The 72,089-nt window shown below is 42.0% G+C and overlaps 4 long non-coding RNA genes across 5 annotated transcripts; all 4 read right to left on the bottom strand.

Annotated features, from left to right (window-relative positions):
- Positions 1 to 17,654: 17,654 nt before the first annotated feature.
- LOC106599960 (uncharacterized) lies at positions 17,655 to 18,554 on the bottom strand. The gene is made up of 2 exons (XR_006768281.1): positions 18,398 to 18,554; positions 17,655 to 18,247 (listed from the first exon to the last, which is right to left on the bottom strand). It is a non-coding gene; the product is annotated as an uncharacterized lncRNA (long non-coding RNA).
- A 7,382-nt stretch (positions 18,555 to 25,936) lies between these two features.
- LOC123740281 (uncharacterized) lies at positions 25,937 to 27,471 on the bottom strand. Its single transcript, XR_006768273.1, has 2 exons — positions 27,326 to 27,471; positions 25,937 to 26,661 (listed from the first exon to the last, which is right to left on the bottom strand). It is a non-coding gene; the product is annotated as an uncharacterized lncRNA (long non-coding RNA).
- A 1,373-nt stretch (positions 27,472 to 28,844) lies between these two features.
- On the bottom strand, positions 28,845 to 30,083 carry LOC123740292 (uncharacterized). 2 transcript variants are annotated; one of them, XR_006768285.1, is made up of 3 exons: positions 29,987 to 30,083; positions 29,201 to 29,322; positions 28,845 to 28,905 (listed from the first exon to the last, which is right to left on the bottom strand). It is a non-coding gene; the product is annotated as an uncharacterized lncRNA (long non-coding RNA). The 2 variants fall into 2 exon arrangements; XR_006768286.1 differs by lacking the exon at positions 29,987 to 30,083 and adding an exon at positions 29,913 to 29,936.
- A 32,194-nt stretch (positions 30,084 to 62,277) lies between these two features.
- LOC123740287 (uncharacterized) lies at positions 62,278 to 63,166 on the bottom strand. The gene is made up of 2 exons (XR_006768280.1): positions 63,021 to 63,166; positions 62,278 to 62,870 (listed from the first exon to the last, which is right to left on the bottom strand). It is a non-coding gene; the product is annotated as an uncharacterized lncRNA (long non-coding RNA).
- Positions 63,167 to 72,089: the final 8,923 nt, after the last annotated feature.

Below are 72,089 nucleotides of genomic sequence, written 5' to 3'. Positions count from 1 at the left end.
CCATGATGTTGGACAACAATTGACGTCTGTAATGAATGTTAAAATGATTTGATATTTGCCTTAAAATGAGCAAGAATAGTCATATTTTGTCTTGTTTTCACATTCGTAGTAACATCGATGATTGTAGGCTAGAAATAAGTTATTCGTGTTGTTGAAACTCTAAGCAGTGTGCCAGACGACTTTTGGTCTCCAATATAGGCCCCTTTCTGTATTTGCTAAAATTGCGTGCACGAGGGCAATTTGATTGCAGAAACTCCTCCCTGCTAATGAGGAAACCACTAGTTATGGATGTACTATATCTGCCTGGAGCAAAAATGGTGAGCAAAGATTTTAGTTTTTCACAATGTATTCTGAATGTGAATGGGGGAAACTCAGGGGAGTAACCTCCATTTCCAGGTTGCTTATGAATGCATTTCACACTACCTTGGATTAAAATTGTAAGGATATTTGAATGTCCTGTTTAATATAATGCTTGCTAAAGCATTAAGAATTATGTGTAATTATTGAAGAACCGCGTTAATGACAGTATCCATTTGGGTGTTGTCAATAAAGTTAAGATTTTATTTATTTATTTAACCAGGTAGGCCAGTTGAGAACAAGTTCTCATTTACAACTGTGACCTGGCCAAGATAAAGCAAAGCAGTGCGACAAAAAAACAACAGAGTTACACGTTGGATAAACAAACGTACAGTCAATAACACAATAGAAAAATCTACATACAATGTGTGCAAATGGAGTACGGAGGCAAGGCAATAAATAGGCCATAGTAGCGAAATAATTAAAATTTAGCAAATTAACACTGGAGAGATAGATGTGCAGATGATGATGTGCAAGTAGAAATACTGGTGTGCAAAAGAGCAAAAAAATATAAATAAAAACATGGGGATGAGGTAGGCAGTTGGATGGGCTATTTACAGATGGGCTGTGTACAGCTGCAGCGATCGGTAAGCTGCTCAGATAGCTGATGCTTAAAGTTAGTGAGGGAGATATATGTCTCCAACTTCAGCGATTTTTGCAATTCGTTCCAGTCATTGGCAGCAGAGAACTGGAAGGAAATGCGGCCAAAGTAGGTGTTGGCTTTGGGGACGACCAGTGAGATATACCTCCTGGAGCGTGTGCTATGGGTGGGTGTTGCTATGGTGACCAGTGAGCTGAGTTAAGGCGGAGCTTTACATAGCAAAGACTTATAGATGACCTGGAGCCAGTGGGTTTGGCGACGAATATGTAGCGAGGGCCAGCCGACGAGAGCGTACAGGTCGCAGTGGTGGGTGGTATATGGGGCATTGGTGACAAAACGGATGGCACTGTGATAGACTGCATCCAGTTTGCTGAGTAGAGTGTTGGAGGCTATTTTGAAAATGACATCGCCGAAGTTAACCTCTATGGGCTTTTTACATGCTAATGTAAAAAGCTGGTTTTTGATATAAATATGAACTTGATTGAACAAAACATGCATGTATTGTATAACATAATGTCCTAGGAGTGTCATCTGATGAAGATCATCAAAGGTTAGTGCTGCATTTAGCTGTGGTTTTGGTTTTTGTGACATATCAAACGCTGTTTAAAATCAATTTTTATGCTACTTTTCTCGTAAAATAGCGATAATATTACAACCGGGCAACGTTGTATTCATTCAAAGGCTGAAAGAAAAAAATTTGAATTCTCGTGAACGCGCATCTCAGTCTCACTGTCCCCAGGCTGACTGATCACAAACAGAGCTGCTGTACTTTGCCCAGAGACAGCAGACACCCCATTCCACTTTCTGGTGGCTTTAGAGAGCAAATGGAAGCCTTAGAAAGTGTCACGTTACAGCACAGATGCTGTAATGTCGATAGAGATGCAGAAGGACAACAAATTATCAGACAGGGCCTTCCTGTATGGAATCTTCTCAGGTTTTTGCCTGCCATATGAGTTCTGTTATACTCACAGACACCATTCAAACAGTTTTAGAAACTTTAGAGTGTTTTCTATCCAAATCTACTAATTATATGCATATTCTAGTTTCTGGGCAGGAGTAGTAACCAGATTAAATCGGGTACGTTTTTTATCCGGACGTGAAAATACTGCCCCCTATCCCAAACAGGGTAAACTATCATTATAACATCATGGATGAATTCTAGAATATACTATATAGCCTAGAAACCTGGTTAAACTATCATTATGACATCATGGATGAATTCTAGAATATACTATATAGCCTAGAAACCTGGTTAAACTATCATTATGACATCATGGATGGCCAGTCTTTGTATTTATAGTGTAGTGAATTCAGGGGGAGGCCCTGAGCTGAACTCAAACCTGGGTCCAGTGACTGTCAAGCCAACACCTTATAACTGTTACGCCATGATTATCTGAACTTCTTGACGAGGTCCCTATGAATTTGAGAGTGGTTACACTTCTCCTTCCCCCATCCCTCAGCTGTTTACCAAACCAAGTCTCTGGGCAGCCATTTTGTTTCTGTTTAAAAACTAGGTTGTCCCTTTAAAAAGCCACACAATCTATCAACCAATCTGCAGTCCAAACAATAACAAAGCTGTAATTCCACCACTGTTTTGGTAATAAGATGATGGGTCTGGAGAAATGTAACTACTCTCAAATTCATAGACAGACCTATGGATGCAAGGACTGACCATCCATGATATCAACATTATAGTTTTAACCATGTTGAGGCTATACAGTGTTGATTTACATTATTTCTAAACATTGGAGTAAAAAAATCTTATTTGGGGTTCTGATGGGGTACAACAGTTGAACTAAACTCATGAGGCATGTGTTATATTCTTCAAGAATCAATGGCTATAAATTAATAATTATAAAGTCACAATATGGATGTAGCAATTGCATATTTCCCCTTTAACACCACACATCAGTTCAACAACTGCAGAGTTTGTGCCTCTGTATTTAAGACAGTACTTACTAGTGTTTATCAGGGCCCGTTCATCGTTAGAACCATTGGATGCCTTAACATGCCTTTGGGAAACCGGGCCCAGATATCCAGTTTCCTCCTCTTCTTCCTTTTTCGATGTGACAGTCATCTCCCCCTCCTCCTCTTCCACTCCATAAACTGCATCTTCCTCCTCTTCTTTTACTGTAACATCCTCCTCCTCTTTCACTCTGAACGCGTCTTCCTCTTCTTTCACTGTAACGTCTTTCTCTTCTTCTTTCACTGTAACAGCCTCACCCTCTACTTGTTTTTGTATTGTAACATCTTTCTCTTCCCCCTCCTCTTTGACGAGAGCTTCTTTCTCCGTCCAGCAGACCTCCTCTTTAACAGAAGAGTAGCTCAGTGAACGCATGGTCGGAGATGTTAGCTAGGCTAATGCTAACTTAACCAGCCCGCTAGCTGAATAATAACAACAACACCGTAAATATGAAATTAAAACGGATAAGTAACTAGACGACAGAAGTGGGTTTAAAACACAGTGGCTAATATACACGAAAGCATCTAAAGAGCTTTATTGGTTCGGCTATTTTGTCTAGCAAGCTACCGAGGTGGCTTAATAACTGTTGCTGCTGTTGAAAGAAGCGTTCCGTCCACTACATTATACGTCACACTAACAGCATTACCTTAAATTCCCACACCGCCATCTGCTGACTGGAGTGGGTAACGCAGTTGAGTAAAATGTATATTATAATGTTCAGACAAAAAGTTAAACGGTAGGAACTTCCTGAATTGGAATTACCCCTCTACACATGTACTGCACTGGAATTATCCCATTGGCTGGCAGAAACGTGCAGTTTCGTTTTTTTGGGCCATCAAAGCTGTGTCAGGGATTTTTGTGATTGGTTCCATTTCAGTCACATGTGCATAAGGGAGAGGTGGTGTCTGATGTCTGCAGGTCAATGCAACTGAGAAATATGATCCTTGTAACTATTCTCTGTGAATATCAGCAGTGGGAATGATTGTGAAATATGATCCTTGTAACTATTCTCTGTGAATATCAGCAGTGGTAATGATTGTGAAATATGATCCTTGTAATTATTCTCTGTGAATATCAGCAGTGGTAATGATTGTGAAATATGATCCTTGTAATTATTCTCTGTGAATATCAGCAGTGGGAATGATTGTGAAATATGATCCTTGTAATTATTCTCTGTGAATATCAGCAGCGGGAATGATTGTGAAATATGATCCTTGTAATTATTCTCTGTGAATATCAGCAGTGGGAATGATTGTGAAACATGATCCTTGTAATTATTCTCTGTGAATATCAGCAGTGGTAATGATTGTGAAATATGATCCTTGTAATTATTCTCTGTGAATATCAGCAGTGGTAATGATTGTGAAATATGATCCTTGTAATTATTCTCTGTGAATATCAGCAGTGGTAATGATTGTGAAATATGATCCTTGTAACTATTCTCTGTGAATATCAGCAGTGGTAATGATTGTGAAATATGATCCTTGTAATTATTCTCTGTGAATATCAGCAGTGGGAATGATTGTGAAATATGATCCTTGTAATTATTCTCTGTGAATATCAGCAGTGGTAATGATTGTGAAATATTTAGTTCATTTCATCAGAGCAACATGATAATTAATGATTTCTGAACAACCATTTTTTATTTAATGTCTATTAAGAATATCTGATCAACTTTATTTCACTTGGTGATGTTTCATTATAGAGAACATAACAATACATGACATCTACAGTGGTGATGTGTCATTATAGAGAACATAACATAACAATACATGACATCTACAGTGGTGATGTGTCATTATAGAGAACATGACATGACAATACATGACATCTACAGTGGTGATGTTTCATTATAGAGAACATGACATAACAATACATGACATCTACAGTGGTGATGTTTCATTATAGAGAACATAACAATACATGACATCTACAGTGGTGATGTTTCATTATAGAGAACATAACATGACAATACATGACATCTACAGTGGTGATGTTTCATTATAGAGAACATGACATAACAATACATGACATCTACAGTGGTGATGTTTCATTATAGAGAGCATGACAATACATGACATCTACAGTGGTGATGTTTCATTATAGAGAACATGACATGACAATACATGACATCTACAGTGGTGATGTTTCATTATAGAGAACATGACATAACAATACATGACATCTACAGTGGTGATGTTTCATTATAGAGAACATGACAATACATGACATCTACAGTGGTGATGTTTCATTATAGAGAACATAACATAACAATACATGACATCTACAGTGGTGATGTTTCATTATAGAGAACATAACAATACATGACATCTACAGTGGTGATGTTTCATTATAGAGAACATGACAATACATGACATCTACAGTGGTGATGTTTCATTATAGAGAACATGACATAACAATACATGACATCTACAGTGGTGATGTTTCATTATAGAGAACATAACATGACAATACATGACATCTACAGTGGTGATGTTTCATTATAGAGAACATGACATAACAATACATGACATCTACAGTGGTGATGTTTCATTATAGAGAACATGACAATACATGACATCTACAGTGGTGATGTTTCATTATAGAGAACATGACATAACAATACATGACATCTACAGTGGTGATGTTTCATTATAGAGAACATGACAATACATGACATCTACAGTGGTGATGTTTCATTATAGAGAACATGACAACATACATGACATCTACAGTGGTGATGTTTCATTATAGAGAACATAACATGACAATACATGACATCTACAGTGGTGATGTTTCATTATAGAGAACATAACAATACATGACATCTACAGTGGTGATGTTTCATTATAGAGAACATGACATAACAATACATGACATCTACAGTGGTGATGTGTCATTATAGAGAACATAACAATACATGACATCTACAGTGGTGATGTTTCATTATAGAGAACATGACATAACAATACATGACATCTACAGTGGTGATGTTTCATTATAGAGAACATGACATAACAATACATGACATCTACAGTGGTGATGTTTCATTATAGAGAACATAACATGACAATACATGACATCTACAGTGGTGATGTTTCATTATAGAGAACATGACATAACAATACATGACATCTACAGTGGTGATGTTTCATTATAGAGAACATAACATAACAATACATGACATCTACAGTGGTGATGTTTCATTATAGAGAACATAACATAACAATACATGACATCTACAGTGGTGATGTTTCATTATAGAGAACATAACATGACAATACATGACATCTACAGTGGTGATGTTTCATTATAGAGAACATGACATAACAATACATGACATCTACAGTGGTGATGTTTCATTATAGAGAACATAACATAACAATACATGACATCTACAGTGGTGATGTTTCATTATAGAGAACATAACAATACATGACATCTACAGTGGTGATGTTTCATTATAGAGAACATGACATAACAATACATGACATCTACAGTGGTGATGTTTCATTATAGAGAACATAACAATACATGACATCTACAGTGGTGATGTGTCATTATAGAGAACATAACATAACAATACATGACATCTACAGTGGTGATGTTTCATTATAGAGAACATGACATGACAATACATGACATCTACAGTGGTGATGTTTCATTATAGAGAACAGAACATAACAATACATGACATCTACAGTGGTGATGTGTCATTATAGAGAACATGACAATACATGACATCTACAGTGGTGATGTTTCATTATAGAGAACATAACATAACAATACATGACATCTACAGTGGTGATGTTTCATTATAGAGAACATGACATAACAATACATGACATCTACAGTGGTGATGTTTCATTATAGAGAACATAACATGACAATACATGACATCTACAGTGGTGATGTTTCATTATAGAGAACATGACATAACAATACATGACATCTACAGTGGTGATGTTTCATTATAGAGAACATAACAATACATGACATCTACAGTGGTGATGTTTCATTATAGAGAACATAACATGACAATACATGACATCTACAGTGGTGATGTTTCATTATAGAGAACATAACATGACAATACATGACATCTACAGTGGTGATGTTTCATTATAGAGAACATAACATAACAATACATGACATCTACAGTGGTGATGTTTCATTATAGAGAACATGACAATACATGACATCTACAGTGGTGATGTTTCATTATAGAGAACATAACAATACATGACATCTACAGTGGTGATGTTTCATTATAGAGAACATGACAATACATGACATCTACAGTGGTGATGTTTCATTATAGAGAACATAACATAACAATACATGACATCTACAGTGGTGATGTGTCATTATAGAGAACATGACATAACAATACATGACATCTACAGTGGTGATGTTTCATTATAGAGAACATAACATGACAATACATGACATCTACAGTGGTGATGTTTCATTATAGAGAACATGACATAACAATACATGACATCTACAGTGGTGATGTTTCATTATAGAGAACATGACATAACAATACATGACATCTACAGTGGTGATGTTTCATTATAGAGAACATGACATAACAATACATGACATCTACAGTGGTGATGTTTCATTATAGAGAACATGACATAACAATACATGACATCTACAGTGGTGATGTTTCATTATAGAGAACATGACAATACATGACATCTACAGTGGTGATGTTTCATTATAGAGAACATGACATAACAATACATGACATCTACAGTGGTGATATTTCATTATAGAGAACATGACAATACATGACATCTACAGTGGTGATGTTTCATTATAGAGAACATAACATGACAATACATGACATCTACAGTGGTGATGTTTCATTATAGAGAACATGACATAACAATACATGACATCTACAGTGGTGATGTTTCATTATAGAGAACATAACAATACATGACATCTACAGTGGTGATGTTTCATTATAGAGAACATAACAATACATGACATCTACAGTGGTGATGTTTCATTATAGAGAACATAACATAACAATACATGACATCTACAGTGGTGATGTTTCATTATAGAGAACATAACATAACAATACATGACATCTACAGTGGTGATGTTTCATTATAGAGAACATAACATGACAATACATGACATCTACAGTGGTGATGTTTCATTATAGAGATCATAACAATACATGACATCTACAGTGGTGATGTTTCATTATAGAGAACATAACAATACATGACATCTACAGTGGTGATGTTTCATTATAGAGAACATAACATGACAATACATGACATCTACAGTGGTGATGTTTCATTATAGAGAACATAACAATACATGACATCTACAGTGGTGATGTTTCATTATAGAGAACAGAACATAACAATACATGACATCTACAGTGGTGATGTTTCATTATAGAGAACATAACAATACATGACATCTACAGTGGTGATGTTTCATTATAGAGAACATGACAATACATGACATCTACAGTGGTGATGTTTCATTATAGAGAACATAACATAACAATACATGACATCTACAGTGGTGATGTTTCATTATAGAGAACATGACATAACAATACATGACATCTACAGTGGTGATGTTTCATTATAGAGAACATGACATAACAATACATGACATCTACAGTGGTGATGTTTCATTATAGAGAACATGACATAACAATACATGACATCTACAGTGGTGATGTTTCATTATAGAGAACATGACATAACAATACATGACATCTACAGTGGTGATGTTTCATTATAGAGAACATGACATAACAATACATGACATCTACAGTGGTGATGTTTCATTATAGAGAACATGACAATACATGACATCTACAGTGGTGATGTTTCATTATAGAGAACAAAACAATACATGACATCTACAGTGGTTATGTTTCATTATAGAGAACATAACAATACATGACATCTACAGTGGTGATGTTTCATTATAGAGAACATGACATAACAATACATGACATCTACAGTGGTGATGTTTCATTATAGAGAACATGACAATACATGACATCTACAGTGGTTATGTTTCATTATAGAGAACATAACATGACAATACATGACATCTACAGTGGTGATGTTTCATTATAGAGAACATGACATAACAATACATGACATCTACAGTGGTGATGTTTCATTATAGAGAACATGACAATACATGACATCTACAGTGGTGATGTTTCATTATAGAGAACATGACATAACAATACATGACATCTACAGTGGTGATGTTTCATTATAGAGAACATAACATAACAATACATGACATCTACAGTGGTGATGTTTCATTATAGAGAACATAACATGACAATACATGACATCTACAGTGGTGATGTTTCATTATAGAGAACATGACATAACAATACATGACATCTACAGTGGTGATGTTTCATTATAGAGAACATGACATGACAATACATGACATCTACAGTGGTGATGTTTCATTATAGAGAACATGACATAACAATACATGACATCTACAGTGGTGATGTTTCATTATAGAGAACATGACATAACAATACATGACATCTACAGTGGTGATGTTTCATTATAGAGAACATAACAATACATGACATCTACAGTGGTGATGTTTCATTATAGAGAACATAACAATACATGACATCTACAGTGGTGATGTGTCATTATAGAGAACATGACAATACATGACATCTACAGTGGTGATGTTTCATTATAGAGAACATAACATGACAATACATGACATCTACAGTGGTGATGTTTCATTATAGAGAACATAACATAACAATACATGACATCTACAGTGGTGATGTTTCATTATAGAGAACATAACAATACTTGACATCTACAGTGGTGATGTTTCATTATAGAGAACATAACAATACATGACATCTACAGTGGTGATGTTTCATTATAGAGAACATAACAATACATGACATCTACAGTGGTGATGTTTCATTATAGAGAACATAACATGACAATACATGACATCTACAGTGGTGATGTTTCATTATAGAGAACATAACATAACAATACATGACATCTACAGTGGTGATGTTTCATTATAGAGAACATAACAATACATGACATCTACAGTGGTGATGTTTCATTATAGAGAACATAACATGACAATACATGACATCTACAGTGGTGATGTTTCATTATAGAGAACATAACATGACAATACATGACATCTACAGTGGTGATGTTTCATTATAGAGAACATAACATAACAATACATGACATCTACAGTGGTGATGTTTCATTATAGAGAACATAACATAACAATACATGACATCTACAGTGGTGATGTTTCATTATAGAGAACATGACATAACAATACATGACATCTACAGTGGTGATGTTTCATTATAGAGAACATGACATGACAATACATGACATCTACAGTGGTGATGTTTCATTATAGAGAACATGACAATACATGACATCTACAGTGGTGATGTTTCATTATAGAGAACATGACACATACATGACATCTACAGTGGTGATGTTTCATTATAGAGAACATGACATAACAATACATGACATCTACAGTGGTTATGTTTCATTATAGAGAACATGACAATACATGACATCTACAGTGGTGATGTTTCATTATAGAGAACATGACAATACATGACATCTACAGTGGTGATGTTTCATTATAGAGAACATGACAATACATGACATCTACAGTGGTGATGTTTCATTATAGAGAACATGACAATACATGACATCTACAGTGGTGATGTTTCATTATAGAGAACATAACATAACAATACATGACATCTACAGTGGTGATGTTTCATTATAGAGAACATAACATAACAATACATGACATCTACAGTGGTGATGTTTCATTATAGAGAACATAACATAACAATACATGACATCTACAGTGGTGATGTTTCATTATAGAGAACATAACATGACAATACATGACATCTACAGTGGTGATGTTTCATTATAGAGAACATAACAATACATGACATCTACAGTGGTGATGTTTCATTATAGAGAACATGACATAACAATACATGACATCTACAGTGGTGATGTTTCATTATAGAGAACATGACATAACAATACTTGACATCTACAGTGGTGATGTTTCATTATAGAGAACATAACATAACAATACATGACATCTACAGTGGTGATGTTTCATTATAGAGAACATAACAATACATGACATCTACAGTGGTGATGTTTCATTATAGAGAACATGACAATACATGACATCTACAGTGGTGATGTGTCATTATAGAGAACATAACAATACATGACATCTACAGTGGTGATGTTTCATTATAGAGAACATAACATAACAATACATGACATCTACAGTGGTGATGTTTCATTATAGAGAACATAACAATACATGACATCTACAGTGGTGATGTTTCATTATAGAGAACATAACATAACAATACATGACATCTACAGTGGTGATGTTTCATTATAGAGAACATGACATAACAATACATGACATCTACAGTGGTGATGTTTCATTATAGAGAACATGACATAACAATACATGACATCTACAGTGGTGATGTTTCATTATAGAGAACATGACATGACAATACATGACATCTACAGTGGTGATGTTTCATTATAGAGAACATGACATAACAATACATGACATCTACAGTGGTGATGTTTCATTATAGAGAACATGACATGACAATACATGACATCTACAGTGGTGATGTTTCATTATAGAGAACATGACATAACAATACATGACATCTACAGTGGTGATGTTTCATTATAGAGAACATAACAATACATGACATCTACAGTGGTGATGTTTCATTATAGAGAACATGACAATACATGACATCTAAGTAGCTGAATATGATTATGGACTAACAGTTTGAAGGACACAACTCATGTTATTCTGGTTAAACAGAGAGAGACTAGTTGATTAAGGAGTGGGGATTTTTTTACAATTAGGAAATAATATGTCATGTTTTACTCGTACCTCAGCCAGCATTGTGAATGGTTAGGAAATAATATGTCATGTTTTACTCGTACCTCAGCCAGCATTGTGAATGGTTAGGAAATAATATGTCATGTTTTACTCGTACCTCAGCCAGCATTGTGAATGGTTAGGAAATAATATTTCATGTTTTACTCGTACCTCAGCCAGCATTGTGAATGGTTAGGAAATAATATGTCATGTTTTACTCGTACCTCAGCCAGCATTGTGAATGGTTAGGAAATAATATGTAATGTTTTACTAGTACCTCAGCCAGCATTGTGACTGGTGTCTGATGCAGTGACATACTAGACCATGACAGTAAATCTAATACTTAGGTGTTTTTAGTCATCCATGAAAGGTCTGGGGTGGTTCTGTGGTTATAAGTTACTGACCTTGGAATACATTTCTGGCCATGCTGGCAGGGTCTGAATCAAACCCAATGTCCACCTGGTACACTGACAGGGTCTGAATCAACCCAATGTCCACCTGGTACACTGACAGGGTCTGAATCAACCCAATGTCCACCTGGTACACTGGCAGGGTCTGAATCAACCCAATGTCCACCTGGTACACTGGCAGGGTCTGAATCAAACCCAATGTCCACCTGGTACACTGACAGGGTCTGAATCAAACCCAATGTCCACCTGGTACACTGGCAGGGTCCGAATCAAACCCAATGTCCACCTGGTACACTGACAGGGTCTGAATCAAACCCAATGTCCACCTGGTACACAGACAGGGTCTGAATCAACCCAATGTCCACCTGGAACACTGACAGGGTCTGAATCAAACCCAATGTCCACCTGGTACACTGACAGGGTCTGAATCAACCCAATGTCCACCTGGTACACTGGCAGGGTCTGAATCAAACCCAATGTCCACCTGGTACAATGACAGGGTCTGAATCAAACCCAATGTCCACCTGGTACACTGGCAGGGTCTGAATCAAACCCAATGTCCACCTGGTACACTGGCAGGGTCTGAATCAAACCCAATGTCCACCTGGTACACTGACAGGGTCTGAATCAAACCCAATGTCCACCTGGTACACTGGCAGGGTCCGAATCAAACCCAATGTCCACCTGGTACACTGACAGGGTCTGAATCAAACCCAATGTCCACCTGGTACACAGACAGGGTCTGAATCAACCCAATGTCCACCTGGAACACTGACAGGGTCTGAATCAAACCCAATGTCCACCTGGTACACTGACAGGGTCTGAATCAACCCAATGTCCACCTGGTACACTGGCAGGGTCTGAATCAACCCAATGTCCATCTGGTACACTGACAGGGTCTGAATCAAACCCAATGTCCACCTGGTACACTGACAGGGTCTGAATCAAACCCAATGTCCACCTGGTACACTGACAGGGTCTGAATCAAACCCAATGTCCACCTGGTACACTGACAGGGTCTGAATCAACCCAATGTCACACTGGTACACTGACAGGGTCTGAATCAAACCCAATGTCCACCTGGTACACTGACAGGGTCTGAATCAAACCCAATGTCCACCTGGTACACTGACAGGGTCTGAATCAACCCAATGTCACACTGGTACACTGACAGGGTCTGAATCAAACCCAATGTCCACCTGGTACACTGACAGGGTCTGAATCAACCCAATGTCACACTGGTACACTGACAGGGTCTGAATCAAACCCAATGTCCATCCGGTACACTGACAGGGCCTGAATCAACCCAATGTCCACCTGGTACACTGACAGGGTCTGAATCAACCCAATGTCCACCTGGTACACTGACAGTGTCTGGATCAACCCAATGTCCACCTGGTACACTGGCAGGGTCTGAATTAAACCCAATGTCCACCTGGTACACTGACAGGGTCTGAATCAACCCAACGTCCACCTGGTACACTGACAGGGTCTGAATCAACCCAATGTCCACCTGGTACACTGACAGGGTCTGAATCAACCCAATGTCCACCTGGTACACTGACAGGGTCTGAATCAACCCAATGTCCACCTGGTACACTGACAGGGTCTGAATCAAACCCAATGTCCACCTGGTACACTGACAGGGTCTGAATCAACCCAATGTCCACCTGGTACACTGACAGGGTCTGAATCAACCCAATGTCCACCTGGAACACTGGCAGGGTCTGAATCAACCCAATGTCCACCTGGTACACTGACAGGGTCTGAATCAACCCAATGTCCACCTGGTACACTGGCAGGGTCTGAATCAACCCAATGTCCACCTGGTACACTGGCAGGGTCTGAATCAAACCCAATGTCCACCTGGTACACTGGCAGGGTCTGAATCAAACCCAATGTCCACCTGGTACACTGGCAGGGTCTGAATCAACCCAATGTCCACCTGGTACACTGACAGGGTCTGAATCAAACCCAATGTCCACCTGGTACACTGACAGGGTCTGAATCAACCCAATGTCCACCTGGTACACTGGCAGGGTCTGAATCAACCCAATGTCCACCTGGTACACTGACAGGGTCTGAATCAACCCAATGTTAAGGGGAGGGTAGATTGGTCAAGAGGGTGATGATTATTGTTGTTCTACTGCCTGATTGTTATGCAACAACACTGTTTACAAAAGCTTTGTTAAATCAGCACAACAGTTTTCAGCTGTGCTAACATAATTGCAAAAGGGTTTTTCTAATGATCAATTAGCCTTTTAAAATGATAAACTTGGATTAGCTAACACAACGTGGCATTGGAACACAGGAGTGATGGTTGCTGATAATGGGCCTCTATACGCCTATGTAGATATTCCATAAACAATCAGCTGTTTCCAGCTACAATAGTCATTTACAACATTAACAATGTCGACACTGTTTCTGATCAATTTGATGTTATTTTAATGGACAAAAAATGTGATTTGCTTTCAAAAACAAGGACATTTCTAAGTGACCCCAAACTTTTGTTACACCATGTAGGAGCAGTATAGACCTAGTCTGTTCATTATATACATCTACATGATGTATTGTTACACCATGTAGCAGCAGTATAGACCTAGTCTGTTCATTATATACATCTACATGATGTATTGTTACACCATGTAGGATCAGTATAGACCTAGTCTGTTCATTATATACATCTACATGATGTATTGTTACACCATGTAGCAGCAGTATAGACCTAGTCTGTTCATTATATACATCTACATGATGTATTGTTACACCATGTAGGAGCAGTATAGACCTAGTCTGTTCATTATATACATCTACATGATGTATTGTTACACCATGTAGCAGCAGTATAGACCTAGTCTGTTCATTATATACATCTACATGATGTATTGTTACACCATGTAGGAGCAGTATAGACCTAGTCTGTTCATTATATACATCTACATGATGATGTATTGTTACACCATGTAGCAGCAGTATAGACCTAGTCTGTTCATTATATACATCTACATGATGTATTGTTACACCATGTAGGAGCAGTATAGACCTAGTCTGTTCATTATATACATCTATATGATGTATTGTTACACCATGTAGGAGCAGTATAGACCTAGTCTGTTCATTATATACATCTACATGATGTATTGTTACACCATGTAGGAGCAGTATAGACCTAGTCTGTTCATTATATACATCTACATGATGTATTGTTACACCACGTAGGAGCAGTATAGACCTAGTCTTTTCATTATATACATCTACATGATGTATTGTTACACCATGTAGGAGCAGTATAGACCTAGTCTGTTCATTATATACATCTACATGATGTATTGTTACACCATGTAGGAGCAGTATAGACCTACAGTAGCTAATTGCTAATTTAGATGTTGTTTGACTTAATGATGGTAGGTTTGGTCGATGTGTTGATGGTAGTTGTGGTAGGTAAGTTTGGTAGGTGTGGTAATGAAATATACAGTAGGAACATGGTGATGGTAGGTGTGGTAGTTGTGGTTTGTAGGTTTGGTGATGGTAGGTTTGGTCGATGTGTTGATGGTAGTTGTGGTAGGTCGGTGTGGTAGTTGTGGTAGGTAGGTGTGGTAGTTGTGGTAGATAGGGGTGGTAGTTGTGGTATGTAGGTGTGGTAGTTGTGGTAGGTAGGTTTGGTGATGGTTGGTTTTGTAGTTGTGGTGGGTGTGGTAGGTGTGGTGATGGTAGGTGTGGTAGTTGTGGTAGGTCGGTGTGGTAGGTGTGGTGATGGTAGATGTGGTAGTTGTGGTAGGTAGGTTGGTGTAGTAGTTGTGATAGGTAGGTGTGGTAGTTGTGGTAGTTGTGATAGGTAGGTGTGGTAGTTGTGGTAGATAGGGGTGGTAGTTGTGGTATGTAGGTGTGGTAGTTGTGGTAGATAGGGGTGGTAGTTGTGGTACATAGGTGTGGTAGTTGTGGTAGGTGTGGTGATTAGGCTTGGGCTGTATCCAGATTTTCATATTGTCATACCGTCCTTCTCTCATACCAGGATTTGAAGTACTACCAGCATAGCACATGAGGGGATGCTAAAAACACAAGAAAAGCCTATGGGCATCTATTTCCAGAATCCTAACAAATTAGCACAAACTGTTAGCAAATTCACATAGACGCTGTTAGCTAAATGCTAACAACTGAAAACGAACAAACTAATTGCAAAGCAGTGGAGGCTTCTGAGGGGAGGACAGCTCATAATAATTTCTGGAATGAAGTCAATTGAGTGGTATCAAACACATGGAAACCACATCTTTGATGGGTTGATACCACTCCATTGACTCCATTCCAACCATTATTATGAGCTGTCGTCTCCTCAGCAGCTTCCACTGTTGCAAAGAAAGGCAAATCCAGCTCATAAAGGTTATGTCAGGGATAATCAACGAGGGACTATGTGTTCTATGGTAAATAATGAACACTGTGGAACTGACCTTCCATGGATTTGCATTATTTTCCAGAGAACCATAAAGCCCTGAGTTGATTATCCCTTTTATACCATGGCTATAATTTAACACATTTGCTGGTAGAAATGTGTTCATTTGCCGGTGGAAATGAGTTCAACATCCACTGAAGTAGCTAGCAAGTTTACTAGATAGCTACAATAGTTGCCTTGGTAACCAAACAAACATACTTGCTAGTTTAGATAACCAAACCATCAGTCCTAGCTTGCTATTCTAAAAACCTAATTCAACAATACCAATACTGTTTTCAATTTGACTTCATTTGTTATGTCCAAAAGTCCAAACATAATTGCAGTTGATTGAAGGCATGACGTCCCTGAACCAATAACAGTTGGTTGTATTCATGAAAGTCTTATGGGGTGGAAGATATTGATGTTTTTTTAAAGTATTTTTTATTTTAAGTGATTTATTTTACATTTTGTAGATTTTATAGAAGTAAAAAAAAAGTGACTAATTGTATTGGAGAGAAGAGGTCTCTTTACAGTGTCAAATTTATTTGAGATCTCTATGCCATGTAGTTGAGAAGGAATTGATATTTTTCATTTACAGGCAATTGTTTGCGTTGCAGTTTTAAGACGGTTCCTTAACCCTCTGAGCAGAGGATAGCACATTTTTAGCTACATTTCACCTCCAAAAAGTAAATAGGTTCTACATAAAGCTGTCCCAACTATTTGTGGGCACCGTTTGTCACCGTTATAGTGCAATTTATGTGTATAGAGGACTCCTCTCTAATATAACATGTCACACATTGTGTCAGACTGATGGAATGTTAGGTGTCTCATTGAAAGTCTAACATCTACCATGACTACTGGATGTTTCAATTCTAATAAATAACAACAATCCACACCGTAACAACAATATTGCTTTTTTAATAACTGCTTTTATTAAAGCGTACAACTTTGCTAACGAAAATGACATCAACAAACATCACTGGCCTGACTTGAGCAGCTCTGCCCGGGGATGGAGCCAGCAACTTAGCTGCAACCGGTCCGGTCCAGGCTACCTGCAGACCTCCTCCCAGACCTCCTTTTCAGCACCTCCCCTTAACAGGTGAGGTGGTGGAAATGATCAGAGTTGCATTCAACTTGAATAAAGATGAGAAACTCTGGTCTGTGGAGCCACTGGTCTAAGGGGAGGACTTCTGTTTAAACCATGTCCATTTGGGGATATTTTCTAGGACAGTAGAGGTGGTGAGCAGAGATGAATTCAACTTGGATAAAGATGAGAATCTCTGCTCTGGGGAGGAGAGTCACTGACCTTAGATGGTTTGTTGCCTTGATAAAGAGGATACTTTCTGGCTTGAGGAGAATATCATGTTTTGTGGAGGAAATGTGGCTTGATGACTTAAAGAGGAGGAGGAATTATTGGGCGACACTTTTAATTACCAATGTAACCTCAGTGGAACTGTGGCTTCATCGAGTTCCAGCTCTAGGCAGACAGCACGTCAGGAATGCTGTAAGACATCACAGAGACAGGTAAGTATCTATATATTTACATGTGTGTTGCATGTACACTAAACCCTCACATTTGGATAATGTCACTTTTAAAGTGACAACATATATATAAACAGTGTAACATGAATACATGTTTAAACATTATTTACCTCATCTTAATTCTCTTCCAGATGCCTGGCCTTTTCTTGTTCTTGGAGGTTGGCTCTGATGTTTCAGCCTCTCCTGGAGCTTCTAGCTGTTGGCTCTCTGGCTCCCCCTGTTGGTTCTCTGAACTCCCCTCCTGGCTCTCTGGCTCCCCCTGTTGGTTCTCTGGCTCCCCCTGTTGGTTCTCTGGCACCCCCTGTTGGTTCTCTGGCTCCCCCTGTTGGTTCTCTGAACTCCCCTCCTGGTTCTCTGGCACCCCCTGTTGGTTCTCTGAACTCCCCTCCTGGCTCTCTGGCACCCCCTGTTGGTTCTCTGAACTCCCCTCCTGGCTCTCTGGCACCCCCTGTTGGTTCTCTGGCCACTCCTGCTGGTTCTCCGAACTCCCCTCCTGGTTCTCTGGCACCCCCTGTTGGTTCTCTGGCACCCCCTGTTGGTTCTCTGAACTCCCCTCCTGGTTCTCTGGCACCCCCTGTTGGTTCTCTGAACTCCCCTCCTGGCTCTCTGGCACCCCCTGTTGGTTCTCTGAACTCCCCTCCTGGCTCTCTGGCACCCCCTGTTGGTTCTCTGAACTCCCCTCCTGGCTCTCTGGCACCCCCTGTTGGTTCTCTGAACTCCCCTCCTGGCTCTCTGGCACCCCCTGTTGGTTCTCTGGCCACTCCTGCTGGTTCTCCGAACTCCCCTCCTGGTTCTCTGGCACCCCCTGTTGGTTCTCTGGCACCCCCTGTTGGTTCTCTGAACTCCCCTCCTGGTTCTCTGGCACCCCCTGTTGGTTCTCTGAACTCCCCTCCTGGCTCTCTGGCACCCCCTGTTGGTTCTCTGAACTCCCCTCCTGGCTCTCTGGCACCCCCTGTTGGTTCTCTGGCCACTCCTGCTGGTTCTCCGAACTCCCCTCCTGGTTCTCTGGCACCCCCTGTTGGTTCTCTGGCCACTCCTGCTGGTTCTCTGAACTCCCCTCCTGGTTCTCTGGCACCCCCTGTTGGTTCTCTGGCCACTCCTGCTGGTTCTCTGAACTCCCCTCCTGGCTCTCTGGCACCCCCTGTTGGTTCTCTGGCCACTCCTGCTGGTTCTCTGAACTCCCCTCCTGGCTCTCTGGCACCCCCTGTTGGTTCTCTGGCCACTCCTGCTGGTTCTCTGAACTCGCCTCCTGGCTCTCTGGCACCCCCTGTTGGTTCTCTGGCCACTCCTGCTGGTTCTCTGAACTCCCCTCCTGGCTCTCTGGCACCCCCTGTTGGTTCTCTGGCCACTCCTGCTGGTTCTCCGAACTCCCCTCCTGGCTCTCTGGCACCCCCTGTTGGTTCTCTGGCCACTCCTGCTGGTTCTCTGAACTCCCCTCCTGGCTCTCTGGCACCCCCTGTTGGTTCTCTGAACTCCCCTCCTGGCTCTCTGGCACCCCCTGCTGGTTCTCTGGCCACTCCTGCTGGTTCTCCGAACTCCCCTCCTGGTTCTCTGCCCATGCCTGCTGCCTCCTTGGCCCCTCCTGCTGGCCATCTCCAGATCCAACAGGCTCTTGGCTTACTTGTTGGCCTGTGGCCCATCCCGGCAATGCCTGACCGTGGTTGGAATCGTGGCTGTGTTGGGTGGTTAGACACCGGGTGTTGATTTGAGCATCAGCCTCCAGATTCATCTGCTCCAGGTACTTTTCCATCATCCTCTCCCTCTCCTCCTTCAGATTCTGATGAGTCCTTTTTTAAGCAGGGACTGCTCTCTCCACTGCTTATTGAAATCCTCCAACTTCTTCCTTCTCTCCTCATCCTTCAGCAGCTCCTTCCTCTTCTCCCTCTCTCTCTCTGCCCGGGTCATGGTGGATATTACCCTTGGGTGTCCAGGGAAGGCTGGGAGGGGAGAAGAAGTAGAGTTCACATTCAACTTAGTGGATCTGGTATCAACTTAAATGTAATGGACACAGGGAATTAAGAATAGAAAACACAGTTGGAGCTCAATGATTCTTTAATCTTTTCAATTGAGCAAGGCATGGAATTTGTCAATAAAGTGCAATAATTCCCATCCCGAATTGACCTGACCCTAAGTTGAACATGAGCCCCAAATGGCACCTATTCCTTGTATAGAGCCAGGGCCTATGTGATAGCTTAGGGCTCCATGGCAACTAGGGGACCCCCGACCCCCCCAAAACCCTTTTTTGTGTGTGTTTTTTAGGAACTCTTTCTGGGTCTCTACTTAGTCTTGAGAGTTAGACTAGTAGATGACATTAGGTATCATTTAAAAACGTGGTTGTTACATCAGCAGTATTTTTCTTGTTATGTCAGTCAGTCACTCAATTAGCCATGTCAGCTAACATATTCTTTGGACAGAAGTTTTATATTGAAACAATGATGCAACATGATGACTGGTGTGGAACTTATGTGTGTAGAGGAGACTAAAGAGGATGATGTCATAAGCAGAGGTAAAACAGGTCTTACCTATGTGGACGATCTTATAGCCCTCCTCAGCCTCTCTCTGATACGTTCTCTCCATCTTTTTGAGGTTCCTCTTCTCCCACTTCTTATTCACCCAGTCCACAGCTCTCCTTCGGATACTTTTATCAGGTGGGAGAATGTCCTCCTTGTCATCTTCCTCCTCCTCCTCCTCTTCACTGTTCTCTATCTCACCCATCTTGTAATTCCCAGGGATCTCTCTTCTTTCCTCTTCTGACATCTCCTCTCTTATGTTTGCCTTTATGATGATCTCTCTCTCTGATTAAAGCTAAATGGCTCTTCAATGGCTCTCTGCCTCTCCTCCTCTCTCTTTTCCTCTCTCTTTCTCTCCTCCTCTCTCTTTTCCTCTCTCTGCCTCTCCTCCTCTCTCTTTTCCTCTCTCTGCCTCTCCTCCTCTCTCTTTTCCTCTCTCTGCCTCTCCTCCTCTCTCTTTTCCTCTCTCTGCCTCTCCTCCTCTCTCTTTTCCTCTCTCTGCCTCTCCTCCTCTCTCTTTTCCTCTCTCTGCCTCTCCTCCTCTCTCTTTTCCTCTCTCTTTCTCTCCTCCTCTCTCTTTTCCTCTCTCTGCCTCTCCTCCTCTCTCTTTTCCTCTCTCTGCCTCTCCTCCTCTCTCTTTTCCTCTCTCTGCCTCTCCTCCTCTCTCTTTTTCCTCTCTCTGCCTCTCCTCCTCTCTCTTTTCCTCTCTCTGCCTCTCCTCCTCTCTCTTTTCCTCTCTCTGCCTCTCCTCCTCTCTCTTTTCCTCTCTCTGCCTCTCCTCCTCTCTCTTTTCCTCTCTCTTTCTCTCCTCCTCTCTCTTTTCCTCTCTCTGCCTCTCCTCCTCTCTCTTTTCCTCTCTCTGCCTCTCCTCCTCTCTCTCCTCCTCTCTCTGCCTCTCCTCCTCTCTCTTTTCCTCTCTCTGCCTCTCCTCCTCTCTCTTTTCCTCTCTCTGCCTCTCCTCCTCTCTCTTTTCCTCTCTCTGCCTCTCCTCCTCTCTCTTTTCCTCTCTCTGCCTCTCCTCCTCTCTCTTTTCCTCTCTCTGCCTCTCCTCCTCTCTCTCTTTTCCTCTCTCTGCCTCTCCTCCTCTCTCTTTTCCTCTCTCTGCCTCTCCTCCTCTCTCTTTTCCTCTCTCTGCCTCTCCTCCTCTCTCTTTTCCTCTCTCTGCCTCTCCTCCTCTCTCTTTTCCTCTCTCTGCCTCTCCTCCTCTCTCTTTTCCTCTCTCTGCCTCTCCTCCTCTCTCTTTTCCTCTCTCTGCCTCTCCTCCTCTCTCTTTTCCTCTCTCTGCCTCTCCTCCTCTCTCTTTTCCTCTCTCTGCCTCTCCTCCTCTCTCTTTTCCTCTCTCTGCCTCTCCTCCTCTCTCTTTTCCTCTCTCTGCCTCTCCTCCTCTCTCTTTTCCTCTCTCTGCCTCTCCTCCTCTCTCTTTTCCTCTCTCTGCCTCTCCTCCTCTCTCTTTTCCTCTCTCTGCCTCTCCTCCTCTCTCTTTTCCTCTCTCTGCCTCTCCTCCTCTCTCTTTTCCTCTCTCTGCCTCTCCTCCTCTCTCTTTTCCTCTCTCTGCCTCTCCTCCTCTCTCTTTTCCTCTCTCTGCCTCTCCTCCTCTCTCTTTTCCTCTCTCTGCCTCTCCTCCTCTCTCTTTTTCCTCTCTCTGCCTCTCCTCCTCTCTCTTTTCCTCTCTCTGCCTCTCCTCCTCTCTCTTTCCTCTCTCTGCCTCTCCTCCTCTCTCTTTTCCTCTCTCTGCCTCTCCTCCTCTCTCTTTTCCTCTCTCTGCCTCTCCTCCTCTCTCTTTTCCTCTCTCTGCCTCTCCTCCTCTCTCTTTTCCTCTCTCTGCCTCTCCTCCTCTCTCTTTCTCTCTCTCTGCCTCTCCTCCTCTCTCTTTCCCTCTCTCTGCCTCTCCTCCTCTCTCTCTTCTCTCTCTCTGCCTCTCCTCCTCTCTCTTTTCCTCTCTCTGCCTCTCCTCCTCTCTCTTTTCCTCTCTCTGCCTCTCCTCCTCTCTCTTTCTTCCTCTCTCTGCCTCTCCTCCTCTCTCTTTTCCTCTCTCTGCCTCTCCTCCTCTCTCTTTTCCTCTCTCTGCCTCTCCTCCTCTCTCTTTTCCTCTCTCTGCCTCTCCTCCTCTCTCTTTTCCTCTCTCTGCCTCTCCTCCTCTCTCTTTTCCTCTCTCTGCCTCTCCTCCTCTCTCTTTTCCTCTCTCTGCCTCTCCTCCTCTCTCTCTTCCTCTCTCTGCCTCTCCTCCTCTCTCTTTTCCTCTCTCTGCCTCTCCTCCTCTCTCTTTTCCTCTCTCTGCCTCTCCTCCTCTCTCTCTTTTCCTCTCTCTGCCTCTCCTCCTCTCTCTTTTCCTCTCTCTGCCTCTCCTCCTCTCTCTTTTCCTCTCTCTGCCTCTCCTCCTCTCTCTTTTCCTCTCTCTGCCTCTCCTCCTCTCTCTTTTCCTCTCTCTGCCTCTCCTCCTCTCTCTTTTCCTCTCTCTGCCTCTCCTCCTCTCTCTTTTCCTCTCTCTGCCTCTCCTCCTCTCTCTTTTCCTCTCTCTGCCTCTCCTCCTCTCTCTTCTCTCTCTCTCTCTGCCTCTCCTCCTCTCTCTTTTCCTCTCTCTGCCTCTCCTCCTCTCTCTCTTTCCTCTCTCTGCCTCTCCTCCTCTCTCTTTTCCTCTCTCTGCCTCTCCTCCTCTCTCTTTTCCTCTCTCTGCCTCTCCTCCTCTCTCTTTTCCTCTCTCTGCCTCTCCTCCTCTCTCTCTTTCCTCTCTCTGCCTCTCCTCCTCTCTCTTTTCCTCTCTCTGCCTCTCCTCCTCTCTCTTTTCCTCTCTCTGCCTCTCCTCCTCTCTCTTTTCCTCTCTCTGCCTCTCCTCCTCTCTCTTTTCCTCTCTCTGCCTCTCCTCCTCTCTCTTTCTCTCTCTCTGCCTCTCCTCCTCTCTCTTTTCCTCTCTCTGCCTCTCCTCCTCTCTCTTTTCTCTCTCTCTCTGCCTCTCCTCCTCTCTCTTTTCCTCTCTCTGCCTCTCCTCCTCTCTCTTTTCCTCTCTCTGCCTCTCCTCCTCTCTCTTTTCCTCTCTCTGCCTCTCCTCCTCTCTCTTTTCCTCTCTCTGCCTCTCCTCCTCTCTCTTTTCCTCTCTCTGCCTCTCCTCCTCTCTCTTTTCCTCTCTCTGCCTCTCCTCCTCTCTCTTTCCTCTCTCTGCCTCTCCTCCTCTCTCTTTTCCTCTCTCTGCCTCTCCTCCTCTCTCTTTTCCTCTCTCTGCCTCTCCTCCTCCTCTCTCTTTTCCTCTCTCTGCCTCTCCTCCTCTCTCTTTTCCTCTCTCTGCCTCTCCTCCTCTCTCTTTCTCTCTCTCTGCCTCTCCTCCTCTCTCTCTTTCCTCTCTCTGCCTCTCCTCCTCTCTCTTTTCCTCTCTCTGCCTCTCCTCCTCTCTCTTTTCCTCTCTCTGCCTCTCCTCCTCTCTCTTTTCCTCTCTCTGCCTCTCCTCCTCTCTCTTTTCCTCTCTCTGCCTCTCCTCCTCTCTCTTTTCCTCTCTCTGCCTCTCCTCCTCTCTCTTTTCCTCTCTCTGCCTCTCCTCCTCTCTCTTTTCCTCTCTCTGCCTCTCCTCCTCTCTCTTTTCCTCTCTCTGCCTCTCCTCCTCTCTCTTTTCCTCTCTCTGCCTCTCCTCCTCTCTCTTTTCCTCTCTCTGCCTCTCCTCCTCTCTCTTTTCCTCTCTCTGCCTCTCCTCCTCTCTCTTTTCCTCTCTCTGCCTCTCCTCCTCTCTCTTTTCCTCTCTCTGCCTCTCCTCCTCTCTCTTTTCCTCTCTCTGCCTCTCCTCCTCTCTCTTTTCCTCTCTCTGCCTCTCCTCCTCTCTCTTTTCCTCTCTCTGCCTCTCCTCCTCTCTCTTTTCCTCTCTCTGCCTCTCCTCCTCTCTCTTTTCCTCTCTCTGCCTCTCCTCCTCTCTCTTTTCCTCTCTCTGCCTCTCCCTCCTCTCTCTTTCTCCTCTCTCTCCTCTCTCCTCCTCTCTCTTTTCCTCTCTCTGCCTCTCCTCCTCTCTCTTTTCCTCTCTCTGCCTCTCCTCCTCTCTCTTTTCCTCTCTCTGCCTCTCCTCCTCCTCTCTCTTTTCCTCTCTCTGCCTCTCCTCCTCTCTCTTTTCCTCTCTCTGCCTCTCCTCCTCTCTCTTTTCCTCTCTCTGCCTCTCCTCCTCTCTCTTTTCCTCTCTCTGCCTCTCCTCCTCTCTCTTTTCCTCTCTCTGCCTCTCCTCCTCTCTCTTTTCCTCTCTCTGCCTCTCTCTCTCTTTCCTCTCTCTGCCTCTCCTCCTCTCTCTTTTCCTCTCTCTGCCTCTCCTCCTCTCTCTTTTCCTCTCTCTGCCTCTCCTCCTCTCTTAGTCTGAACATTTCTTTCTGTCTGGCAATTCCAATCTGTCGTTTTTTATCCTGCTCCTCTTGTTGTCTTGCCCTCTCCTGTTTTCTTTCCATCTCCAGCCGTCTTTCCTCCTTGTCCCTCCTGATTTGTTGTCCTCTTTCTATGTGTTCTCGTTCCCCCTTCAACACTTCTAACCTCCTCTCTTTACGTCTATTGAAGACTTCCCGTGCTTTAGCTTTAACATGAACTACTACATCTTTCTTCATGCTTACTTCCTTTCCTCTCTCTTCTCTTTCCATGTAGTCTTCCTCTGCTTTCTTATATAATCACTTCCTGCTTTTCTTCCATCTCTCTCTCCTGTTCTATCTCCAGTTCATTCTGCCCCTCATTTGTTCTTCCTGCTTCCTCCCTCTCTCTCATAATCATATTTTCTTTCTCCATCTCTTTCTGTTGCTGATCTTTTAATTCCATCTCTCCCTGATTCTCATTGTCTTTCTCCCTTTCTTTCTCTTTCTCCATTTGTTTCTGTCTCTCCTCTTGTTGTTGTCGTCTGTGTATCTCTTCTATCTTTCTCTGTATCTTCTTCTCCTCTCTCTTCCCTCCTTCTCCATGTCAATTTGCTTCTGTTTCCATATATCTTCTTCTTCTTGATCTCTCTCAAACTTTCTCTTTCTCTCCTCTTGTTGTTGTCGTCTCTCTTTCTCTCCCATCTCTCTGTCTCCCTCTCTCACTTTCTTCCTCTTCCATCTCTATTTGCTTCTGTTTACATCTTTCTTCTTCATTCACTCTTTCAATCTCTCTCTGTCTCTCTTGTTTGCTTTCCATCATTTTTTGTCTCCTTTATTTCGTCTGTTTCCATATTTTCTAATTCTATCAGCTGTACCTTGATTTTCTTGAAGACTTCCTCCAATTCAGACGTCTTTTTGTCATTGATGAGGGCTGTCTCCATCTCCATCTCTCTCTCCACTCTATTTTTCATCTCCTCTTCTCTTCGTCTCCAATCATTTTCTCTCTCTCTGTCTCTATCAAATGTTCTCTCTGGTTCAGTCTCGTCTTTCAATCTAATCTCTTCTTTCATTCTCACAACCTCTCTGTCTAACACTAGCACATTTTGGTTAACCTGTTTCACTCTCTCATTCTGTCTTCTATATGCTTCTTTCGCTCTTTCAAATTTGATTTTGTATTGAATCTCTTTTGTTGTCATATCTTCTTTCAGTCTCTCAACCTCTCTCTCTAACTCTTTTACCTTTCCGTTAACCAGTTTGACTTTCTCATTCTCTGCAATACACATGTCTCTTTCTCTTTCAAGTATGATTTCCTTTTCCATCTCTTTCAATCTCTCAATCTCTCGTTCTAACGCTTTTATCGTTTCTTCTGCCTGTTTCACTTTCTTCTTCATTTCTTGTCTTTCCAATTCTGCTTTTCTCTCCCTTTCCATCTCCCTTTCTCTCTCCTTTCCTCTCTCTTTCCCTCTCTCTTTCTGTCTCAATAGGTTTGTTGTTCCAGGCCAGTCTTGGTCGCTGATCCTCCATGACTTTCTGCCATAGCCTCAATCTCTCTATCTCTTGCTTCATTTTAAAAGGTGAAATTAGTGATAATCTATGACCAAGACATACTTTCAAAGGATTTGCAGAGAATGATACATAGAAATACAACCTAGACCTAGGTAATTGAATCAAACACTGGACAACATCAATAGCAGGGTTATTTTGATCAATTCATCTGGACAATTCATTGTCAATTAATGTATTGACATGTTTGAAAGAATTATGAGACATTTTATGGACAAATACAAACACACAACTAGCTTGCCCATTCAGTTAGGGGTTTGAGAAATTCCTGTTGCAATTTGTGTGATGTTATAACAATGTTGCCTCTGATGTTTATGCTTGTAGAAATTACTCCTACAAATGATGTTTCACTAATGCAATTATTTACAACCTGCACACATACAGTTATCAACAACAACAACAGTAATGATGTTAATAAGGAAGTGGATATTCAACCGGCAGAAGAAAGGCATAGGGGTTGAGATAAATGAAGGTTAGGTTCAGGACCTAGGGTTGGGTTAAGGTAAAGGTTAGGTATAGTTTCAGTGAGGTCAAGGTAAGGGTTAACGTTAAGGAAAGGCATAAAGGTTAACATTGGGTTAGTGTACCGCTGTCCACCATCATTCAATTTCAGCTGGGTGAATATACACGGCCATTTAATAATAACAATGACATGTCTTACGTGGGCCAGTTGTAGATCCACCATCAGTAGCTCCAGCAGATGTTTGACTCTCTTGATCTCCTGCATTTTTCTCTGGTTCTCCTTCGCTTCTGTGACTCTCTCTGCCTCCCTCTGTCTCTCTGCTTCTCTCTGTCTCTCTGCTTCTCTCTGTCTCTCTGCCTCCCTCTGTCTCTCTGCTTCCCTCTGTCTCTCTGCTTCTCCTCTGTCTCTCTGCTTCTCTCTGTCTCTCTGCTTCCCTCTGTCTCTCTGCCTCCCTCTGTCTCTCTGCTTCCCTCTGTCTCTCTGCTTCTCTCTGTCTCTCTGCTTCCCTCTGTCTCTCTGCTTCTCTCTGTCTCTCTGCTTCTCTCCGTCTCTCTGCTTCTCTCTGTCTCTCTGCTTCCCTCTGTCTCTCTGCCTCCCCTGTCTCTCTGCTTCTCTCTGTCTCTCTGCTTCTCTCTGTCTCTCTGCTTCTCTCTGTCTCTCTGCTTCTCTCTGTCTCTCTGCTTCTCTCTGTCTCTCTGCCTCCCTCTGTCTCTCTGCTTCTCTCTGTCTCTCTGCTTCTCTCTGTCTCTCTGCTTCCCTCTGTCTCTCTGCCTCCCTCTGTCTCTCTGCTTCTCTCTGTCTCTCTGCTTCTCTCTGTCTCTCTGCCTCCATCTGTCTCTCTGCTTCTCTCTGTCTCTCTGCTTCTCTCTGTCTCTCTGCCTCCATCTGTCTCTCTGCTTCTCTCTGTCTCTCTGCCTCCCTCTGTCTCTCTGCTTCTCTCTGTCTCTCTGCTTCTCTCTGTCTCTCTGCTTCCCTCTGTCTCTCTGCCTCCCTCTGTCTCTCTGCTTCTCTCTGTCTCTCTGCTTCTCTCTGTCTCTCTGCTTCTCTCTGTCTCTCTGCCTCCCTCTGTCTCTCTGCCTCTCTCTGTCTCTCTGCCTCCCTCTGTCTCTCTGTCTCTCTGCTTCTCTCTGTCTCTCTGCCTCCCTCTGTCTCTCTGCTTCTCTCTGTCTCTCTGCCTCCCTCTGTCTCTCTGCTTCTCTCTGTCTCTCTGCCTCCCTCTGTCTCTCTGCTTCTCTCTGTCTCTCTGCTTCCCTCTGGCTCTCTGCCTCCCTCTGTCTCTCTGCTTCTCTCTGGCTCTCTGCCTCCCTCTGGCTCTCTGCCTCCCTCTGTCTCTCTGCCTCCCTCTGTCTCTATGCCTCCCTCTGTCTCTCTGCTTCTCTCTGTCTCTCTGCTTCTCTCTGACTCCCTCTGTCTCTCTGCCTCCCACTGGCTCTCTGCCTCTCTCTGGCTCTCTGACTCCCTCAGTCTCAGGATCTCAGCCTTCCACTCATTCATTAGATCCCTTTCTACTCTTCTTCTCCTCCTTTCCTCTTTTAAAAGGGATCTGAGATGGTCTGTCTCAGACTGTAGATGTTCAATGATCTTGTCCTTCTCCATTCCACCATTCCTCTTCTTCTTTTCCTCCTCCCAGAGGCAGACTTGAAGTCTGTCCATCTCCTTCTTCTGATTTCGGATCGTTCGATCCTTCCCTCCTCAACTCAAGCATGTGGGCTTCCTTCTTTGTACAGGTCTTCTTCTCTTCTCTCAGGAACTGAACCTCCATCTCTGCCTGCTTGTAGCTGGGAGCAAATGAATGTCAACACATTATTTAGGAAGTGAACTCAGACAATTTATTACAGCGTTAAAATAATAATTAAACCTCTGCTCAATTAAACTGTCTTTAATAACACAACTCACACAACTGTGACTTACAGTACGTGAATGTAATGAGTTGACTGTCCATGATGGCCAGAGGTGGGTAATGTGTAGCTCTGGTCCAGGGCGTTACGTACAGCTTGCAGACACTGAGCCTTCCTTCAGCAAGCCGCACATAATGCCCTGGACCAGAGCTAGGTTATGTGATGAATGACTTACAGACTGTTCCACATGATAGGAGGGGGTAAGAAGACAGTCCCAGTAGGAGACGGAGATCGTCCAGAAGAAGAAGAGGTGTCCATCTCCTCAGAGACTGTAGTAAAGGTCTACAAGTTTTATTTCTGGAAAATAAAGAGATGCCTTCGTTCAGCAACAATGTGTGTTTCTATGTTTCTGTCACTAGATGGGGCCATTGTACACAACATTTACTCACCAGGTCAGTGAATTCAGAAATAGTCTACACACTACAGTACTCAAGCTCTAGCCTACAACCCATCATGCATCAGCACAAGTAATATAATAATACCTCATCACAACTTCATAATCACAGTACACCTGGATTGTGTTCACAAAGTGTTTCAGGGTAGGAGTGCTGATCTTGGATCAGATCCCCCCCCCGTTCATCAAAACGTATTCAGTTTGATTTAAAAGACAAAATTGATTATTGATCAGCACTCCTGCTATGAGACTTTGTGAATATGAGCCTGTGTGAAAGAACCTTTCTGGCATATGCTGGCTAGACAGTACACAGACAGACAGATAGTCCGACAGACAGACAGATAAGTCAGCAAGACAGACAGACAGAAGAGTAGACATAGATGGACTGATTGATAGCAACAGAAAAAAACAAAGATATAATTGTATTTTATAATGTCAGAAATAAAAAATATTTCAAATACATTAACGTTCACCTTCACATGTGTTATCTTACCATGACAGAATTATAGGCTAAGTAGGCTAGCGGTTGGTTCATGTATTGTAAACTTGTGTAAATATTTGACTCACCTCAAATCACACTTGTCAAAGCGCAGTTTTAGTGTGGAACCGAATAATATCTTTGGCATTAACTTTCTCTGGTCTGGAGCTGTATTGTTGCGTCATTTGAAACGCTTGCGCGTCATAATCGGTTCACCGCGCCTGCTTGATTGACAGCTAGAGCTTCTCCTGCGCATCAGTGTCCAAAAGTCGATATTGTTGAGCTACTCATAATTGATAAAGACATTTATAACCATTTTCACTTGACTTTTATTTCGCGTATTTTTGCCTAAGGTTATTTGGTAGTCTATGTTGTGTGATTTCTCTTTGTATGGACCTAAAGTTCAATGAAATACAAACAGCAACCATAGCCTACAAACATTTCCCACACAAATACAAATGTGGGTGTTTAGTGAGTACACAAAATAATAACAGGACAGCCATAACTGTACAAACAAACATACAATCACAACTCTTGGGCACCAAATATTCAATGTAAAAGCCAAAAGGTAGGCTAACATGAAGTCCGATTCTGAAATGCGCGTCAACAATTGAAGAACTCGTTTTTAAGCATGAAATAAATCCTCGTGGACCAGATTGACCCGCTCTCCCCACTATGTATTGTTTCTGCAGTGAGGATTCACCCCCTTTAGACAATGATGTTGTAATTTATCTGCAGAAAAACGTTGATCTGAGCTCAACAAGCAGTAGTAGCAGTATGCAAATCAGAGAGCCAGATGAATGGATCTTTCACCGATGCATTTCGGTTCCCGACGTTCAACAAAACGATCCGTTCAAAAGAGCCGTTCGTGAACGACACATCACCACACTGTAGTTCTCCACCATTGCGTATCGTGAGCTGGAGGAGCGTTCGTCCAACCTCTCATCCAAGTAAATTGCAGCGGCGCATCATCCATCCGCTGAATGTCCCAATGGAGGGAGGATAGTTTACGATGCAACAAGCGTTTGGGGAGTACATTCATTGAAACGCAATGAGTGTTTTTAAATTGTTGAGGGACTCTTGCTCCAGGGGAAATCTCAGCAGCGATGTCTCTGCTGTGCGTCCGAGGTGGGATCTTTACCTTCTTCACTATGCTTATTATACTGTACATATCTGTCACATTAATCACATTGCACTCAGGAAAGTTGTCTGTAGGCTATTGGGGAGATGCGTATAGCCTGTTGAGTTGTCACGTTCCAGTCCAAACATGACCTGGGATGTGAGCAGGGAGCTATTCTATAACACATGTAGATGACATGTTGTCTTTATATGTAGATTATATTTTGGTTTTATATTTCATATTTGATTGATGATTAGGCCTATGACTTTTGATTCCACTTTGGCTACCTTGCACCATATTGTCCTCTCTTGCTATATCTTACACTTTATGCCCTTGTGCTGATCTTCTCTCTAAACAATAATCATGATAGTGTGAATGAGTTGAGTAAACTACACTGTTGTTATCTTCTCAGTCTGTACTGTACTGTCCCTGGAAGACCCTCCACATAGTTCACCTTGATCCAGTCCACTTTGTACCACTGGTCAACTAATCATCCAAACCTCTGATTAGTGAATCAGGGTTGCTGGTGGTGGAATACATGATATGAACTGGTTAGGGGGAGGACAGGTTTGAGAAGGGAGATACTAAATGGACTTTTCGGACCAACATCCCATTGACAGCCCATCTGGCCAAAACCTGAAACCTAAAACTGACCCTAACCTTAACCTTGACCCTAACATTAACCAAACCTTTAAGCCTTAAAGGTAGTCTCATCATGGGTGTGATTCAGACTGTAGTTTCTCCATGTGTGTCCAGTAAACCTCCTCTCATCATGGGTGTGATTCAGACTGTAGTTTCTCCCTGTGTCTCCAGTAAACCTCCTCTCATCATGGGTGTGATTCAGACTGTAGTTTCTCCATGTGTGTCCAGTAAACCTCCTCTCATCATGGGTGTGATTCAGACTGTAGTTTCTCCCTGTGTCTCCAGTAAACCTCCTCTCATCATGGGTGTGATTCAGACTGTAGTTTCTCCCTGTGTCTCCAGTAAACCTCCTCTCATCATGGGTGTGATTCAGACTGTAGTTTCTCCCTGTGTCCAGTAAACCTCCTCTCATCATGGGTGTGATTCAGACTGTAGTTTCTCCCTGTGTGTCCAGTAAACCTCCTCTCATCATGGGTGTGATTCAGACTGTAGTTTCTCCCTGTGTCCAGTAAACCTCCTCTCATCATGGGTGTGATTCAGACTGTAGTTTCTCCCTGTGTCTCCAGTAAACCTCCTCTCATCATGGGTGTGATTCAGACTGTAGTTTCTCCCTGTGTGTCCAGTAAACCTCTCATCGTGGGTGTAATTCAGACTGTAGTTTCTCCCTGTGTCCAGTAAATCTCCTCTCATCATGGGTGTGATTCAGACTGTAGTTTCTCCCTGTGTGTCCAGTAAACCTCCTCTCATCATGGGTGTGATTCAGACTGTAGTTTCTCCCTGTGTGTCCAGTAAACCTCCTCTCATCATGGGTGTGATTCAGACTGTAGTTTCTCCCTGTCTGTCCAGTAAACCTCCTCTCATCATGGGTGTGATTCAGCCTGAAGCTGGAGAGGCCAGTGGCAAACCAGCCCGACCACTTTATTACTAGTTGGGGATAGATTGTATCTCTAGAGTTACAGTAGGGCATTTCCATGTAAAAGGACCCAGGAGCACCAACGTGATGTTCATAGGAGCATGTGTAATTTGGTGTCAAATGAAATCTAAGAGTCTATATTTTTGGTAAATGTAACTCTAGATTCATTTTTCAACCAGTGAAGGCTTTGATTTCTGGGTAAACATGGGAAAAGGGATATTAGAAAACATCTTCCAGAAAAAGTCTTAAAAGGTCCAAAATCAAAACTACATAAAAACAGAATCATGTTGACGTAAAGTCTTATAAGATATTGATGTTTTTTAAAGTATTTTTTGTGTAAAGTGATTTATTTTACATTTTGTAGATTTTATAGAAGAAAAAAAAATGTAACTAATTGTATTCGAGAGAAGAGGTCTCTTTACAGTGTCAAATTTATTTTGATCTCTATGCAACGTAGTTGAGAAGGTATTGATATTTTTCATTTACAGGCAATTGTTTGCGTTGCAGTTTTAAGACGGTTCCATAAATATGCTGTGGTAAACATTTTTTATTCGCACTAATCAATCAGCACATTCAGGTATTTGTATGTCTCAATATAATAGTATTATTTATTTAAATCCATGTAAAATAATCTTTGTCCGTAAATAAAATCTGATCCTCAACTGCGTTTCCCTCCAGTCAGCAGACGGCGATGTGCGTCTTTCAGGCGATGCTGCAGCGTGACGTATAATCTAGTGGACGGTTCTTCATAAACAGCTCGTCAACCACCTCGGTAGCTTGCTAGACAACATAGCCGAAATATTCAAGCTATTTATACGCTTTCGGTCTATATTAGCTACTGTGTTTTAGACACACTTCTGTCGTATCTACTTGTTAACCTATTTAATTTAATATTACGTTATTCTGTCTGCTGGACGGAGAAAGAAGCTCTGGGGCTGAACATTGTCGTGAAAGAGGAGAAGGAAGAGGAGGATCTTACAGTGAAACAAGAAGTAGAGGGTGATGCTGTTACAGTGAAAGATGAAGAGAAAGACGTTTCAGTTAAACAAGAGGAAGAAGAGGATGATGCTGTTTTTGGAGTGAAGAAGGAAGGAGAGATTACTGTCACATTGGAAGATGAAGAGGAGGAGATAGGAGATCTGATTAACACCAGTAAGTACCGCCTTCAATTAGTTTTTAACTTTGGATATTCGGAGTTGGCTCGTCAATACCTCTTCAACGGAGGGCCCTGGGATGATGACTGATATGTCTAGAATCAGACGACGTAGAGAACAAGCTACCCCTTGTTTTCTCCGTTCCGTTTCCAAAAAGTGACTTAACATATATATTTGAGGAGGGTCTATCTGCTGACCGCAGACTGGGGGCCACGGCATGTAGTGATTTTAATGTAGTGATGTTTTACTACACACCGTGACCCCCAATAGAGCCATGTGAGAGTTGGGTTGGCTACACCAAAGATTATGGATATACTGACAAGATGTCTCTCCGTCCTGACAAGGGGAGTCGTTGTCCACAAAGCTGCACTGTGGGTTGTCTATCTCCCGCCTATCCTGTCTTTGGATTGGTGGATACATCTTATTATTGTAATCTATTGTTTATATTCTATGAGGGTTGTTGACGTCAACCGCCTGTATTCAATGGAGAGAGATGGTAAGCTACTAGCATGAATATGCATAGCGATCTGGAGACAACTCCAATAGTGTTTTTATCAAAGTTGTCGGTATGTCACTTGTCCACATAACAACTTAATCATTACGAAACTTCTGTTAGATCAAGTAAACCTCACGTAGCAAATAAGCCATTCATTTTGTTGTTGACCAAATTCAACACTTTCCACATTGGGTTGATAATTGTTTCCACTTGGATACAACCTACTGTAACCTACTGGCATGACCTAGAGAGATACAACCTACTGTAACCTACTGGCATGACCTAGAGAGATACAACCTACTGGCATGACCTAGAGAGATACAACCTACTGTAGCCTACTGGCATGACCTAGAGAGATACAACCTACTGTAACCTACTGGCATGACCTAGAGTGTTACAACCTACTGTAACCTACTGGCATGACCTAGAGAGTTACAACCTACTGTAACCTACTGGCATGACCTAGAGAGTTACAACCTACTGTAACCTACTGGCATGACCTAGAGTGTTACAACCTACTGTAACCTACTGGCATGACGTAGAGAGTTACAACCTACTGTAGCCTACTGGCATGACCTAGAGAGTTACAACCTACTGTAACCTACTGGAATGACCTAGAGAGTTACAACCTACTGTAGCCTACTGGCATGACCTAGAGAGATACAACCTACTGTAACCTACTGGCATGACCTAGAGAGTTACAACCTACTGTAACCTACTGGCATGACCTAGAGTGTTACAACCTACTGTAACCTACTGGCATGACCTAGAGAGTTACAACCTACTGTAACCTACTGGCATGACCTAGAGAGTTACAACCTACTGTAACCTACTGGAATGACCTAGAGAGTTACAACCTACTGTAGCCTACTGGCATGAACAAGAGAGATACAACCTACTGTAACCTACTGGCATGACCTAGAGAGATACAACCTACTGTAACCTACTGGCATGACCTAGAGAGTTACAACCTACTGTAACCTACTGGCATGATCTAGAGAGATACAACCTACTGTAACCTACTGGCATGACCTAGAGAGATACAACCTACTGTAACCTACTGGCATGACCTAGAGAGATACAACCTACTGTAACCTACTGGCATGACCTAGAGAGATACAACCTACTGTAACCTACTGGCATGACCTAGAGAGATACAACCTACTGGCATGACCTAGAGAGTTACAACCTACTGTAACCTTCTGGCATGACCTAGAGAGTTACAACCTACTGGCATGACCTAGAGAGATACAACCTACTGTAGCCTTCTGGCATGACCTAGAGAGTTACAACCTACTGTAGCCTACTGGCATGACCTAGAGAGATACAACCTACTGTAACCTCTGGCATGACCTATCACTACTGGCATGACCTAGAGATACCTACTAGCCTACTGGCTGATATATATATATATATATATATATATATATATATATATATATATATATATATACACACAAGCATTTCTAAACTTTTTTCTCACTTTTATGGGGTATTGTGATGTCTTTATGAGGTATTGTCTGAAAATTCTATTTTATAATAAAAATGTGTAAAAAAAGAAAGGGTCTGAATGCATGTATGTTGTATGTTCTAGGGCAGATTTTAAAAAAAAATAGTATTTTCTTTCTACCAATTGATTGGTTGAAATGTTATGACGTGTATTTGTTCATATAGACACTCCCCATGTGTTTAATAAAATCAACTGTATGTGCAGAACTTGAACTGAACTGATGCTTCAAGCGTTTGATTAAATAATTAACACACACAAATGACTTGAGGAAGCCAGAGGTCAATATAACCAGAAGAAAATAACCAATTCCCCACCTGCTGCTGGCCTTCGTTAATTCTGACGTTATGCTCCTGAAGTTTCCGGTAAAATAGGCAAACTTTTGCCATTTCCGTTTGAAGTGCCAATTTATCTTACCATTTCTACCGATCTGCGTGCCAGTTATGAACGAGTTACAACACCTGTTTGGCTCCTCCACTTCCTGGGTCGGTGAAGTGAGTTATTACATTTAAGGATTAAATCATTTAATGAATATATCCGAGTCTCACGCTCATCACCTGTGGAATGCGGGGCTTCCAGCGAGGTGTGGATTTAATAGTATGTTGTACCTAGCTTCCCTCCTTCAGGGAACAGTAGTTATAGTCATAACATGTGGATTTAATAGTATGTTGTACCTAGTTTCCCTCCTTCAGGGAACAGTAGTTATAGTCATAACGTGTGGATTTAATAGTATGTTGTACCTAGTTTCCCTCCTTCAGGGAACAGTAGTTATAGTCATAACGTTAAGCTTGTCATATGATGAACTTCAACTTAAATACTGGATCTTGCTGTGGGACAGTTTTTTTGTATTCAGATCTCTGAAATGCTCTCTAACTACGTAACATTTATTGTCTCCTTATATTACGCTGGGAAAACAGTTTTCATGGGCACAGAAATCCTAAATCATTTCAGTTTACTAAATCCAATGGTTCTAACCGAGAGTCACCTTAACTTTATTGACAACTCCCAAATGGATACTGTCATTAATGCGGTTCTTAAATAATTATGCATAATACTTAATACTGTAGCTGTTTAGTTACAGTCACATGTTCAACTATCATCAGCTGATCCAGGAAATAATTTTCTGCATGCCAGTCAAATGTAGTTCTTCATTCATTACACCGGTAAAGACAGTTATGCCGTGCTCCACGTTGGATCCAACATCCCAAACAAATCGATATTTATAATGTGTTATTGTCTACTTGATTTACAGTAGGGTCTCGTTAGTCCGTTTGGAAACGGAGATACTTAGCTCATAATGTGTAGAGAAATGTTCCTTGATGGAAAGGCTATTGTACAACACACAGAGCTATTTTCCTTTATTCAGGACATTTAGAATGACAACACATTACAGAATAGCCTAGTGGGATTATTCACAAAATTATCTGGTGATCAGGTTATGAATTGTCATGACAATGACATTTTAGTCTCCTTGTTTCACCTAAAATATTAAATGATTTATAGTCCTAGGTCTATGTTGTTGTTAGGTGAAGTTATGGGTCCTACAGTAGGTCTATGTTATTGTTAGGTGAGATTATAGACCATTTTGGCATACACTTAGTGGACAAAACCTCATTGTCAGGCTGATGTCAGGCTGATGGAAAACTAGCCAATGATCATTTTACTGGTTGAAGTCGTTTTTAAATATAAAGTAGTACATTTGACAATAACACAAACATTATATTAAATCAGGACATTCAAACGAGCCATACAATTATAATCCAAAGTAGTGTCAAATGATAATAATAATCAACCTGGAAACGGAGGCTTTATTTGCTGTCAGCCTATGAGAACTCCCCTGAGTTTCCCCCACGGTGGTGAATTAGTGAATAGACACAGAGCTTAATGTGAGTTTCCTTGAGAAGCACTCCTGATCTAGTGCTGTAATATTCAGAATACAGTGTGAAAACTAATCTTTGCTCACCATTTTTTAAATATATATATTTTTTTGACCCCTTTTTTCTCCCCAATTAGTACTTACAGTCTTGTCTCATCGCTGCAACTCCCGTACGGACTCAGGAGAGGCGAAGGTCGAGAGCCATGCGTCCTCCGAAACACAACCCAACCTAGCCGCGATGCTTCTTGACACAATGCCCATCCAACCCGGAAGCCAGCAACACCAATGTGTCGGAGGAAACACCGTACACCTGGTGACCTGGTCAGCGTGCACTGCGCCCGGCCCGCCACAGGAGTCGCTAGTGCTCGATGAGACAAGGATATCCCTGCCGGCCAAACCCTCCCCTAACCCGGACGACGGTGGGCCAATTGTGCGTCGCCCCATGGGCCTCCCGGTCGCGGCCGGCTGCAACAGAGCTTGGACTCGAACCCAGAATCTCTAATGGCACAGCTTAGGCCACTTGCTCACCATTTTTGCTCCAGGCAGATATACTACATCCATAACTAGCGGTTTCTGCATTAGCAGGGAGGTGTTTCTGCAATCAAATTGTGTGCGCATCGCCCTTGTCGCAATTTTAGCAAACACAGAAAGGTGCCTATATTTGAGAACAAAAGTCGCCTGGCACACTGCTTAGGAGTTCAACACCTTTTACTTATTTCTAGTTACTACTAATGTGAAAACAAGACTAAATATGACTATTGTTGCTCACTTGACTGTCTTAAGACAATTGTCAAGTCATTTTAACATTCATTACAGACGTCAATTGTTGTACAGTATCATGGCTACGCTGTTGGCATCACCTTTTTCAGTGGATTTCTGCTGTTGTGAGCCTTTAACCATCTGTCTGACTTGTTCACACAGGAGAGAGACGTGACTATCATGGATCCTCTGGGGAGTCTCAACATCATGATGCTAACGAGTCAGAGAAGAGTCTGTCCAGATTCTATCACCTCAAGAAACACCAGCAGAGACCCACAGGGAAGAAATCTATCTGCTGCTCTGACTGTGGAAAACATTGCAAATCTTCATCAGAACTTAAAATACACCAGCGAACACACGCAGGAGAGAAATCTCACCACTGTTTTGATTGTGGGAAGAGTTACTTAAGATTAAAAGCACTAAAAGTACACCTGAGAATTCACACTGGAGAGAAACCTTACAGCTGTGATCAATGTGGGAAGAGTTTTACTACATTTAGCTATCTGATTATACACCAGAGAACACATACAGGAGAGAAACCGTACAGCTGTACTCAATGTGGGAAGAGTTTTACTCAGTCAAGCAACCTGTTATCACACCAGAGGATACACACAGGAGAGAAATCTTTTAGTTGTAATCAATGTGGGAAGAGTTTTACTCGGTCAGACAACCTGATATTACACCAGAGAACACACACAGGAGAGAAAGCATAGCTGTGATCAGTGTGACAAGAGATTCTCCGATAAGACATCTGATCAAACCAGAAAATACATGAAGGAGTTGTTTCATGATATCAGTGATATGTCACAATGTAGAATGTTTTAACATTGTAGTAGGAGTATTTTAATAATGTCACAATGTAGAACCCTAAACGTTTGTCCCCTGTTCTATTGATTTCAACATGATATGGATATTAGCCTCAGGGGGAAAATCCAGGCTCTGAAATGGAAGAGTTACTATTTATGAGATTTAATAAAAAGTGACTAACAAAAAAAGAGTTGTGTTACACTTACCATGTTGGTGACCCACTGGAATCAAAATGTATCTGGCTGTTTTCTACAAATTGTCCTCTAACCAGTGATGTACACATTATTTCCAGATTCTGTGTGGTTTTTGAGCTGTTAGTTTTAACAGGACATGCAACCTCATCTCCCTCCTCTCGGCACAATTGATTTCAACATGATATCGATGAGTTATGACAAATAAGTGTTGTGTTCCTTTGTTTAGGGACCCCTAAATTTAAATGCATCACTCCAAAATGTAGCTGACTGTCTTCTGCAGGTTGTCCTCTAACCAGTGAGGTAAAAGATATCTCCGTTTCCATGTGTTTTTTGTTTTGTTGTGTTAGTTTCAGGAGCAGATTCAACCTGATTTCCCCCCAAATGGATATTAGATTTGTGTTTAGCTAGTGCGTTGCTATGGATCTTTATTTATTTTGACTGCACGTTTTTCCGTATTGGAGATACATTTTGTTTGGGCTCGTTCCAAGGGGACGAGAGTTCTAGAAGCTAGTGAGTTTTAGGAAGACGAGAGTTCTAGAAGCTAGTGAGTTTTAGGAAGACGAGAGTTCTAGAAGCTAGTGAGTTTTAGGAAGATGAGTGTTCTAGAAGCTAGTGAGTTTTAGGAAGATGAGAGTTCTAGAAGCTAGTGGGATTTAGGATTCTATAGAAAGAAAAAGGAGAAAAATAATCCTATTGTATATTATTATTTAGAAATACGTGTTTTTTTCTTGTTTTTAATTGTTGACAGCCAGTGATTATATTGTAGAAGGTGAAGCATTGTAGTTGATTTAAAATGTGAAATGGAAGTTGTTTTCTGTTGGTGGTGAGCAAACTTGTCCAACAAAAATATAGGATATATTTGTCTTAAGGGGGAAGGTGTTACAGGCTTTGGTTTTGAGGTTGGACTTTAGGTCTAGCCCGTTAGCACGTCTAGCTCGTTAGCACGTTTAGCTCGTTAGCACGTCTAGCTCGTTAGCACGTCTAGCACGTTTAGCTCGTTAGCACGTCTAGCTCGTTAGCCCGTCTAGCTCGTTAGCCCGTCTAGCTCGTTAGCACGTCTAGCTTCGTTAGCCCGTCTAGCTCGTTACCACGTCTAGCTCGTTACCACGTCTAGCTTCGTTAGCCCGTCTAGCTTCGTTAGCCCGTCTAGCTCGTTAGCACGTCTAGCTCGTTAGCCCGTCTAGCTCCGTCAGCACGTCTAGCTCGTTAGCACGTAGGACGCACTGATTGGTGTCAACTCGTTAGTCAGTATGTGTTACACCTGTGCTGGCTTGTCCATCTCGTTAGTGGGAAGGTGTTTCACCTGAGCTGGTCCAGGTTCTATTTAAGAGTGTCTGGCCCAGTGCTCCAGTTGTCTTGATACATGTGGAGAGTCAACACCTTTAGTTGCTCCACCTTTTTGGTTTACTTCCTGTCTTTAAGTTTGGTGTGGGTTTTTCCTTTTGTTTGCCTCTTCTTGGGCAGATTTAGTGGGTCTCATGGTGGGTGTCTTTTAGGTCCCAGTTGTTGTTACTAGTCAACTTCCAGTGGACACCCCCATAGTGTCTTTCAGAGCCCCTCCAAAAAACATGCTTATATTTTGGGTTGGATGTTGCATCCAATTAATATTTTAATCAATGGATTTTCCTTAGAATGCTAATTCGTCTTTCAGTTGTTAATCTTATGTTTGTTGTGGTAAATATTTCTGTTTATTTTCATTGTTTTATTTTTTTCCTGTGAAGCATCCATGTCTGAAATGTGTTGTATAAATAAAGCTTGATTTGAACATATTGCAAAAGAAATTAACATAATGACTGACAATCAACAGACTCTTGCAAAACCAATACGTATCTTGGTCCATCTTATTATGAAAAAAGTATAAATTCAGTATATTTCCCACTATGTCAAAATAGTGCTGGTATGTACGTTTAGTATCACTTTTCAACCAACCCAGTGCATTTGTTGAAGATAAATGTTTAATTCAACAATATGTCAAAGGATTCAACTACTGGAAACGGACACAAACAAATGGATCAACCAGATCAATCCCACTTTTCCAGCCTGCTGAAGGCGTGGTGGAGTGGTAAACACCACCCCCGGCTCTACCAGAGGCTTGAAGTGGTCTCCCACAGCTCTGCTTATGTCATGTTCTGTGGCCTTGCTGTTACATTTCTTGACTGTCCCTGCAACACAGAAACACATTTAGTCATATTATATAAAACTCTCAAAGTAATGGATATGGAGCATCTATGGCCTCAGTTACACCTGGCACCTAAATGTGACTTCTGTCATCTGATCACTCCAAGCTGCATTAGGTTCAGATCTACCAGGATGAGCCTTTGACACAGTCAGGCCACTGATTATGCATCAGCAATGTAAAGAGGTGGGGTGAATGAGGGGAAAAGTAAATTTGACACAAATGACCTTCATAATAAATCAAATGTTGTTGGTCACATACAGGTGTTCAGCAGATGTTATTGCAGGTGTAGTGAAATGCTTGTCCTTCTAGTTCCCACAGTGCAGGAATATCTAACAATTAATATCTAACAATTTCACAACAAATACCTAATACACACAAATCTAAGTAAAGGAATGGAATTAGGAATATATAAATATATGGATAAACAATGTCAGAGCAGCATAGACTGAGATACAGTTTATACATATGAGATGAGAAATGATATGCAAACATTATTAAAGTGACTAGTGTTCCATTTATTAAAGTGGCCAATGATGTCAAGTCTATATGTAGGCTGCAGCCTCTCTGTGCTATTTAACAGTCTGATGGCCTTGAGATAGAAGCTGTTTTTCTGTCTTTCGGTCTCAGCTTTGATGCACCTGTACTGATCTCGCCTTCTGAATGATAGCGGGGTGAACAGGCAGTGGCTCCGGTAATAACAAAGAACATGTATGTATGCCTGGGGGGAAAATTCACTTTCATACAGCAATACCAGTGGACAATTTGCACTAAATAAACATAAATGGAACATATTCCCTTTTGCTGACGTGATGAACCACTAAGGGGACATAAATATTTAATCCCAAAACTTTCCCTTTGGTTTAACTGTTTAAGACGGTCCCCTTTTCTAATAGAGGCCGGAATGTGATCAATACCCACAGCTTGTAGGTGTAACCGATGTGAAATGGCTGGTTAGTTAGCGGTGGTGTAACCGATGTGAAATGGCTAGTTAGTTAGCGGTGGTGTAACCGATGTGAAATGGCTAGTTAGTTAGCGGTGGTGCGCGCTAATAGCATTTCAATCAGTGACGTCACTCGCTCTGAGACTTGAAGTAGGGTTTCCCCTTGCGTTGCAAGGGCCGCGGCTTTTGTGGCGCGATGGTTAACGATGCTTCGTGGGGTGTCAGTTGTTGATGTGTGCAAGGGTCCCTGGTTTGAGCCCAGGTTGGGGCGAAGAGATGGAGGCAGGGTTGCCTTGGTGTAAGGACTTATAGTGCCTTGCCATGGGGTAGTCGTCATTGCCTACCCGTATGGCGTACTTGTGTTCCGCTAGGCGGTCTTGAAGGCGTCTCTTTGTCCGTCCAATGTAGAACACCTTGCACTGTGGACATTCCAATCTCTAGATGACATGAGTGGTTTTGCAGTTAATGAATGAAATGCTTGACGTAATACTCCATTTTGGAAGCTGTGTCTACAAAATACTTTTTCTGTGCAATATTTCTGCAGTGGTTATATTTAAAAGAGCCCTTGGGTTTGTGGTCAAGCCAAGTTTTTTTGAGAGTCACCCGGAAGATAACTGTGTACTAATTTATCATTTAGGGTAGGACATCTTTTAAAGCTTATGACTGGTGGCTCAGGAAAGACTTGGCGTAGCAGAGTATCACTTTGGATAATTCCCCAATTATTTTGAATGATTATTTTAATGTTCTCTGCTTCAGTACTGTATTTTGTGGGTATTGGTTTACATGAAGATATGGATTTACAAACTACAGGCCACTAAATACCCTGGTTTACATGAAGATATGGATTTACAAACTACAGGCCACTAAATACCCTGGTTTACATGAAGATATGGATTTACAAACTACAGGCCACTAAATACCCGGGTTTACATGAAGATATGGATTTACAAACTACAGGCCACTAAATACCCGGGTTTACATGAAGATATGGATTTACAAACTACAGGCCACTAAATACCCGGGTTTACATGAAGATATGGATTTACAAACTACAGGCCACTAAATACCCTGGTTTACATGAAGATATGGATTTACAAACTACAGGCCACTAAATACCCTGGTTTACATGAAGATATGGATTTACAAACTACAGGCCACTAAATACCCTGGTTTACATGAAGATATGGATTTACAAACTACAGGCCACTAAATACCCTGGTTTACATGAAGATATGGATTTACAAACTACAGGCCACTAAATACCCTGGTTTACATGAAGATATGGATTTACAAACTACAGGCCACTAAATACCCTGGTTTACATGAAGATATGGATTTACAAACTACAGGCCACTAAATACCCTGGTTTACATGAAGATATGGATTTACAAACTACAGGCCACTAAATACCCTGGTTTACATGAAGATATGGATTTACAAACTACAGGCCACTAAGTACCCTGGTTTACATGAAGATATGGATTTACAAACTACAGGCCACTAAATACCCTGGTTTACATGAAGATATGGATTTACAAACTACAGGCCACTAAGTACCCTGGTTTACATGAAGATATGGATTTACAAACTACAGGCCACTAAATACCCTGGTTTACATGAAGATATGGATTTACAAACTACAGGCCACTAAATACCCTGGTTTACATGAAGATATGGATTTACAAACTACAGGCCACTAAATACCCTGGTTTACATGAAGATATGGATTTACAAACTACAGGCCACTAAATACCCTGGTTTACATGAAGATATGGATTTACAAACTACAGGCCACTAAATACCCTGGTTTACATGAAGATATGGATTTACAAACTACAGGCCACTAAATACCCTGGTTTACATGAAGATATGGATTTACAAACTACAGGCCACTAAATACCCTGGTTTACATGAAGATATGGATTTACAAACTACAGGCCACTAAATACCCTGGTTTACATGAAGATATGGATTTACAAACTACAGGCCACTAAATACCCTGGTTTACATGAAGATATGGATTTACAAACTACAAGCCACTAAATACCCTGGTTTACATGAAGATATGGATTTACAAACTACAGGCCACTAAATACCCTGGTTTACATGAAGATATGGATTTACAAACTACAGGCCACTAAATACCCTGGTTTACATGAAGATATGGATTTACAAACTACAAGCCACTAAATACCCTGGTTTACATGAAGATATGGATTTACAAACTACAGGCCACTAAATACCCTGGTTTACATGAAGATATGGATTTACAAACTACAGGCCACTAAATACCCTGGTTTACATGAAGATATGGATTTACAAACTACAGGCCACTAAATACCCTGGTTTACATGAAGATATGGATTTACAAACTACAGGCCACTAAATACCCTGGTTTACATGAAGATATGGATTTACAAACTACAGGCCACTAAATACCCTGGTTTACATGAAGATATGGATTTACAAACTACAGGCCACTAAATACCCTGGTTTACATGAAGATATGGATTTACAAACTACAGGCCACTAAATACCCTGGTTTACATGAAGATATGGATTTACAAACTACAGGCCACTAAATACCCTGGTTTACATGAAGATATGGATTTACAAACTACAGGCCACTAAATACCCTGGTTTACATGAAGATATGGATTTACAAACTACAGGCCACTAAATACCCTGGTTTACATGAAGATATGGATTTACAAACTACAAGCCACTAAATACCCTGGTTTACATGAAGATATGGATTTACAAACTACAGGCCACTAAATACCCTGGTTTACATGAAGATATGGATTTACAAACTACAGGCCACTAAATACCCTGGTTTACATGAAGATATGGATTTACAAACTACAAGCCACTAAATACCCTGGTTTACATGAAGATATGGATTTACAAACTACAGGCCACTAAATACCCTGGTTTACATGAAGATATGGATTTACAAACTACAGGCCACTAAATACCCTGGTTTACATGAAGATATGGATTTACAAACTACAGGCCACTAAATACCCTGGTTTACATGAAGATATGGATTTACAAACTACAAGCCACTAAATACCCTGGTTTACATGAAGATATGGATTTACAAACTACAAGCCACTAAATACCCTGGTTTACATGAAGATATGGATTTACAAACTACAGGCCACTAAATACCCTGGTTTACATGAAGATATGGATTTCTCACCCTTCCTGTAGGGTTGTGATAGGTCCATTCCTGTAGGGTTGTGATAGGTCCATTTGCTATCATCTAGTGGTCTTTCTTCTCAATTGCCCTCAGCTATGTTTAGACTGTTGTTCATGTTTTGTTGGGTTCAAGTGTACTAGGGAATAGATTGCTTTCTTGTTCTTGACTTCTCTCCCAGACATGTTTAGGGTTGGAACTACCTTGCTGGGTGTTCTAGTGCCTCTAGCTTGGAGTTGTATTATCTTTCCTTTTTTGTGATGACACAGCCACAGTGTTTCACTTTTTAATGTGTATAGTATTGCTTACTAGGTGTGTCCAATCAATTTTGTAACCACTCCCTCTCCAATTAGGGCTAATTGGAAAAGCTGTTAAAAAGAGGACATTGTATCATTTCTTTGTACTCCCTGACGAAGGCCATGCAGCCGAAACGCGTTGGATTTTTTTTAAAACATTGTTTCTATTGAACCTGCCATACTAATAAAGGCATTTTAATCAATTATATGAAGAGTGCCTTGGTCCTCCTTTCTTTTTGATGACCTACTCACCCCTTTTACCAAAGAGCACCTTCTGTCTACCAACATTTACTATTGTGTACCTTAGTAGCGCTTCCCTTCCTCATTTTTCTACTAGTTGAAAATAACTTCTATTTCACATTATAATCAACTACAATGCTTCACCTTCACCAATATAAACATGGTGTCTACTGGCTGTCAACAATTAAAAACAATAAAAAATATATATATTCTCCCCACTAGCTTCTACAATACTCCTCTTCCTAAAACTCCCTAGCTTCTAGAACTCTCATCCCCTTGGAACGAGCCCAAACAAAACTCATCTCCGACACGGAAAAACGTGCAGTCAAAATAAATTGTGATCTATAGCAACGCACTAGCTAAACGCAAAAAAACTAATCTTCTTGACTGCCCACCCTTGAGACAATCAGAAACCAAGTTGTCCTTACCACAGACATGTCTGATTTCAAGAGGAAACTCCTGCAATATCCGTAGTAACTTTCCACCTCACTGCGGAGCTTCTCTCTCTATTCAGGGTTCACTAGATAGGCATGTTGTTGGATCGGGGCCCAGTCCCCAATGTCATGCTCTAGTACATTTGTGTTGGCACATCTGAGAATGAACCCTGATATTCTAAAAACAGGGCAACAATGTCATTATAATTGCACCAAAAAAATTGTCAGTTGGTTGCATAAATAATTATCACTACTAAATGTTACATGAAATGTAAATATTTGATTGCATAGTCATATTTTCAACGTCATTTTGCTAGATGGGATATCCCCAATGTCAAAACAGTTTTAACGTGTCCAAATCAATAACCAATATGCAGAAACAGTTTGTGATAAATTGAAAACCTAAACATAACATGTGCTATATACACAAACATCTGCCACAATAATTATATTACTTGTATTATTTAAAACAAGCACCTTATAAAACTGTACAAGCACCAGAAACACTGTTGTTTTGACAAGTAGCAATAAATCACTGATATCGATTAGGGGGGGAAATCAGGTTGTACGTGCTGTTGAAACTAACATAACTAAAAAAACACATGAAAATGGGAGATATATTTCACCTCACTGGTTAGAGGACAACCTGCAGAAGACAGTCAGCTACATTTTGGAGTGATGCATTTAAATGTAGGGGTCCCTAAACAAAGGAACACAACACTTATTTCTCATAACTCATCGATATCATGTGGATTTTTTTTTCTTTTTACCATTGTTTTACCAGTTAAGTTGACTGAGAACACATTCTCATTTACAGCAACAACCTGGGGAATAGTTACAGGGGAGAGGAGGGGGATGAACGAGCCAATTGTAAGCTGGGGATGATTAGGTGGCCGTGATGGTATGAGGGCCAGATTGCGAATTTAGCCAGGACACCGGGGTTAACACCCATACTCTTACAATAAGTGCAATGGGATCTTTAATGACCTCAGAGAGTCAGGACACCCGTTTAACGTCCCATCTGAAAGACGGCACCCTACACTGGGCACTGTCCCCAATCACTGCCCTGGGGCATTGGGATATTGTTTAGACCAGAGGAAAGAGTGCCTCCGACTGGCCCTCCAACACCACTTCCAGCAGCATCTGGTCTCCCATCCAGGGACTGACCAGGACCAACCCTGCTTAGCTTCAGAAGCAAGCCAGCAGTGGGATGCAGGGTGGTATGCTGCTGGCAATCAATTGTGCGAAAGGAGGGAGATGAGGTTACACGTCCTGTTAAAACGAACAGCTCAAAAACCACACGGAATCTGGGGATAATGTGTACATCCCTGGTCAGAGGACAATTTGTAGAAAACAGCTCGCTACATTTTGAAGTGTTGCATTTTGATTCAAGTGGGTCACCAACATGGTAAGTGTAACACAACTCTTTTTGTTAAATCACATAAATAGTAACTCTTCCATTTCAGAGCCTGGATTTTCCACCTGAGGTTAATATCCATATCATGTTGAAATCAATAGAACAGGGGACATACTTTTAGGGTTCTACATTGTGACACTATTAAAATACTCCTTCTACAATGTTAAACATTCTACATTGTGACATTATATCATTGATATCATGAAACAACTCCTTCATGTATTTTCTGATGTTTGATCAGAGGTCTTTTATCTGTGAATCTCTTGTCACACTGATCACAGCTATAAGGTTTCTCTCCTGTGTGTGTTCTCTGGTGTTGAGTCAGAGTGCTAGATGTAGTAAAACTCTTCCCACATTGACCACAGCTATAAAGTTTCTCTCCTGTGTGTGTTCTCTGGTGTTGAGTCAGAGTGCTAGATGTAGTAAAACTCTTCCCACATTGACCACAGCTATAAGGTTTCTCTCCTGTGTGTGTTCTCTGGTGTAAAGTCAGATATCTAGATGTAGTAAAACTCTTCCCACATTGACCACAGCTATAACGTTTCTCTCCTGTGTGTGTTCTCAGGTGTTGAGTCAGATATCTAGATGTAGTAAAACTCTTCCCACATTGACCACAGCAATACGGTTTCTCTCCTGTGTGTGTTCTCTGGTGTTGAGTCAGAGTGCTAGATGTAGTAAAACTCTTCCCACATTGACCACAGCTATAAGGTTTCTCTCCTGTGTGTGTTCTCTGATGTGATACCAGATGGCCAGATTCACCAAAACTCTTCCCACACTGATCACACCTATAAGGTTTCTCTCCTGTGTGTGTTCTCTGGTGTAGAGTCAGAGTGAAAGATGCCGCAAACCTCTTCCCACATTGACCACAGATATAACGTTTCTCTCCTGTGTGTGTTCTCTGGTGCACTGTCAGCCCTCCAGATTGACCAAAACACTTCCCACATTGATCACAGCTATAAGATTTCTCTCCTGTGTGTGTTCTCTGGTGTGCAGTCAGACTTCCAGATAGACCAAAACTCTTCCCACATTGAGTACAGCTATAAGGTTTCTCTCCTGTGTGGATTCTCTGATGAAATTTAATGCCTGATGGGGAGGTGAATCTCTTCCCACAGTCAGAGCAGCAGTGAGTTCTCTTCCCTGTGGATCTCTGCTGGTGTTTATTGAGGTGTTCTAATGTGGAGAGGCTCTTCTCTGCCTCTTCAGCATCAAGAGGTTGTTGAGGCTCCCCAGAGGATCCACGATAGTTAAGTATCTCTCCTGTGTGAACAACAAAGTCAGACAGATGGTTAAAGGCCCACAACAGCGGTAATCCACTGTAAAAGGTGATGCCAACAGCGGACAACAATTGACGTCTGTAATGAATGTTAAAATTATTTGATATTTGCCTTAAAATGAGCAAGAATAGTCATATTTTGTCTTGTTTTCACATTCGTAGTGACATTGATGATTGTAGGCTAGAAATAAGTTATTCGTGTTGTTGAACCTCTAAGCAGTGTGCCAGACAAGTTTTGGTCTCCAATATAGGCCCCTTTCTGTGTTTGCTAAAATTGCGGCACGAGGGTAATTTGATTGCAGAAACTCCTCCCTGCTAATGAGGAAACCGATAGTTACGGATGTACGATATCTGCCTGGAGCAAAAATGGTGAGCAAAGATTTTAGCTTTTCACAATGTATTCTGAATGTGAATGGGGGAAATTCAGGGGAGTAACCTCCATTTCCAGGTTGATGATGAGTTCATTTCACACTACTTTGGATTATAATTGTAAGGATATTTGAATGTCCTGTTTAATATAATGCTTGCTAAAGCATTAAGAATTATGTGTAATTATTGAAGAACCGCGTTAATGACAGTATCCATTTGGGTGTTGTCAATAAAGTTAAGATTTTATTTATTTATTTAACCAGGTAGGCCAGTTGAGAACAAGTTCTCATTTACAACTGCGACCTGGCCAAGATAAAGCAAAGCAGTGCGACAAAAAAACAACAGAGTTACACGTTGGATAAACAAACGTACAGTCAATAACACAATAGAAAAATCTATATACAGTGTGTGCAAATGGAGTACGGAGGCAAGGCAATAAATAGACCATAGTAGTGAAGTAATTACAATTTAGCAAATTAACACTGGAGGGATAGATGTGCAGATGATGATGTGTAAGTAGAAATACTGGTGTGCAAAAGAGCAGAAAAAGTAAATAAAAACATGGGGATGAGGTAGGCAGTTGGATGGGCTATTTACAGATGGGCTGTGTACAGCTGCAGCGATCAGTAAGCTGATCAGATAGCTGATGCTTAAAGTTAGTGAGGGAGATATATGTCTCCAACTTCAGCGATTTTTGCAATTCGTTCCAGTCATTGGCAGCAGAGAACTGGAAGGAAATGCGGCCAAAGTAGGTGTTGGCTTTGGGGATGACCAGTGAGATATACCTCCTGGAGCGTGTGCTATGGGTGGGTGTTGCTATGGTGACCAGTGAGCTGAGTTAAGGCGGAGCTTTACATAGCAAAGACTTATAGATGACCTGGAGCCAGTGGGTTTGGCGACGAATATGTAGCGAGGGCCAGCCGACGAGAGCGTACAGGTCGCAGTGGTGGGTGGTATATGGGGCATTGGTGACAAAACGGATGGCACTGTGATAGACTGCATCCAGTTTGCTGAGTAGAGTGTTGGAGGCTATTTTGAAAATGACATCGCCGAAGTTAACCTGTTAGGGCTAGGGGGCAGTATTGACACGGCTGGATAAAAAACATACCCGATTTAATCTGGTTACCACTCCTACCCAGTAACTAGAATATGCATATACTTATTACATATGGATAGAAAACACCCTACATTTTCTAAAACTGTTTGAATGGTGTCTGTGAGTATTACAGAACTCAAATGGCAGGTCAAAACCTGAGAGATTCCTTTACAGGAAGTGGCCTGTCTGGCCATTTCTTGAACTTCTTTTCCATCTCTATCATTTACTAAGGATCTCTGCTCTAACGTGACACTTCCCACGTCGTCCATAGGCGCTCAGAGCCCGGGAAAAAACAGAATGTCGTCATTCCAGCCCCAGGCTGAAACACATTATCGCCTTTCTCAAGTGGCCGATCAAGGGACACTGGGCTTAGGCGCGTGACCCGACCGCCCCCGCCTTTGGGATTTTTTCCTCTGTTTGCCGAAAAGGAGATTCCCTGTCGGAATATTATCGCTTTTCTACGAGAAAAATGTCGTAAAAATTGATTTTAAACATCGGTTGACATGCTTCGAAGTACGGTAATGGAATATTTAGAATTTTATTGTCACGAATTGCGCCATGCGCGCGACACTTCTTTACTATTTCGGATAGTGTCTGGGACGCACGAACAAAACGCCGCTATTCGGATATAACGATGGATTATTTTGGACCAAACCAACATTTGTTATTGAAGTAGCAGTCCTGGGTGTGCATTCTGACGAAGACAACAAAAGGTAATCAAATTTTTATAATAGTAAATATGATTATGGTGAGTGCTAAACTTGCCGGGTGTCTAAATAGCGAGCCCGTGATGCCTGGGCTATGTACTTAGAATATTGCAAAATGTGCTTTCACCAAAAAGCTATTTTAAAATCGGACATATCGAGTGCATAGAGGAGGTCTGTATCTATAATTCTTAAAATAATTGTTATGCTTTTTGTGAACGTTTATCGTGAGTAATTTAGTAAAATGTTAGCGAATTCCCCGGAAGTTTGCGGGGGTATGCTAGTTCTGAACGTCACATGCTAATGTAAAAAGCTGGTTTTTGATATAAATATGAACTTGATTGAACAAAACATGCATGTATTGTATAACATATTGTCCTAGGGTTGTCATCTGATGAAGATCATCAAAGGTGAGTGCTGCATTTAGCTGTCTTCTGGGTTTTGGTGACATTATATGCTGGCTTGAAAAATGGGTGTCTGATTATTTCTGGCTTGGTACTCTGCTGACATAATCTAATGTTTTGCTTTCGTTGTAAAGCCTTTTTGAAATCGGACAGTGTGGTTAGATTAACGAGAGTCTTGTCTTTAAATAGCTGTAAAATAGTCATATGTTTGAGAAATTGAATTAATAGGATTTTTAACGTTTTGAAAATCGCGCCACAGGCTGCCAGTGGCTGTTACGTAGGTGGGACGTGTCCCACCTAGCCCATAGAGGTTAACCTCTATGGGCTTTTTACATGCTAATGTAAAAAGCTGGTTTTTTATATAAATATGAACTTGATTGAACAAAACATGCATGTATTGTATAACATAATGTCCTAGGAGTGTCATCTGATGAAGATTATCAAAGGTTAGTGCTGCATTTAGCTGTGGTTTTGGTTTTTGTGACATATCAAACGCTGTTTAAAATCTATTTTTATGCTACTTTTCTCGTAAAATAGCGATAATATTACAACCGGGCAACGTTGTATTCATTCAAAGGCTGAAAGAAAAAAAAATTGAATTCTCGTGAACGCGCATCTCAGTCTCACTGTCCCCAGGCTGACTGATCACAAACAGAGCTGCTGTACTTTGCCCAGAGACAGCAGACACCCCATTCCACTTTCTGGTGGCTTTAGAGAGCAAATGGAAGCCTTAGAAAGTGTCACGTTACAGCACAGATGCTGTAATGTCGATAGAGATGCAGAAGGACAACAAATTATCAGACAGGGCCTTCCTGTATGGAATCTTCTCAGGTTTTTGCCTGCCATATGAGTTCTGTTATACTCACAGACACCATTCAAACAGTTTTAGAAACTTTAGAGTGTTTTCTATCCAAATCTACTAATTATATGCATATTCTAGTTTCTGGGCAGGAGTAGTAACCAGATTAAATCGGGTACGTTTTTTATCCGGACGTGAAAATACTGCCCCCTATCCCAAACAGGGTAAACTATCATTATAACATCATGGATGAATTCTAGAATATACTATATAGCCTAGAAACCTGGTTAAACTATCATTATGACCTCATGGATGGCCAGTCCTTGTATTTATAGTGTAGTCCATTCAGGGGGAGGCCCTGAGCTGAACTCAAACCTGGGTCCAGTGACTGTCAAGCCAACACCTTATAACTGTTACGCCATGATTATCTGAACTTCTTGACGAGGTCCCTATGAATTTGAGAGTGGTTACACTTCTCCTTCCCCCATCCCTCAGCTGTTTACCAAACCAAGCCTCTGGGCAGCCATTTTGTTTTGTTTTAAACTGTTGCCCTTAAAAACCCACACAATCTCAACCAATCTGCAGTTCAACCAACAACAAAGCTGTCATTCCACCACTGTTTTGGTTATAAGATGATTATGGGGTTGGAGAAATGTAACTACTCTCAAATTCATAGACAGACCTATGGATGCAAGGACTGACCATCCATGATGTCAACATTATAGTTTTAACTATGTTGAGGCTATACAGTGTTGGTTTACATTTCTAAACATTGGAGTAAAAAAAGTTTCTTTGGGGGTTCTGATGGGGTACAACAGTTGAACTAAGCTCATGAGGCATGTGTTATATTCTTCAAGAATCAATGGCTATAAATTAATAATTATAAAGTCACAATATGGATGTAGCAATTGCAGATTTCCCCTTTAACACCACACATCAGTTCAACAACTGCAGAGTGCCTCTGTATTTAAGACAGTACTTACTAGTGTTTATCAGGGCCGGTTCATCCTTTGTTAAAACCATTGGATGCCTTATCATGCCTTTGGGAAACCGGGCCCAGATATACAGTTTCCTCCTCTTCTTCCTTTTTCGATGTGACAGTCATCTCCCCCTCCTCTTCCACTCCATAAACTGCATCTTCCTCCTCTTCTTTTACTGTAACATCCTCCTCCTCTTTTACTCTGAACGCATCTTTCTCTTCTTCTTTCACTGTAACGGCCTCACCCTCCACTTCTTTTTGTATTGTAACTCCTCCTCTACAGAGCTTCTTTCTCCGTCCAGCAGGCTCTTCTTTAGCAGGAGAGTAGCTCAGTGACCGCATGGTCGGAGATGTTAGCTAGCTAGGCTAATGCTAACTTAACCAGCCCGCTAGCTGAATAATAACAACAACACCGTAAATATGAAATTAAATCGGATAACTAACTAGACGACAGAAGAGGGTTTAAAACACAGTGGCTAATATACACGAAAGCATCTAAAGAGCTTTATTGGTTTGGCTATTTTGTCTAGCAAGCTACCGAGGTGGCTGAATAACTGTTGTTGCTGTTGAAAGAAGCGTGCCGTCCACTAGATTTTACGTCACACCAACAGCATTACCTTAAATTCCCAGACCGCCATCTGCTGACTGGAGTGGGTAACGCAGTTGAGTAAAATGTATATTATAATGTTCAGACAAAAAGTTAAACGGTAGGAACTTCCTGAATTGGAATTATCACTCTACACATGTACTGCACTGGAATTATCCCATTGGCTGGCAGAAACGTGCAGTTTCGTTTTTATTGGGCCATCAAAGCTGTGTCAGGGATTTGTGTGATTGGTTACATTTCAGTCACATGTGCATAAGGGAGAGGTGGTGTCTGATGTCTGCAGGTCAATGCAACTGAGAAATATGATCCTTGTAACTATTCTCTGTGAATATCAGCAGTGGTAATGATTGTGAAATATGATCCTTGTAATTATTCTCTGTGAATATCAGCAGTGGTAATGATTGTGAAATATGATCCTTGTAATTATTCTCTGTGAATATCAGCAGTGGGAATGATTGTGAAATATGATCCTTGTAATTATTCTCTGTGAATATCAGCAGTGGTAATGATTGTGAAATATGATCCTTGTAACTATTCTCTGTGAATATCAGCAGTGGTAATGATTGTGAAATATGATCCTTGTAATTATTCTCTGTGAATATCAGCAGTGGTAATGATTGTGAAATATGATCCTTGTAATTATTCTCTGTGAATATCAGCAGTGGGAATGATTGTGAAATATGATCCTTGTAATTATTCTCTGTGAATATCAGCAGTGGTAATGATTGTGAAATATGATCCTTGTAATTATTCTCTGTGAATATCAGCAGTGGTAATGATTGTGAAATATTTAGTTCATTTCATCAGAGCAACATGATAATTAATGATTTCTGAACAACCATTTTTTATTTAATGTCTATTAAGAATATCTGATCAACTTTATTTCACTTGGTGATGTTTCATTATAGAGAACATAACATGACAATACATGACATCTACAGTGGTGATGTGTCATTATAGAGAACATAACATGACAATACATGACATCTACAGTGGTGATGTTTCATTATAGAGAACATGACATGACAATACATGACATCTACAGTGGTGATGTTTCATTATAGAGAACATAACATAACAATACATGACATCTACAGTGGTGATGTGTCATTATAGAGAACATGACATGACAATACATGACATCTACAGTGGTGATGTTTCATTATAGAGAACATAACAATACATGACATCTACAGTGGTGATGTTTCATTATAGAGAACATAACATGACAATACATGACATCTACAGTGGTGATGTTTCATTATAGAGAACATGACATGACAATACATGACATCTACAGTGGTGATGTTTCATTATAGAGAACATGACATACAATACATGACATCTACAGTGGTGATGTTTCATTATAGAGAACATAAACAATACATGACATCTACAGTGGTGATGTTTCATTATAGAGAACATGACATAACAATACATGACATCTACAGTGGTGATGTTTCATTATAGAGAACATGACAATACATGACATCTACAGTGGTGATGTTTCATTATAGAGAACATGACATAAAATACATGACATCTACAGTGGTGATGTTTCATTATAGAGAACATAACAATACATGACATCTACAGTGGTGATGTTTCATTATAGAGAACATAACATAACAATACATGACATCTACAGTGGTGATGTTTCATTATAGAGAACATGACATGACAATACATGACATCTACAGTGGTGATGTGTCATTATAGAGAACATGACATAACAATACATGACATCTACAGTGGTGATGTTTCATTATAGAGAACATAACATAACAATACATGACATCTACAGTGGTGATGTTTCATTATAGAGAACATGACATAACAATACATGACATCTACAGTGGTGATGTTTCATTATAGAGAACATGACAATACATGACATCTACAGTGGTGATGTTTCATTATAGAGAACATAACATGACAATACATGACATCTACAGTGGTGATGTTTCATTATAGAGAACATAACATGACAATACATGACATCTACAGTGGTGATGTTTCATTATAGAGAACATGACATAACAATACATGACATCTACAGTGGTGATGTTTCATTATAGAGAACATGACAATACATGACATCTAAGTAGCTGAATATGATTATGGACTAACAGTTTGAAGGACACAACTCCTGTTATTCTGGTTAAACAGAGAGAGACTAGTTGATTAAGGAGTGGGGATTTTTTTTACAATTAGGAAATAATATGTCATGTTTTACTCGTACCTCAGCCAGCATTGTGAATGGTTAGGAAATAATATGTCATGTTTTACTCGTACCTCAGCCAGCATTGTGAATGGTTAGGAAATAATATGTCATGTTTTACTCGTACCTCAGCCAGCATTGTGAATGGTTAGGAAATAATATTTCATGTTTTACTCGTACCTCAGCCAGCATTGTGAATGGTTAGGAAATAATATGTCATGTTTTACTCGTACCTCAGCCAGCATTGTGAATGGTTAGGAAATAATATGTAATGTTTTACTAGTACCTCAGCCAGCATTGTGACTGGTGTCTGATGCAGTGACATACTAGACCATGACAGTAAATCTAATACTTAGGTGTTTTTAGTCATCCATGAAAGGTCTGGGGTGGTTCTGTGGTTATAAGTTACTGACCTTGGAATACATTTCTGGCCATGCTGGCAGGGTCTGAATCAAACCCAATGTCCACCTGGTACACTGACAGGGTCTGAATCAACCCAATGTCCACCTGGTACACTGACAGGGTCTGAATCAACCCAATGTCCACCTGGTACACTGGCAGGGTCTGAATCAACCCAATGTCCACCTGGTACACTGGCAGGGTCTGAATCAAACCCAATGTCCACCTGGTACACTGACAGGGTCTGAATCAAACCCAATGTCCACCTGGTACACTGGCAGGGTCCGAATCAAACCCAATGTCCACCTGGTACACTGACAGGGTCTGAATCAAACCCAATGTCCACCTGGTACACAGACAGGGTCTGAATCAACCCAATGTCCACCTGGAACACTGACAGGGTCTGAATCAAACCCAATGTCCACCTGGTACACTGACAGGGTCTGAATCAACCCAATGTCCACCTGGTACACTGGCAGGGTCTGAATCAAACCCAATGTCCACCTGGTACAATGACAGGGTCTGAATCAAACCCAATGTCCACCTGGTACACTGGCAGGGTCTGAATCAAACCCAATGTCCACCTGGTACACTGGCAGGGTCTGAATCAAACCCAATGTCCACCTGGTACACTGACAGGGTCTGAATCAAACCCAATGTCCACCTGGTACACTGGCAGGGTCCGAATCAAACCCAATGTCCACCTGGTACACTGACAGGGTCTGAATCAAACCCAATGTCCACCTGGTACACAGACAGGGTCTGAATCAACCCAATGTCCACCTGGAACACTGACAGGGTCTGAATCAAACCCAATGTCCACCTGGTACACTGACAGGGTCTGAATCAACCCAATGTCCACCTGGTACACTGGCAGGGTCTGAATCAACCCAATGTCCATCTGGTACACTGACAGGGTCTGAATCAAACCCAATGTCCACCTGGTACACTGACAGGGTCTGAATCAAACCCAATGTCCACCTGGTACACTGACAGGGTCTGAATCAAACCCAATGTCCACCTGGTACACTGACAGGGTCTGAATCAACCCAATGTCACACTGGTACACTGACAGGGTCTGAATCAAACCCAATGTCCACCTGGTACACTGACAGGGTCTGAATCAAACCCAATGTCCACCTGGTACACTGACAGGGTCTGAATCAACCCAATGTCACACTGGTACACTGACAGGGTCTGAATCAAACCCAATGTCCACCTGGTACACTGACAGGGTCTGAATCAACCCAATGTCACACTGGTACACTGACAGGGTCTGAATCAAACCCAATGTCCATCCGGTACACTGACAGGGCCTGAATCAACCCAATGTCCACCTGGTACACTGACAGGGTCTGAATCAACCCAATGTCCACCTGGTACACTGACAGTGTCTGGATCAACCCAATGTCCACCTGGTACACTGGCAGGGTCTGAATTAAACCCAATGTCCACCTGGTACACTGACAGGGTCTGAATCAACCCAACGTCCACCTGGTACACTGACAGGGTCTGAATCAACCCAATGTCCACCTGGTACACTGACAGGGTCTGAATCAACCCAATGTCCACCTGGTACACTGACAGGGTCTGAATCAACCCAATGTCCACCTGGTACACTGACAGGGTCTGAATCAAACCCAATGTCCACCTGGTACACTGACAGGGTCTGAATCAACCCAATGTCCACCTGGTACACTGACAGGGTCTGAATCAACCCAATGTCCACCTGGAACACTGGCAGGGTCTGAATCAACCCAATGTCCACCTGGTACACTGACAGGGTCTGAATCAACCCAATGTCCACCTGGTACACTGGCAGGGTCTGAATCAACCCAATGTCCACCTGGTACACTGGCAGGGTCTGAATCAAACCCAATGTCCACCTGGTACACTGGCAGGGTCTGAATCAAACCCAATGTCCACCTGGTACACTGACAGGGTCTGAATCAACCCAATGTCCACCTGGTACACTGACAGGGTCTGAATCAACCCAATGTCCACCTGGTACACTGACAGGGTCTGAATCAAACCCAATGTCCACCTGGTACACTGACAGGGTCTGAATCAACCCAATGTCCACCTGGTACACTGCCAGGGTCTGAATCAACCCAATGTTAAGGGGAGGGAAGATTGGTCAAGAGGGTGATGATTATTGTTGTTCTACTGCCTGATTGTTATGCAACAACACTGTTTACAAAAGCTTTGTTAAATCAGCACAACAGTTTTCAGCTGTGCTAACATAATTGCAAAAGGGTTTTTCTAATGATCAATTAGCCTTTTAAAATGATAAACTTGGATTAGCTAACACAACGTGGCATTGGAACACAGGAGTGATGGTTGCTGATAATGGGCCTCTATACGCCTATGTAGATATTCCATAAACAATCAGCTGTTTCCAGCTACAATAGTCATTTACAACATTAACAATGTCGACACTGTTTCTGATCAATTTGATGTTATTTTAATGGACAAAAAATGTGATTTGCTTTCAAAAACAAGGACATTTCTAAGTGACCCCAAACTTTTGTTACACCATGTAGGAGCAGTATAGACCTAGTCTGTTCATTATATACATCTACATGATGTATTGTTACACCATGTAGCAGCAGTATAGACCTAGTCTGTTCATTATATACATCTACATGATGTATTGTTACACCATGTAGGATCAGTATAGACCTAGTCTGTTCATTATATACATCTACATGATGTATTGTTACACCATGTAGCAGCAGTATAGACCTAGTCTGTTCATTATATACATCTACATGATGTATTGTTACACCATGTAGGAGCAGTATAGACCTAGTCTGTTCATTATATACATCTACATGATGTATTGTTACACCATGTAGCAGCAGTATAGACCTAGTCTGTTCATTATATACATCTACATGATGTATTGTTACACCATGTAGGAGCAGTATAGACCTAGTCTGTTCATTATATACATCTACATGATGATGTATTGTTACACCATGTAGCAGCAGTATAGACCTAGTCTGTTCATTATATACATCTACATGATGTATTGTTACACCATGTAGGAGCAGTATAGACCTAGTCTGTTCATTATATACATCTATATGATGTATTGTTACACCATGTAGGAGCAGTATAGACCTAGTCTGTTCATTATATACATCTACATGATGTATTGTTACACCATGTAGGAGCAGTATAGACCTAGTCTGTTCATTATATACATCTACATGATGTATTGTTACACCACGTAGGAGCAGTATAGACCTAGTCTTTTCATTATATACATCTACATGATGTATTGTTACACCATGTAGGAGCAGTATAGACCTAGTCTGTTCATTATATACATCTACATGATGTATTGTTACACCATGTAGGAGCAGTATAGACCTACAGTAGCTAATTGCTAATTTAGATGTTGTTTGACTTAATGATGGTAGGTTTGGTCGATGTGTTGATGGTAGTTGTGGTAGGTAAGTTTGGTAGGTGTGGTAATGAAATATACAGTAGGAACATGGTGATGGTAGGTGTGGTAGTTGTGGTTTGTAGGTTTGGTGATGGTAGGTTTGGTCGATGTGTTGATGGTAGTTGTGGTAGGTCGGTGTGGTAGTTGTGGTAGGTAGGTGTGGTAGTTGTGGTAGATAGGGGTGGTAGTTGTGGTATGTAGGTGTGGTAGTTGTGGTAGGTAGGTTTGGTGATGGTTGGTTTTGTAGTTGTGGTGGGTGTGGTAGGTGTGGTGATGGTAGGTGTGGTAGTTGTGGTAGGTCGGTGTGGTAGGTGTGGTGATGGTAGATGTGGTAGTTGTGGTAGGTAGGTTGGTGTAGTAGTTGTGATAGGTAGGTGTGGTAGTTGTGGTAGTTGTGATAGGTAGGTGTGGTAGTTGTGGTAGATAGGGGTGGTAGTTGTGGTATGTAGGTGTGGTAGTTGTGGTAGATAGGGGTGGTAGTTGTGGTACATAGGTGTGGTAGTTGTGGTAGGTGTGGTGATTAGGCTTGGGCTGTATCCAGATTTTCATATTGTCATACCGTCCTTCTCTCATACCAGGATTTGAAGTACTACCAGCATAGCACATGAGGGGATGCTAAAAACACAAGAAAAGCCTATGGGCATCTATTTCCAGAATCCTAACAAATTAGCACAAACTGTTAGCAAATTCACATAGACGCTGTTAGCTAAATGCTAACAACTGAAAACGAACAAACTAATTGCAAAGCAGTGGAGGCTTCTGAGGGGAGGACAGCTCATAATAATTTCTGGAATGAAGTCAATTGAGTGGTATCAAACACATGGAAACCACATCTTTGATGGGTTGATACCACTCCATTGACTCCATTCCAACCATTATTATGAGCTGTCGTCTCCTCAGCAGCTTCCACTGTTGCAAAGAAAGGCAAATCCAGCTCATAAAGTTATGTCAGGGATAATCAACGAGGGGACTATGTGTTCTATGGTAAATAATGAACACTGTGGAACTGACCTTCCATGGATTTGCATTATTTTCCAGAGAACCATAAAGCCCTGAGTTGATTATCCCTTTTATACCATGGCTATAATTTAACACATTTGCTGGTAGAAATGTGTTCATTTGCCGGTGGAAATGAGTTCAACATCCACTGAAGTAGCTAGCAAGTTTACTAGATAGCTACAATAGTTGCCTTGGTAACCAAACAAACATACTTGCTAGTTTAGATAACCAAACCATCAGTCCTAGCTTGCTATTCTAAAAACCTAATTCAACAATACCAATACTGTTTTCAATTTGACTTCATTTGTTATGTCCAAAAGTCCAAACATAATTGCAGTTGATTGAAGGCATGACGTCCCTGAACCAATAACAGTTGGTTGTATTCATGAAAGTCTTATGGGGTGGAAGATATTGATGTTTTTTAAAGTATTTTTTATTTTAAGTGATTTATTTTACATTTTGTAGATTTTATAGAAGTAAAAAAAAGTGACTAATTGTATTGGAGAGAAGAGGTCTCTTTACAGTGTCAAATTTATTTGAGATCTCTATGCCATGTAGTTGAGAAGGAATTGATATTTTTCATTTACAGGCAATTGTTTGCGTTGCAGTTTTAAGACGGTTCCTTAACCCTCTGAGCAGAGGATAGCACATTTTTAGCTACATTTCACCTCCAAAAAGTAAATAGGTTCTACATAAAGCTGTCCCAACTATTTGTGGGCACCGTTTGTCACCGTTATAGTGCAATTTATGTGTATAGAGGACTCCTCTCTAATATAACATGTCACACATTGTGTCAGACTGATGGAATGTTAGGTGTCTCATTGAAAGTCTAACATCTACCATGACTACTGGATGTTTCAATTCTAATAAATAACAACAATCCACACCGTAACAACAATATTGCTTTTTTAATAACTGCTTTTATTAAAGCGTACAACTTTGCTAACGAAAATGACATCAACAAACATCACTGGCCTGACTTGAGCAGCTCTGCCCGGGGATGGAGCCAGCAACTTAGCTGCAACCGGTCCGGTCCAGGCTACCTGCAGACCTCCTCCCAGACCTCCTTTTCAGCACCTCCCCTTAACAGGTGAGGTGGTGGAAATGATCAGAGTTGCATTCAACTTGAATAAAGATGAGAAACTCTGGTCTGTGGAGCCACTGGTCTAAGGGGAGGACTTCTGTTTAAACCATGTCCATTTGGGGATATTTTCTAGGACAGTAGAGGTGGTGAGCAGAGATGAATTCAACTTGGATAAAGATGAGAATCTCTGCTCTGGGGAGGAGAGTCACTGACCTTAGATGGTTTGTTGCCTTGATAAAGAGGATACTTTCTGGCTTGAGGAGAATATCATGTTTTGTGGAGGAAATGTGGCTTGATGACTTAAAGAGGAGGAGGAATTATTGGGCGACACTTTTAATTACCAATGTAACCTCAGTGGAACTGTGGCTTCATCGAGTTCCAGCTCTAGGCAGACAGCACGTCAGGAATGCTGTAAGACATCACAGAGACAGGTAAGTATCTACATATTTACATGTGTGTTGCATGTACACTAAACCCTCACATTTGGATAATGTCACTTTTAAAGTGACAACATATATATAAACAGTGTAACATGAATACATGTTTAAACATTATTTACCTCATCTTAATTCTCTTCCAGATGCCTGGCCTTTTCTTGTTCTTGGAGGTTGGCTCTGATGTTTCAGCCTCTCCTGGAGCTTCTAGCTGCTGGCTCTCTGGCTCCCCCTGTTGGTTCTCTGGCTCCCCCTGCTGGCTCTCTGGCTCCCCCTGTTGGTTCTCTGAACTCCCCTCCTGGTTCTCTGGCTCCCCCTGTTGGTTCTCTGAACTCCCCTCCTGGTTCTCTGGCTCCCCCTGTTGGTTCTCTGGCTCCCCCTGCTGGTTCTCTGAACTCCCCTCCTGGCTCTCTGGCTCCCCCTGTTGGTTCTCTGAACTCCCCTCCTGGCTCTCTGGCTCCCCCTGTTGGCTCTCTGGCTCCCCCTGTTGGTTCTCTGAACTCCCCTCCTGGCTCTCTGGCTCCCCCTGTTGGTTCTCTGGCTCCCCCTGTTGGTTCTCTGGCTCCCCCTGTTGGTTCTCTGGCTCCCCCTGTTGGTTCTCTGGCACCCCCTGTTGGTTCTCTGGCTCCCCCTGTTGGTTCTCTGAACTCCCCTCCTGGTTCTCTGGCACCCCCTGTTGGTTCTCTGAACTCCCCTCCTGGCTCTCTGGCACCCCCTGTTGGTTCTCTGAACTCCCCTCCTGGCTCTCTGGCACCCCCTGTTGGTTCTCTGGCCACTCCTGCTGGTTCTCCGAACTCCCCTCCTGGTTCTCTGGCACCCCCTGTTGGTTCTCTGGCACCCCCCTGTTGGTTCTCTGAACTCCCCTCCTGGTTCTCTGGCACCCCCTGTTGGTTCTCTGAACTCCCCTCCTGGCTCTCTGGCACCCCCTGTTGGTTCTCTGAACTCCCCTCCTGGCTCTCTGGCACCCCCTGTTGGTTCTCTGAACTCCCCTCCTGGCTCTCTGGCACCCCCTGTTGGTTCTCTGAACTCCCCTCCTGGCTCTCTGGCACCCCCTGTTGGTTCTCTGGCCACTCCTGCTGGTTCTCCGAACTCCCCTCCTGGTTCTCTGGCACCCCCTGTTGGTTCTCTGGCACCCCCTGTTGGTTCTCTGAACTCCCCTCCTGGTTCTCTGGCACCCCCTGTTGGTTCTCTGAACTCCCCTCCTGGCTCTCTGGCACCCCCTGTTGGTTCTCTGGCCACTCCTGCTGGTTCTCCGAACTCCCCTCCTGGTTCTCTGGCACCCCCTGTTGGTTCTCTGGCCACTCCTGCTGGTTCTCTGAACTCCCCTCCTGGCTCTCTGGCACCCCCTGTTGGTTCTCTGGCCACTCCTGCTGGTTCTCTGAACTCGCCTCCTGGCTCTCTGGCACCCCCTGTTGGTTCTCTGGCCACTCCTGCTGGTTCTCTGAACTCCCCTCCTGGCTCTCTGGCACCCCCTGTTGGTTCTCTGAACTCCCCTCCTGGCTCTCTGGCACCCCCTGTTGGTTCTCTGAACTCCCCTCCTGGTTCTCTGGCACCCCCTGTTGGTTCTCTGAACTCCCCTCCTGGCTCTCTGGCTCCCCCTGTTGGTTCTCTGGCCACTCCTGCTGGTTCTCCGAACTCCCCTCCTGGTTCTCTGCCCATGCCTGCTGCCTCCTTGGCCCCTCCTGCTGGCCATCTCCAGATCCAACAGGCTCTTGGCTTACTTGTTGGCCTGTGGCCCATCCCGGCAATGCCTGACCGTGGTTGGAATCGTGGCTGTGTTGGGTGGTTAGACACCGGGTGTTGATTTGAGCATCAGCCTCCAGATTCATCTGCTCCAGGTACTTTTCCATCATCCTCTCCCTCTCCTCCTTCAGATTCTGATGAGTCCTTTTTTTAAGCAGGGACTGCTCTCTCCACTGCTTATTGAAATCCTCCAACTTCTTCCTTCTCTCCTCATCCTTCAGCAGCTCCTTCCTCTTCTCCCTCTCTCTCTCTGCCCGGGTCATGGTGGATATTACCCTTGGGTGTCCAGGGAAGGCTGGGAGGGGAGAAGAAGTAGAGTTCACATTCAACTTAGTGGATCTGGTATCAACTAAAATGTAATGGACACAGGGAATTAAGAATAGAAAACACAGTTGGAGCTCAATGATTCTTTAATCTTTTCAATTGAGCAAGGCATGGAATTTGTCAATAAAGTGCAATAATTCCCATCCCGAATTGACCTGACCCTAAGTTGAACATGAGCCCCAAATGGCACCTATTCCTTGTATAGTGCCAGGGCCTATGTGATAGCTTAGGGCTCCATGGCAACTAGCGGACCCCCGACCCCCCCAAAAGCCTTTTTTGTGTGTGTTTTTTAGGAACTCTTTCTGGGTCTCTACTTAGTCTTGAGAGTTAGACTAGTAGATGACATAAGGTATCATTTAAAAACGTGGTTGTTACATCAGCAGTATTTTTCTTGTTATGTCAGTCAGTCACTCAATTAGCCATGTCAGCTAACATATTCTTTGGACAGAAGTTTTATATTGAAACAATGATGCAACATGATGACTGGCCTGGAACTTATGTGTGTAGAGGAGACTAAAGAGGATGATGTCATAAGCAGAGGTAAAACAGGTCTTACCTATGTGGACGATCTTATAGCCCTCCTCAGCCTCTCTCTGATACGTTCTCTCCATCTTTTTGAGGTTCCTCTTCTCCCACTTCTTATTCACCCAGTCCACAGCTCTCCTTCGGATACTTTTATCAGGTGGGAGAATGTCCTCCTTGTCATCTTCCTCCTCCTCCTCCTCTTCACTGTTCTCTGTCTCACCCATCTTGTAATTCCCAGGGATCTCTCTTCTTTCCTCTTCTGACATCTCCTCTCTTATGTTTGCCTTTATGATGTTCTCTCTCTCTCTGATTAAAGCTAAATGGCTCTTCAATGGCTCTCTGCCTCTCCTCCTCTCTCTTTTCCTCTCTCTGCCTCTCCTCCTCTCTCTTTTCCTCTCTCTGCCTCTCCTCCTCTCTCTTTTCCTCTCTCTGCCTCTCCTCCTCTCTCTTTTCCTCTCTCTGCCTCTCCTCCTCTCTCTTTTCCTCTCTCTGCCTCTCCTCCTCTCTCTTTTCCTCTCTCTGCCTCTCCTCCTCTCTCTTTTCCTCTCTCTGCCTCTCCTCCTCTCTCTTTTCCTCTCTCTGCCTCTCCTCCTCTCTCTTTTCCTCTCTCTGCCTCTCCTCCTCTCTCTTAGTCTGAACGTCTATTGAAGACTTCCCGTGCTTTAGCTTTAACATGAACTACTACATCTTTCTTCATGCTTACTTCCTTTCCTCTCTCTTCTCTTTCCATGTACTCTTCCTCTGCTTTCTTAATAATCACTTCCTGCTTTTCTTCCATCTCTCTCTCCTGTTCTATCTCCAGTTCATTCTGCCCCTCATTTCTTCTTCCTGCTTCCTCCCTCTCTCTCATAATCATATTTTCTTTCTCCATCTTTTTCTGTTGCTGATCTTTTAATTCCATCTCTCCCTGATTCTCATTGTCTTTCTCCCTTTCTTTCTCTTTCTCCATTTGTTTCTGTCTCTCCTCTTGTTGTTGTCGTCTGTGTATCTCTTCTATCTTTCTCTGTATCTTGTTCTCCCTCTCTCTTCCCTCCTTCTCCATGTCAATTTGCTTCTGTTTCCATATATCTTCTTCTTCTTGATCTCTCTCAAACTTTCTCTTTTTCTCCTCTTGTTGTTGTCGTCTCTCTTTCTCTCCCATCTCTCTCTGTCTCTCTTCTTCACTTTCTTCCTCTTCCATCTCTATTTGCTTCTGTTTACATCTTTCTTCTTCATTCACTATTTCAATCTCTCTCTGTCTCTCTTGTTTGCTTTCCATATTTTTTTGTCTCTTCTCCTTTCTCTTTCTTTCAATCTCTCTCTGTCTCTCTCCTTCTCGTACTTCCTCTTCCATCTCTATTTGCTTCTGTTTAAATAGTTCCTCTTCATTCTCTCTTTCAATCTCTCTCTGTCTCTCTTCTTCTCTTTCTTCCTCTTCCATCTCTATTTGCTTCTGTTTACATCTTTCTTCTTCTCCTTCGCTCTCCATCTCCTTCTTCTTCTCATCTTCTTGTTGTCTCTGTTTTGGTATTGTCTCCATTCTCTTTCTTTCTACCTCTTTCTGTTTGTTGTTCTCACCCTCCATCTTCTCCTCCATGTCCATTTGGTTCTGTTTCCATTTATATTCGTCTGTTTCCATATTTTCTAATTCTAGCAGCTGTACCTTGATTTTCTTGAAGACTTCCTCCAATTCAGACGTCTTTTTGTCATTGATGAGGGCTGTCTCCATCTCCATCTCTCTCTCCACTCTATTTTTCATCTCCTCTTCACTTCGTCTCCAATCATTTTCTCTCTCTCTGTCTCTATCAAATGTTCTCTCTGGTTCAGTCTCGTGTTTCAATCTAATCTCTTCTTTCATTCTCACAACCTCTCTGTCTAACACTAGTACATTTTGGTTAAACTGTTTCACTCTCTCATTCTGTCTTCTATATGCTTCTTTCGCTCTTTCAAATTTGATTTTGTATTGAATCTCTTTTGTTGTCATATCTTCTTTCAGTCTCTCAACCTCTCTCTCTAACTCTTTTACCTTTCCGTTAACCAGTTTGACTTTCTCATTCTCTGCAATACGCATGTCTCTTCCTCTTTCAAATATGATTTCCTTTTCCATCTCTTTCAATGTCTCAATCTCTCGTTCTAACGCTTTTATCGTTTCTTCTGCCTGTTTCACTTTCTTCTTCATTTCTTGTCTTTCCAATTCTGCTTTTCTCTCCCTTTCCATCTCCCTTTCTCTCTCTCTTTCCCTCTCTCTTTCCCTCTCTCTTTCTGTCTCAATAGGTTTGTTGTTCCAGGCCAGTCTTGGTCGCTGATCCTCCATGACTTTCTGCCATAGCCTCAATCTCTCTATCTCTTGCTTCATTTTAAAAGGTGAAATTAGTGATAATCTATGACCAAGACATACTTTCAAAGGATTTGCAGAGAATGATACATAGAAATACAACCTAGACCTAGGTAATTGAATCAAACACTGGACAACATCAATAGCAGGGTTATTTTGATCAATTCATCTGGACAATTCATTGTCAATTAATGTATTGACATGTTTGAAAGAATTATGAGACATTTTATGGACAAATACAAACACACAACTAGCTTGCCCATTCAGTTAGGGGTTTGAGAAATTCCTGTTGCAATTTGTGTGATGTTATAACAATGTTGCCTCTGATGTTTATGCTTGTAGAAATTACTCCTACAAATGATGTTTCACCAATGCAATTATTTACAACCTGCACACATACAGTTATCAACAACAACAACAGTAATGATGTTAATAAGGAAGTGGATATTCAACCGGCAGAAGAAAGGCATAGGGGTTGAGATAAATGAAGGTTAGGTTCAGGACCTAGGGTTGGGTTAAGGTAAAGGTTAGGTATAGTTTCAGTGAGGTCAAGGTAAGGGTTAACGTTAAGGAAAGGCATAAAGGTTAACATTGGGTTAGTGTACCGCTGTCCACCATCATTCATTTTCAGCTGGGTGAATATACACGGCCATTTAATAATAACAATGACATGTCTTACGTGGGCCAGTTGTAGATCCACCATCAGTAGCTCCAGCAGATGTTTGACTCTCTTGATCTCCTGCATTTTTCTCTGGTTCTCCATCGCTTCTGTGACTCTCTCTGCCTCCCTCTGTCTCTCTGCTTCTCTCTGTCTCTCTGCTTCTCTCTGTCTCTCTGCCTCCCTCTGTCTCTCTGCTTCTCTCTGTCTCTCTGCTTCTCTCTGTCTCTCTGCCTCCCTCTGTCTCTCTGCTTCTCTCTGTCTCTCTGCTTCTCTCTGTCTCTCTGCCTCCCTCTGTCTCTCTGCTTCTCTCTGTCTCTCTGCTTCTCTCTGTCTCTCTGCCTCTCTCTGTCTCTCTGCTTCTCTCTGTCTCTCTGCTTCTCTCTGTCTCTCTGCCTCCCTCTGTCTCTCTGCCTCCATCTGTCTCTCTGCTTCTCTCTGGCTCTCTGCCTCCCTCTGTCTCTCTGCCTCCCTCTGGCTCTCTGCCTCCCTCTGGCTCTCTGCCTCCCTCTGTCTCTCTGCCTCCCTCTGTCTCTCTGCCTCTCTCTGTCTCTCTGCCTCTCTCTGTCTCTCTGCTTCTCTCTGGCTCTCTGCTTCTCTCTGGCTCTCTGCCTCCCTCTGTCTCTCTGTCTCTCTGCTTCTCTCTGCCTCTCTGCTTCTCTCTGTCTCTCTGCTTCTCTCTGTCTCTCTGCTTCTCTCTGGCTCTCTGCCTCCATCTGTCTCTCTGCTTCTCTCTGGCTCTCTGACTCCCTCTGTCTCTCTGCCTCCCACTGGCTCTCTGCCTCCCTCTGTCTCTCTGCTTCTCTCTGTCTCTCTGCTTCTCTCTGGCTCTCTGCCTCCCTCTGTCTCTCTGCCTCCCTCTGTCTCTCTGCCTCCCTCTGTCTCTATGCCTCCCTCTGTCTCTCTGCTTCTCTCTGGCTCTCTGCCTCCCTCTGGCTCTCTGCCTCCCTCTGTCTCTCTGCTTCTCTCTGGCTCTCTGCCTCCATCTGTCTCTCTGCATCTCTCTGCCTCCCTCTGTCTCTCTGTCTCTCTGCTTCTCTCTGTCTCTCTGACTCCCTCTGGCTCTCTGCCTCCCTCTGGCTCTCTGCCTCCCACTGGCTCTCTGCCTCTCTCTGGCTCTCTGACTCCCTCAGTCTCAGGATCTCAGCCTTCCACTCATTCATTAGACCCCTTTCTACTCTTCTTCTCCTCCTTTCCTCTTTTAAAAGGGATCTGAGATGGTCTGTCTCAGACTGTAGATGTTCAATGATCTTGTCCTTCTCCATTCCACCATTCCTCTTCTTCTTTTCCTCCTCCCAGAGGCAGACTTGAAGTCTGTCCATCTCCTTCTTCTGATTTCGGATCGTTCGATCCTTCCCTCTCAACTCAAGCATGTGGGCTTCCTTCTTTGTACAGGTCTTCTTCTCTTCTCTCAGGAACTGAACCTCCATCTCTGCCTGCTTGTAGCTGGGAGCAAATGAATGTCAACACATTATTTAGGAAGTGAACTCAGACAATTTATTACAGCGTTAAAATAATAATTAAACCTCTGCTCAATTAAACTGTCTTTAATAACACAACTCACACAACTGTGACTTACAGTACATGAATGTAATGAGTTGACTGTCCATGATGGCCAGAGGTGGGTAATGTGTAGCTCTGGTCCAGGGCGTTACGTACAGCTTGCAGACACTGAGCCTTCCTTCAGCAAGCCGCACATAATGCCCTGGACCAGAGCTAGGTTATGTGATGAATGACTTACAGACTGTTCCACATGATAGGAGGGGGTAAGAAGACAGTCCCAGTAGGAGACGGAGATCGTCCAGAAGAAGAAGAGGTGTCCATCTCCTCAGAGACTGTAGTAAAGGTCTACAAGTTTTATTTCTGGAAAATAAAGAGATGCCTTCGTTCAGCAACAATGTGTGTTTCTATGTTTCTGTCACTAGATGGGGCCATTGTACACAACATTTACTCACCAGGTCAGTGAATTCAGAAATAGTCTACACACTACAGTACTCAAGCTCTAGCCTACAACCCATCATGCATCAGCACAACTAATATAATAATACCTCATCACAACTTCATAATCACAGTACACCTGGATTGTGTTCACAAAGTGTTTCAGGGTAGGAGTGTTGATCTAGGATCAGATCCCCCCCTGTTCATCAAAACGTATTCAGTTTGATTTAAAAGACAAAACTGATTATTGATCAGCACTCCTTCTATGAGACTTTGTGAATATGAGCCTGTGTGAAAGAACCTTTCTGGCATATGCTGGCTAGACAGTACACAGACAGACAGATAGTCCGACAGACAGACAGATAAGTCAGCAAGACAGACAGACAGAAGAGTAGATATAGATGGACTGATTGATAGCAACAGAAAAAAACAAAGATATAATTGTATTTTATAATGTCAGAAAGAAAAAATATTTCAAATACATTAACGTTCACCTTCACATGTGTTATCTTACCATGACAGAATTATAGGCTAAGTAGGCTAGCGGTTGGTTCATGTATTGTAAACTTGTGTAAATATTTAACTCACCTCAAATCACACGTGTCAAAGCGCAGTTTTAGTGTGGAACCGAATAATATCTTTGGCATTAACTTTCTCTGGTCTGGAGCTGTATTGTTGCGTCATTTGAAACGCTTGAGCGTCATAATCGGTTCACCGCGCCTGCTTGATTGACAGCTAGAGGTTCTCCTGCGCATCAGTGTCCAAAAGTCGATATTGTTGAGCTACTCATAATTGATAAAGACATTTATAACCATTTTCACTTGACTTTTATTTCGCGTATTTTTGCCTAAGGTTATTTGGTAGTCTATGTTGTGTGATTTCTCTTTGTATGGACCTAAAGTTCAATGAAATACAAACAGCAACCATAGCCTACAAACATTTCCCACACAAATACAAATGTGGGTGTTTAGTGAGTACACAAAATAATAACAGGACAGCCATAACTGTACAAACAAACATACAATCACAACTCTTGGGCACCAAATATTCAATGTAAAAGCCAAAAGGTAGGCTAACATGAAGTCCGATTCTGAAATGCGCGTCAACAATTGAAGAACTCGTTTTTAAGCATGAAATAAATCCTCGTGGACCAGATTGACCCGCTCTCCCCACTATGTATTGTTTCTGCAGTGAGGATTCACCCCCTTTAGACAATGATGTTGTAATTTATCTGCAGAAAAACGTTGATCTGAGCTCAACAAGCAGTAGTAGCAGTATGCAAATCAGAGAGCCAGATGAATGGATCTTTCACCGATGCATTTCGGTTCCCGACGTTCAACAAAAACGATCCGTTCAAAAAGAGCCGTTCGTGAACGACACATCACCACACTGTAGTTCTCCACCATTGCGTATCGTGAGCTGGAGGAGCGTTCGTCCAACCTCTCATCCAAGTAAATTGCAGCGGCGCATCATCCATCCGCTGAATGTCCCAATGGAGGGAGGATAGTTTACGATGCAACAAGCGTTTGGGGAGTACATTCATTGAAACGCAATGAGTGTTTTTAAATTGTTGAGGGACTCTTGCTCCAGGGGAAATCTCAGCAGCGATGTCTCTGCTGTGCGTCCGAGGTGGGATCTTTACCTTCTTCGCTATGCTTATTATACTGTACATATCTGTCACATTAATCACAT

The sequence above is a fragment of the Salmo salar genome, unplaced genomic scaffold, assembly GCF_905237065.1.
Source record: "Salmo salar unplaced genomic scaffold, Ssal_v3.1, whole genome shotgun sequence".
Classification (NCBI taxonomy): Eukaryota; Metazoa; Chordata; class Actinopteri; order Salmoniformes; family Salmonidae; genus Salmo; species Salmo salar.
The sequence above is the reverse complement of the archived record's forward strand: the minus strand, read 5'-3'. Positions and strand labels throughout refer to the sequence as shown.